Source organism: Phocoena phocoena, chromosome 4 (genome assembly GCF_963924675.1).
Source record: "Phocoena phocoena chromosome 4, mPhoPho1.1, whole genome shotgun sequence".
Lineage (NCBI taxonomy): Eukaryota > Metazoa > Chordata > Mammalia > Artiodactyla > Phocoenidae > Phocoena > Phocoena phocoena.
Window position 1 is genome coordinate 87,217,411 of NC_089222.1, and position 72,089 is coordinate 87,289,499.

At 37.6% G+C, this 72,089-nt stretch overlaps 2 protein-coding genes across 2 annotated transcripts; one reads left to right on the plus strand and one right to left on the minus strand.

The window, feature by feature from the left end:
• Positions 1 to 3,731: 3,731 nt before the first annotated feature.
• Positions 3,732 to 21,443, minus strand: SLC35A5 (solute carrier family 35 member A5). Its single transcript, XM_065876678.1, has 6 exons — positions 21,314 to 21,443; positions 16,306 to 16,404; positions 14,802 to 14,935; positions 12,209 to 12,276; positions 5,070 to 5,850; positions 3,732 to 3,800 (listed from the first exon to the last, which is right to left on the minus strand). The coding sequence occupies exons 1-6, from the start codon at positions 21,441 to 21,443 to the stop codon at positions 3,732 to 3,734; spliced, it is 1,281 nt and encodes a 426-aa protein (XP_065732750.1).
• Positions 21,444 to 22,587: 1,144 nt separating this feature from the next.
• ATG3 (autophagy related 3) lies at positions 22,588 to 51,966 on the plus strand. Its single transcript, XM_065876272.1, has 12 exons — positions 22,588 to 23,080; positions 25,977 to 26,018; positions 29,883 to 29,932; positions 33,813 to 33,883; positions 35,237 to 35,344; positions 40,446 to 40,495; positions 42,548 to 42,629; positions 46,381 to 46,415; positions 46,666 to 46,821; positions 47,598 to 47,725; positions 50,015 to 50,083; positions 51,714 to 51,966. Exons 1-12 carry the CDS (start codon positions 23,009 to 23,011, stop codon positions 51,793 to 51,795), a joined length of 945 nt encoding a protein of 314 aa, XP_065732344.1. The 5' UTR covers positions 22,588 to 23,008; the 3' UTR covers positions 51,796 to 51,966.
• The last annotated feature ends 20,123 nt before the right edge of the window (positions 51,967 to 72,089 follow it).

The following is a 72,089-nucleotide window of genomic DNA, read 5'->3' on the forward strand; positions in this document are numbered from 1 at the left end:
TTTTTTAGCAAAATATTGAATATAAATGATCAAGAGTGAATCAAGAAGAAGAGGAGAGGAAGAAGAAACAAAGACTGTTGTAGGGAAAAAAGTACTCCTCAAAAAAGTGCCAAGCCTAGGCAATTTTATTTGTGAGTTCTTTCAAAGCTTCAGGGAACACATAAAGCTGACGTTTTTAAAACCTTTCCAGGGCATCGCGGCCAATGGGAGTTGGCAGCTCGACGCACACCACATCCGCATGGGATTGTTAGGGACATGGGTTGATAAATCCCAGCAGGATTAAATGCATTACCAGCATTGTCAGCAGGTTTCAGTTATCTTTCTTGGCAGAGACAGGATGGTGCTTGAAGCAAGTAAAATAGCAAGTGAGGACAGAAGTTCTGCAGATCTGTTAGGGAGTTTACTGTGATTCCATTTGAGCAAAATATCACCTTCTCACTAAATTCCTATTTGAATTGAAAATTTACTGCTTTTATAGCTTTATACTTTAATTGTAAATTTGTTTTGGTTTTCATATAAAAACTATGAGAAGTTTCTACTTTATGTTCATATGCATTTAAATTACAGTAAAGTGAAAAAAAGGTCAACACTGATCTGTGAGAGGCTTTTTTTTTCCTTTAAAGGAGGGATATATATTACTCAGTATTAGAAAGTCTGCTCTCGGCTTTAGAGAAGGAAAACCACTCTCTTTCCTTTGGGTTTGACTTTCTCTGCCCCTTCACCATACTAGAATGGTAAGAGTTCGCAGGAAAAATCAGGACTTAAGTAAAAGGAGAAGTTGCCAAGGAGGACCTGGGCTGTGTCTGGTCAAGGTTGGGCCTGTACAAGAGCAAAAGGTTTCCCTGCAGCCCCACATAGTCTAACCCAGGTCACCAGCAACAGGGCTTCCACATGTGGATTCAGATGCAAAAAGCCTTAGAGTTATAAACAAAGTAACTCTGCCCTGAGTCTCCTTTGCATATGGACCTTGAAAACCTATGGCAGCAGGACACAGCTGGCCAAGCATTTGGGATCTGGGTCTAAGCCATCTTTCCCTCTATAACCAACAGCCACATCCTGCTTCCCCTCAGGATTAGGCACATTGCTGGATAGAAGTTTGACCCTAGGACCAGTGACAGAGCTGGAATCAGGTCACTATAGGCCATACTTGTGGTCCAACCAAAGGCTATTCAGCACATTAGTTGTAGGTCAAAACTGCTTAGAAGAGAATCTAAAAATAGGAAGGGACTTTAGAAATCACTTAGTCCAACTTCTATACCAATGATGGAATCTCTTCTAAAACATACTGCTGATACAATCTCTCCTTAACACTTCAGTGATCGAGAATTTACTACTACACTCTACTACTCTTCAGGAAGGCCTTATTGGAAAGTATCATTTGTTAGGAGAGTCTTCCTTATAAAGAAAGAATAACCATCACCCTATAACTTGTTCTTTAGAACAGGAAAGAAGTCTACCTTTTTTCCACATGACACTCGTTCTCCCCAGATTACACACTTGATCCAAGAGCACCTAAGATGATAGGATATGGTTTCTAGACCTCTCACCTTCCAGTTACTCTCCTATTAAAATAGTAGCGCCCACAAAATACAGTTGTCCCTTGGTATCTGCGGGGGATTTGTTCCAGGACCCACTGCGGACCAAAATCTGAGGATGCTCATGTCCCAGAGCCGGCCCTCCATATCTGCAGTTATGCATCCGAGGATTCAACCAACCGGTGATTGTATAGGACTGTATTTATTGAAAAAAATATGCATATAAGTGGACCCGTACAGGTCAAACCTGTGTTGAGGGGTCAACTGTACTCCAGCGCATCCACATCAGAACTTCACATTTTAGTCCCAGCTCCTTCCCTCTCTCTACTTAATTTGTAAATTAAGATGAGTAAACCTTCCTTTGGGCAATCAATGCTTTCCTGAAAAGGTGGGTGAAAAAGCAACTGTAAATGAGAAAATCAATCTCCATGAATTAGTGGGATCTGCTATTTAATATATCCCGTAGGCAATACCTTCACAATACTGTTGCAATTTTACGTGTTTAATAAGTATGTTTTGTATGCTATATTTCCTAAAAGTGAGGTCTTCCTATAGCCGATTTTCTTTACCTTAAAGTGAATTGCCACAATAAAGTAATCTTTCTGTTTCACATTACTCTGATGGAACGCCTATGATAAGGTAAAGTTTTGCTATTCTCAGAAGTCAAGATCTACTGAAAAAGAGAGAGTTTTTAAAGTTCTTTTGAAATTACATTTTGAAATTAAAAATACTCTGCATTCCATCTCATATAACAAAGTGGCAACACAAGGTAAGTGTTTAATAGTTATTTTATTTATAAATTTCCAGCAACTCTTGCCATTCATATTGTTCTGGATATCACAGATGGATTATGTAATAGTATTATCTTATATTTATCTGTATGAAAATTAGGGGAAAGAAGAGATGTACAGACTGCATGAAAACGACAACTTAAAGCTCACATTTACAGTGTAGTGCTCTATAAACACACAGGTCTATTAGTTGAAGCCAACACTTGTCCCATCACCATCCACCATATGGCCTTGGGCAAGTCATTTCTGTTTTCTCATTTTTAAATTATCTATCACCTGACTTCTCTACCTCATAGACTCAACTGGATGCATGCAAAAATACCTCAAGAAATACCATGCAGTTTAAGGGTGCAATATGGTTACTATAAAGTGCTTTATTTATTACTGGCCTTCCTCTTTTTAGAGTAATACTATTCATATTTCAGTAAAAGTCATTTGTTTGCAAAGTGACTCTTTTAAAAGAACTCTTCGGCAATAGTCTTACTGACAACCTGGCATGATTCTGAAGCCAGTGTCTCAACATTTAGGAACAGAGTATGATATAAAGATATAAAATAGTCATAAGTTCTATTTAATAACTAATAAAAGTGGCTTATTAGTTCTCCAAAATAGAATAATTCAAGAGTCATGTGGTCAAAGTGAGGAGAAAAAAACCCACCATAGCTCATTTAAGTGATGTAAAATACAAGTGATAACTGTGGGCACTGGAAACCAGCTTTCACCTAAATGGAAGCTTATTTGTGTAGAAAAACATCAAAAGACAACCACTAAAAATAAGATTTCCCACAAATTTCTAAAAATTAAAATTCTGAGATTTTTGTTGAAAAATTTGCTTCTTTGGCAAAACATTTAGCACAGACTACACTACTCTCAAATCAATGTTGTGGCTGGTTATTCAGGTCCTTCAACCAAATTTTTAGAGTCTCATTGCTTTTTAATTACAAAATGACTATCTCCATGGCCTCAAAATTCAAGGGTCAACCTAGGTGATATTTATAATGATAAAAAAGGGAAGACTATGGCATGCAGAGTGTAACTACACAATTCTGAAAATCTGGCAAACTGATCTCTATTTGTATATTTATAGGGTACGGCTAACATGATTATTACAAGTTTTCTGGAATGGAGGAACAAGGAAAATAATCTGCAAATATATCTTGACCTACTAAGTACCAGGCCATTAATGCAGTCTCCATACTATTATTCTTACATCAGTTCCTTAGAACTTTTTAGCCTTTGGGTACTCTAAGCTTTGGTTGGAATTATTTAGGGAGCGGTTAGATATATACAAAGAGTTTTATGCTTTAGAAATGTTCTTGGTTTGTCAAAGTGGAAAGATAAATATCACACATGCTGAAAATGTGAAGATAAGGTTTGTGAGAGCTGCCAACTATTTGGGTACCAGTTAGAAAGTATCTTCATCGGATTCAATATCACTCTTGGGTTTGGTAAGTCTCTCCAGTTCTTCTCCATCCTAAAAGGAAACATGAAATCAGTAATTAATTAGGACAAAACTAGAAATGTCCCATTTTTAATGATTACTAAGGAGAAACCTTACTAACAAATCATGGATTTTATTTAATTAAACTATAATCTTGTTAAATGAAATTAAATAAATAAATTCTTGGAAAGTTAACCGCAGGCATACAATGAGATTAAAAAATTGGAATGCACTTCAGTACATTTGAATTTCAAAGTTAACAAGAGCAAAGTAAGGAGCGGCCTCTGTTGGTCTTGGAGGGAAATGACTAAAGGCTGCAGAAATAGGTATAAACTAGGCCTTGTTACCTACATTGATTTTCTTCTACCTAAAAAAGTAGGGCAAGCAGTGTTATTAGACTGTTGGAAAAGAATACAGGATTTCTAAAACTATATTCTAACTGATAGCAGAGCAGGCCTCTAATTTTTTCATCTTAAGAATCTGTTGTAAATATCATCACTTCAGAGGCATTACTGAGGGAAGCTTTGCCATGAACTCTATCTAATAAGAAATAGGTTAACTTTCCCGAAGAGTAAAATGTTCATTGTGTGAACTATCTCATATTTTGTGTGTTCATGAAAACTGTAAATTTAAACCTAGATAGAGGACTCCATTCCATGTTTTATTTAAATATGTATCTCGTAACTTGAGCCTCCAAGAGATCACTATGCATTTGCAGCGATCCTTTTGGGAACCTTGGGAACCGCCGTCTTAGCGAGATAAACAAGGTTGCCCTTCTGGCACACTCTGGTTTATGAAAAACTACAGGGAAAAGAAAAGAAGCCAGGCTTTTGACTTATATTTAACAAGACTTACTAATGTCAAAGATCAACTTTTCTTACGAATGAGGCTTGTTTCCCCAACTACAGTGGGGTGGAAAGAGTAATGAATGGGTTTGGTACCAGTTCTTTCACTTACTATCTGTAACCCAGTTAGCCTCTCTGAGTCTGTTTCCTCACTTGTAAAACTAGGAGACTAGACAAGATAACCTGTGATGCACCTTCTGGTCCTGTGACTGTAATATCCTATGATACAACTAATGCATAAGGTCCTTGAGACTGTGATTTATACTTTTTCTCAACCCCTGACAGCATTATCATGAGCCCTTATACATAAGGAGTCCAACAAATGTTTGTTGAACGGTAAGTCACAGAGATCCAATACGCCCTGTGCCAAATCAGCACTGATCTATTTCTTTTCTTGTATAACTACACTTTGAATTTGGGAAGAACAGGCAAAAATGCAGCATTCTCACAAACTTACCCCACTGGAGCGCTCCCAAAGACTGCCACTTAGATCTCGGATCCTTTCTTGCCTAGGTGCGTATTCCAGGCCTTGAGGCTTGCTGGCATTATATATAAATATGGAGAGAAGAACTGACGGGGCTTCTATGAAAAACTCCAGGGAGGGCCTGAAGTCAAAGACCAAGACAGACACCGTTGTGATGACGACAGTGGTGACCTGGGCCATCAAGACATGGAACATGTTATCCAGGAACTTCAGAATAAAGGCCACTGAGAGGCCCTGGAATGCAGTTACAAAAATAAGGGCTACTGAAAATGCGTTGTGGCCATAAAAAAACCCACAGTTCTTAACCTGATCACGGTTACTGCTCTGAAGGCCCAGGGTCAGCCCATTAAAAAGAATGCCAAAGAAATAGAGTTTGCTGTTCTGTACAAAGATGCTTTCAGTGAGCTGGTTCCCTTCCTTCAGTATCTTTTCATTATAGATATTGGCCATCGAAGAAATAAAACACTGGACTATAATAAGAACATGGCCCAAGCCAAGACGGATATGACTGAAAACCCTGGCCGTGGTGTTCCACTGAGCTTCAGAAAAAGTCCACTCCTTTGCCGTGCAATTGTCTTTTCCGGAGCACTCACTTCTGAAAAGAAGACAGGAATTGGATGGGCTGAAGAAGGCATCATGATGAAATCCATGTCCTGCCAGGTTATTTTGTGAGGTCTCAGTCCCAGAAGTGAGGGCCACAATAGACAAAAATAAAATCAGGAGGGAAGCCCACTGTATCCAGTTTAGATGCCTCCTGTTCAAAGATGAAAAAAGAGATTTTAATACTAGTCTTTTTTCCTCCTCCCCTATCAACTGTGTCTACTGAAAACTCAATCACTTGAGTACTTGGTTGCATGAACCATACTGTTTTTGCCAGCATTCCCCACAATTCAAGTTCAAAGGAAACCCGTTAGGGTGTGTCTGCTTCTTGAACTTATTTTTTTTTTATTTTTTATTCTTTGGTACGCGGGCCTCTCACTGTTGTGGCCTCTCCCGTTGTGGAGCACAGGCTCCGGACGCGCAGGCTCAGCGGCCATGGCTCACGGGCCCAGCTGCTCTGCGGCGTGTGGGATCTTCCCGGACCGGGGCATGAACCCGCATCCCCTGCATCGGCAGACGGACTCTCAACCACTGCGCCACCAGGGAAGCCCTTGAACTTATTTATTTATTTATTTTTTGCAGTACGCGGGCCTCTCACCGCTGTGGCCTCTCCCGTTGCGGATCACAGGCTCCGGACGCGCAGGCTCAGCGGCCATGGCTCACGGGCCCAGCCGCTCCGCGGCATGTGGGATCTTCCTGGACCGGGGCACGAACCCGTGTCCCCTGCATCGGCAGGCGGACTCTCAAACACAGCGCCACCAGGGAAGCCTCTTGAACTTATTTTTTATCTGTTTTTATAGTAGCTGTCCCTTAAGGCCATTCAGTCATTTCTCATTTTAAGTTTCCTTTTAACCTACAGGTTTAACTAAGCCTCCTTCCTACCTTGGGAACTGATCTTAGTTGTTCGATACGATCACTTTTTAATCTCGCGATAAAGTAAGTTATAGCAGGGATTCTCAATCTAGTTTCCATGAACCAGAATAAATGTGACGAGCTTAGGATATCTGTGAATTCTTGCAGTGTGTGCCAAATCTTCTACATAGGTCTACATAGGAATTCCTGGTCTTCCCCACCCCCACCAGGTGATCCTTCAAAGATCTGTCAAATTTTCAAAGGTATTCATGACCCAGAAATGATTTGAGGAAGCTAGTTCCCAGACTCATGGCCTGATCATAAAATATACAGCAAACTGTTTGATAAGGCAAGGAAAAAATATTTTCAGTGTTTCAGTTGATGAAGTCCTAACAATGCTTTATTTCTTTATTTTTCCTAACAACAAACTTTTCAGATATGGAGGATGTGATGATTATTATTCCATTTTGCAAATTCATTCAGTTCAACAGACATTTAATAAGCAGCAACTATGTGCCAGGCATGCTGGGAAGAGAAAAAAAGACTTGGTCTCCATCCTCAAAGAATTTACACTTTAATACGGAGTGAGCCATGGAACTAAATGATGACAATATAATGTGTGACATATGATACACAGAACAATTGGGGTACACTGAGGAACAACACCTGAGTCTGGAAATAGAGTCAGGTAGTGCTTCGAAGAGGAAATGACACTTAGGCTGAAAGATGAAAAATAAATTGAAGTTTCTCATGTGAAAAGGGAGTTGGCAATATACCCAGGAAGAGGCAAGAGTCTATACAAAGGCTACAAGAAGGTACATTGACTAAGGAAAGAAGGGTATGGGACTCAGGAGGGGGCATCCAGGGAGGCTTCTGGGGGGAACACCACCTTCAAGTTTGAAGATCGATTAGTCAGGTGGAGAAGAGGCACACCAAGAACAGAGAGTAACATGAGCAAAGGCAGACGTGTAAAGCAACAGGTGAGAACTGAAGTTGCAAGAATTTTGGAGCCTTTGTTGAGCACCTACTATGGGTCAGGCAATTTCTGTTCTAGGGGAGGAAATGGTTCTCAGAGGTTAACTGACTTCTCTAAGGTCATGTATTTATGAAAGAGCAAGGAAGGAGTCTGAGCTATGGTTTTGTAAGTTCTCCTTCTGGACCAATGCACCTCTTAAGTATAATTCTGAGTTCCCAGGATGCCTGTACAGGAATATGTGGCTGATTTCACCAATGCTTCCATAGAGCTTCATGCTGTGAAACTGCTAACTGCACAGATAGCACAGACAGCAGCACACCTGTGCTCCCTATATGTCTTCTTGTGTATGCACTTTCATATAACCAGATCTAGCATGCAGTGATGAGACCAACACAGCCTTATAGTCCATGAGTTCAGAAACTGTCAGCTAGTCACATATATTTCTGAAGGTGCAGGTGGTACACATTTAGTAGTAGAAAGCAAATGGAACGGAAACCGAAAAGACAGAGATGAAAAATGGGTGCTCAATTTATAAAAATCATTATATAACCAAGTACTGTAAGTCAAGATAAAGGAGGCAATGATATACTCTACAGGTCCTTTAGAAGTTTTCAATTCTGACGGCTATAGATCTTCCACTAATATTGCCATGGAGAAAAAAGAATCCAAGGAAATAAAGCCTTAAATAAGCTAACCGGTACCTACTGCAAATAATTACTCATTCAAGATAATGTTCTAGGAAGGTAAAAATTATTAAGGATTAGGGTGAAAATAGATTTTTAGCAAAGAAAATAAAACAATAAATCATCCTATAAAGTCAGCTGAGGATCTGCACTCTTATAAATGATGACTGATTAGGCACGAAAGAGTTTGAAAAAGTTTGCTTCTTACGGCTTAGGTGATTCAACAGTAGAAACTCACTTAACCGACCTCTCCACTGCCCCAGTAAAACATTCAGATTGATGCGCAGAGCTGAATGCCTCTGGCTGGAAGGCTGCTGAACCTGAAGGCCTCTGCTCCCAAGTGAACTGTTTGCTCACAAAGAGTCTCTGTTCCAAAACGTTGTTTTTGCCAGGTGACCTCATTATTGTAATTATATATTTTAATGATTACAGAAATCATAAATTATGAGTGAATGAAAAGGATTGCTGTTTTCATGGAAACTAAGTTGAATGCTTTGGGAGGACAAAAGGCAAATCTCAAGACAAAAAACTTGCCTTTGAATTAGGTACAGGTAAGTCAGTTTAAGCTTAGGGAATGAATAATAAAAATCCAGAAGAATCTACTTGAAAAATATACTTAAGGCTTGCTCCACTATAATGAAATTGAAACCAGAAACCACAGATGATGTGTAATGAATGTAGGTTCAAGCAAGAAAGAAGCCAAAGAACTCCAAATCAGCAAACCCCACACGTATGCAAAGGAAAGGTTCCACTTTGAACCATCAAAAGAATGATGAATCGACACTTACATACCTTAAGTTAAATTGTCTAAAGTATGTATATATATTTTAAATGACATCCCTACTTTGAGTTTTCCTAGTAACTCAACAATTAGGTCCAAACTGTGTCAGATATGAGCATTTCTACCATATCTGGTGGTAAACCAAAGCAGAGCAAGAAAATATTTAAGTGGAAAGACGTAACTTTTTACAAGAAACCATGCATCATAACTTTCTAAATAGCACAAAGAGTGACCAGGGGCAGATTTATCAAGGGAAATTATAAATATTTATCAAGTGAATGAATGGTTTTGGAGAAATGCTTGTTATTACTGAGTGGCACTTTTATCTTTTCTGCTGGTTCAGAAAGTAAAGTTCACCGTAACTTCTAAGACATCCAACATATGTTTCAAAATGTGTTTCTTAAGAATTTTTTCCCTTCCCTTTGAAGAAATCACAGAAACTTATATACATTCTTTAGGTAAAAATAAGTGCTGGTTTTGGTTTCGCTCTCTAATCTCCCAAATCTCGATGTTCAGGCTGACATTATTATTCCCTAAAGCCTAGCAAACAAGATTATACAACTTTGCCAAGCCTTAAGAGCAAACCAATAGGGCTTTGAGGTATGCCTGCCACATTTCCACTTTGAACCAGTAACTATACTTCAGGGAGGAAATCTATGCATTCACATGGGGTTTAGAATGAGACATTTGAATGATGATACTTTTCACTTTTTCTCACTTTCAAATTCTTACAAGTAAGTTTTACATTAGTCACTGGACTTATCTTTTTCTACCTGTATAGCCTTATATCCTTTACCTGTATGGGAAAGGTTATTTGATAGCTCTGCTAGAGTCAAGTATAAGACAAGAGCTTTGATATTCTAAATGAGTTATTTATGACAAACAAATTAAGAACTTGTGATAGAACTCAAGCTATTCTTAGGTCAAAATTTTATTGCCACGGGCAAAAGACCATCAAATGACTCATGAAGAGTAGATTAAATAGGGAAAAACTAACAAACAACATACACTATCACCAACAAAAAGATCAAAATAGAACAAAGTTGATTTTAAAGTATAATAATAGGTAATACCTAAAAGGTATTCCCATAAAAGACATTATTAATTACCACATTTTAGCTTCACTATTTAGAGTAGCTTCAAGTGCTGATTTGTGAATTAGTCAAACTAAGACCCATTCTGGGAGCTAAGCGCTTGTGGAAATAATAAAAATGGAGTGATTTTATTGTTTCTTTAATCTAAAGAACTTCTAAGGATTCAAAACAGAGTGGTATTAACAACAAAGCAAACACATGCCTAAGAATCCATATTACTGCTCTGAATATTAAGAGGTAAAGTATGTAAAACAAAAAAGAAGTTTGAACTGTAGTTCATAACGTTGTTTGCCCCTCTGCCCCCAGCCTATCCACCTACACTCCCTCTTCTACAGCCAAAGGGAGCTGCCTGAGGGCTGTAAAATGCTTAGTGGCTCTGGGTTCCAGGCATAGACTCAGCCTAACTGCACCTATCTCATGGGGTCATTGTGGGGTTAAGTCGAAATAGGGTAGAAAGGCCCTGAGGAGACCTTAGTGTTTTCTAGTCACCGGTGGAGAGCATCCCCGCACAGCTGCCCACACGGCAGTCAGGCCACCCTGGGCAGGGCTTTTCCAAGTGCCCCTCACCTTGGCCCACAGCCCTGCTCATGCTCTGGGGTCATTAAAAAAAACAACTCTGGGCATAGCTAGAGCTACTAGCCAATTTCAAGTCAGGAAATACCTTTAAACTTATCTTCGGTAAATTCAGTTATTAATTTAATTTTGACATAATACTTGTATTATATAACAGCTTAAGTATAATACCATGTGTACTCATAAACTGTCACTTCACAGGGAAAAAAATTTTTTTTACTTGAAAAAAAAGTAAAAAAAAAAGCCCCAAACAAACAAACAAAAATACATGTTTTTGAGACCATCGCTCCCCTATTAATAGTGAGTATTTTATTGTGTGTCAGAGCCAACAATTATTCCTTTATGGAAGTGCATCCCTAATTTTATCACAGGAATCAATATAAAAATATTATTGCTTACATATGTTTTCTCAGAAGCCAACTTTTATCCTACAAAGTGACTTTCGTGCTGATTTTAAAGACTTTAAAACGTTTTTTTGGATTAGCATTCTTTAACTTGCTAGTTGAATTGAATTATTCTCACAATTCATAAATAAAATGAAGAAAGTGATAGCAAAAGCAAATTTCAGTGACTCTAACATTTAAATTGGATGAAATGCTATGTTCATTTTTTTCCCATCTCTTACATTAACTATTAAATTGAATGTTTCCTCAGGGTAAAAGAAAACCTTTCAAGAATTTCATATAATTTATGTACTGAATGCATCATGGGATTCAACAAATAACCACTGAGTGCCTATGGACCAAGCCCTTCATCCTTCCGTACACATCAATTATGAAAACACACTATGACATAGCACATTGAGAAACAAATTAAAAAGAGAACGTGAATGTAAAATTAAAATAAAAACAATCACAACAAATATAACAAAGAGTTAATTTTATTTTCATCATCATCATCATTAAATAACAAATTAAACTGGGGTTAAGTACCCAGATCCTGTATCACCTTAGGACATTCTGGCCTTTGCTTTGCAGCAGAGCTTATCTAAACTAAAAATGTTTATTTTATTCAAACGTTCTCCTGGAGATGAATTAGTGATAGCACTTGGAAAGTTTAGTAAGTTCACTCTTATTAATTGTAATTTTAACTAGATCCCTCATGCAAATCCTCTGCCAGTTAGAGCTTAAATCACGTAGTCAGCTCAAGGAGTTTAATAAGGAATTTGCCGCTTTTTATCACCTCCAAACTCCAAATAACAAATATATTAATCTTAGGAACTTCTTGGTTCCCTATTAGTGTACAGAGAATCTGCAAAAAAAAAAAAGCTATTGAATTCTTTGTTGAAAATCTGGCACTAAAAATTAAAATAATTAAAACCCAATCATCTCTTGTCTTTTGAGATGCTAAGAAAATATATTTCAAACATTGAATCGCAGAGGATTTAGACAGGCTAACACTGCAGCTGCTTTCCAGATGGGTTAAACAACTTGCCCAACACACAAAGCAAATTAGGAATAAAATCCCGGCCTTGGGATTCAGAGGGTATATCATCTGAAACAAGGCGGTGCCATTTTAAAGTATGATATATGCTTTCACAACAAGTTACTTACTTCAGCACTATCCTGAATAGAAGAGCTGTTGTTATAATGCTAAAATTTGAGAAGATAACAGCCATGGCCTAGAAAGAAAGAGAAGATAGAGTTACAATCCAAGCAAAGCACTGACCTCAGAAATCTCCCAGCTTGGTGCAAGTTCACCTGACAAAAAAAGCTTTTTGGTCAAAATCCAGAGGGGTTATTAGGGCAGCTACTTCACTAGAGGATTAAATTCTATTTTTATTGCTTGTTAAACTTACGTAGATATGATCAAATTATTGTACAGGCTTTGAAAATGTGCTGAAATTCAGCAAATGCCTGTGTAATAATCTTTATGTGCAGATCTGGAAATACGTAAAAACTCTATAAGTTTAGGTCCAGAAATAATGGTTACAATGATTATAAAGCATACTTTTTCAAGCTCTCAGAGACTTTTAACGCTGATTCTGTGGGTAGAGAGAAAGCAAGTACTGTTAGGCCCATTTATACATTAAGAAGATGGAGGTATAGGTTTTTAAGCGTTTTTAATGCTCTAGGAATTAAATCAATTTATACCTGGTTCAACTGTAGTGATTCAATACCAGTGATTCACTACCAAACTTATATTTGACAGTCCTTTGGATTTATTCACATTGTTCTAAACACTTAGAAAGGTGTTAGCCAGATTTTATTAAGGTTTGTTTTTGTGAATTTAGTCAAATTTCACATATGAGAATATTAATCTGAACATATATACATTTTGGCCCAGAAAATATGAAATTTATCACTGCCCCCATAATTGGATCTGACAATATTAATAATTTCTAAAAACAAATCCTACTGCCTTCCTCCTTGCTGTCACTTTAAATTGACCAACCCTAAAGAGTATCCACAATCTTATGCAACCAGCAAACACGACTGATATGCAGCTGAATTAAAGAAATAAGAGTAAAATCCAATAACAACTAGCAAAAATTCCAAGAATACAATATTGCTCTTTTCCTACTGACTTTTATGGGAACCATTATTTTAAGGGTTTTTTTTGCAGATGAATGCTTGTGAACCCCTGGTTAGGAGACAAGTAAGAGGAGATAAGAAAAGTACGTGGCTGGTTAAGAGTGGGGAAGTGGCGGCTCTGATCAATCACAGTTACAGCGCGGCTGCTGGCCTGGGGAATTGTGTCCACTCTGTCCAGGCAATAGTATAGAACAAATAAAATATCACAGCTCTTTGCCCCCAAACTTCCATGCATCTCTATTTAATTCTTTCCAATGAGGTGTGGGCATAGCACTACACAGAATATGTATGCCAAGTAATTTATTTTGTAATATCTGTGGCTGTACACAATCAGGAAGGAAGAGCAAAGCAAGAAGCTGTAAGAACAGGAAGTTGCACTCCTGCTTTGGTACTAGGGATTTAGCAAAGGGATATAAATTTAGAGGTAGTCTGTTGGATACAAATAAAACACAACAAATATACACTTCTTGAATGTGAATAATTATGTTGTTGGGAGGAATTCTCAGATCTGAAAAACAAAGTGAAAGAATTTAGGAGAGGACACATTTTAAATGGAATGAACTTTTGCTAATAAAATGGATCACAGAGCTGAAAGCAACTTCAGGTAATCCCCTGGCCTAGGTCCTTACCTTTGGGCCGGTATGGTAACACTATTCTATTTTACAGAGCAGTTTGGCCTTGCCTGGTTCTAATCTTTTAAATTGTGCAAAAGAATCAAACTCCTGTTTTCTACCTTAGTGCCCTCTTGACCCCTCCTTTTCACCCCACTTTCATACTGATTTGGATATACTTAAGAGGCTTCAAATAGAGGACTAGTGTCAACAGAAATTCTATTTATGATCAAAATGCCTGAACTTGCTCTTTAAAGAAAATTAAAACACATTTTCTTAAATGTGGCAATAGAAACCCTCGTTTTATAAAATGAAAATATAGAGGGGAAAATATACATGTGATCCAAACTGAGTAATAGGTAAAAGCAGAAGACACCAAACTTTAATTCTGATTACTAACAGCTCTCTAAATTGGCGTAGGGGATGCCAGGGGAGATGAGAAGTATACCTAGTATTATCAGTTATGGATAGCAGTTAGATTGGGAGGATATAATCTCTACCCTTAAAGAACTTGGTTAAATGACAGGACTAACAGAAAACGAAAATCATACCAAAAGAATACATATACACCACATTAAAACAAGTGTAAGAAAGAGCAGTACACTGAGTGTATAATTTTCTGAGTTAATCATGGGAGTCTGCTGGGAGGTCCTGGATGTTGAGATTAATATTAGAGGTGGGTGACCACAGGATGGCTCAGAAAATAGGCAGACTGGTTAAGGTTACAGAGAGAGAGATGGCTCTAGATTCAGTGGTCAGGAAGCAGCTCCCACAGATCAGTCAGCACAGTTTAATAGTTATCTTTCACAGTGGAAGAGTCTTGCAAGTGGATTGTTAAGTCAGTGCTCAGATGATTCTGCTCAAACCTCAGGAAGGCCAGTGAGGCAATGAGAAACTAACAGTGCCAAGGAAAACGATTTAAAAAAAAAGAGAGAAAGGTTAGTTCCAGGATTCATTTCTCTGTCTTTTCAATGCAGTCTTCTTTGTCATTATTTACTTACAGGCTGAAGATAGGAAAGGACATAGAAGACAATCAAATTATCCAGGAAATAAAGAAAGGCAGGAATGGACCACTTCATGAAATTAGAGAATTCCTTCCAGGAACCACATCTCAAGTTTCTATTTTGATGATCTTCTAAAGAAAGAAATACAGCAATAAATATATGAGCTTGATGAGAATGCACATATTTTTAGAGAAAGTAAATTGTATTTAATTTCTGATATAATTCTTTAAAAGAGACTTAATGAACATGCTTTCATAAGTGACTATTAGCCTTGAGAAATCAAGGACTACACAGGATTCCATTGTGGTCTTTCTTCACCCCACCACCGTGCTCATCTCTGACAACAGCAACACTTTAGGAATACTGATTTTCTTAGTTCCTGCTAACTTGAGACAGACGTATTACTGAAGAAGGCAACTCAGGACACACTTATGTTTTCTCTTACTACTCTGAGCATAAAGCCAAGAGAGATCAACAAGTTAAAATAAGTGGAACAAAAAATGTAGCGTTCATGCTGGGATTTTTTTTCCCGGGGCCGGGACGGTGGTGCTGTGGTGGGTGAGGGAATCAGGAAAGGGAGATAACTAAGTGCAAGTTTATATATAGGGGAGTAGAGAAAATTAACCTTGCTCATCCTAGTATGAGTTATTCTCCTATCTCTAGGTTTACAAAAACTTAAGAAGGTACTATAACGGAGAATGTAAAATAAAATGAAAAGATAGAAAACAATTTAAGTCTAACCCCTGTAAATACTTCATAAATTTCATGAGATTAAGAAATGTATTCCACTAACTAGAAACTCTGCAAAGCCTGAAACCTCTGAGAATGAAAAGACAACTTCTTGGGCAAGCCCTTTAATAGTGTAAATTCTATGTCTACCTCATGTGGGAAGGTGGATCAAAGTAGTAGAGAGAGCTAAGGTTCAACAACTGGAGAATTAATAGCCACAAAAGGGTACATATTTTGATCTGACGAAGGATTAGTACCCTTATTTGATACTATTTGCACCCTTATTTGATACTTATTTGATGATGAAACTGGAGCTCAGAAAAGTAAAATAATCTGCCCTAGAATACAGTCTCTCTGACTCCAAAGCGCTATGCTGTCCCCCTAAAGGCAATGGGGATTGTTTTGCAGTATGCTACATATCGCGTCAGAGAGCAGTGATTTAGATAATCCTGAATTTGAACAAAAACTAACTCGCTGTGTGACCCACCACAGGAACAAGTCAAGAGGCAGCACAGTGGACGGGACTCTAGGACATGTGGGTTGCAGTCCAGGCTTTGCCCCCTCCTACCCAGCACCACATTAACACTTACTACTTACTCTGAGTCTGCTCCTCACCTGCAAAACATGAGAAATCCTATTTCTATTTGTATCTTAGTATCCTCATATATAAAATTAATGGGCTAGACTAACTGATATGAAATGTTCCTTTCAGTTCTAAAATTTTTTGATTCTGTGATTTTTAACCAGTATATAATACCATTTCAAGACTCACCTTTCTTTAGAACCCAGAATGACACAAGTACACAGAAAACCAGCTTCACCAGTTCTGAGCACACATTCACAGTAGTTGGAAGATAATCATATTTGTTCTCTGAAATGTAACAGAAATGTTTTTTAATTATAAATTTTGCTCTATATAATGCTTACATACAGTAAATAATTTAGAGCTGTTTCTAAACTTAAAAGTTGGACTTTAAGGCTGGTTATATTGGGCTTCTCTGGTGGCACAGTGGTTGAGAGTCCGCCTGCCGATGCAGGAGACACGGGTTCGTGCGCCAGTCCGGGAAGATCCCACACGCCGCGGAGCAGCTGGGCCAGTGAGCCATGGCCGCTGAGCCTGTGCATCCGGAGCCTGTGCTCCGCAACGGGAGAGGCCACAACAGTGAGAGGCCCGCGTACCACAAAAGACTGGTTATATTAAACTTCATCCAGTTGGTTTTGGCTCTTTTGGATTTTTGAATCAATTCACCTAACGTGAATTCACCTTACCTCATTGACAAGCGTTTTATTATCCTTGAAATTGAGAGATATGCCTCTCATGTTTTCCTTCGAGTTCCTGAAAAATGTGTTGAGGAGGCTAGGGCTACAGGCGAAGAAAGCTTTGTGGCATTAGAGATCACCTTCTAAGTTGACCATTAACTAACAATCAGGGCCTGACTAATCAAACAGCTATCAATCTAGGTGGCTGAATTATTACCCAGCTCGTGATTCCTCTTGTGTGACTTGTCTGCCTTGCTTAAATCAAGGTACACTCTGTCTGTGATATTCCCTGAACTCAGAGTTTTCCTATCTGTTTCATATCATGGTACACATGGAAAACAATATTTGTTAGGCACTCTGGGACAAGCAGTATGTTGTGGTAACAGAAGGAAGCGGCTTGAGGCAAGAGGCAACTGGCTCAGGGCTCTTCGGTGGACAAACACACTGACACATCCAAACCCACTGACCAATCAGGAAGCTATATCCCAACCTACAAGTCAATCTAATTAGGAAATGAGGTTTGGTTAGTGTATCTTGACTTAGCTGTTATTTCTCTCCTTTTTCTAAAATGCTTACAAACAACTTGCTCTATGATTTTGCCAAGGACAAACATAAATTTTATTAGTTACTATTTTGAGGAATGCATTTTCTCAAAAATATGTGCTTGTTTCCCTTGGTTGTCATATGAAAAAACTGGCCAAGTACAAAGGAAAAAAGCCAACTCGACATTCTTGCTCCCCAGAACACTCTTTCTTCCTCTTTTCTGTGGTTTTCCCTGACCTTCACAACCTATGCATAGTCAATCCTTTATTCATCTCTGATCCTGTAGCACTAGTGTAAACAGATAGGGTAGGGGGTTCCCGGAGAAAGAGAACCAGGCGTGGCTTTCTGGACATAAGAGAAGCCATTTTTGGCCTCAGCCATCTTGTGACTTAAGCCTGGCCATAATGCTTGTCCTTGAACAGGTCTGAGTAATTAAGGATCTTAAGGGAACAGAAGAATGCAGGAATAAACTGTTACCCAGCAAGAGAAGTGACAATAGCAAAGATAACATATCAGTTGTAAAGACTCCCAGTTCAGTTTCAATGGTAAAGATGAGCCTGCATTGCTCAACTACCAGATCGACTAGAACTGGATGATGATGTTGACCTTTTCTGACCCTCCTGACTTCAGTCAACTAAAGCTGGATTCTGTCAACCACCCAAGCCCCTTCATAAAATGCATGTACCCTTTAGCTTAAAATTTCCCCAATTTTGCTGTTTGGGAAGACACTGCTTTGGGAAAGATCCCTGGTGTCCTCCTTACTTGCTACAAGTAATAATAAATCCTTCCTTCTCCCGATCTTTGGCTTGGTTGTGTCTTTTGGCTCAACACCTACCAAGAGGTGAACCCTGCTTTCGGGTAACACTACCTATAAACCTCTATAACAGTACTTGTAACATTGTATTATAGTTACTTTTTATGTTGTATGTCTTACCCTTAAAATGTAAGCTTTGGGGCTTCCCTGGCGGCGCAGTGGTTAAGAATCCGCCTGCCAATGCAGGCGACACGGGTTCGAGCTCTGGTCCGGGAAGATCCCGCATGCCGCGGAGCAACTAAGTCCGTGCGCCACAACTACTGAGCCCATGCACCTAGAGCCCGTGCTCCGCAACAAGAGAAGCCACTGCAATGAGAAACCCGTGCACCGCAACGAAGAGTAGCCCCCGCTCGCTGCAAATAGAGAAAGCCCGCGCGCAGCAACAAAGACCCAGCACAGCCAAAAATAAAAACAAACAAATTAAATAAATAAAATTTAAAAAGTAAGCTTCTTACAAGACAGGGATCATGTCTTGTAAGACATCCTAAACCTGGCAGTTAAGTGTTCTGCACTTAGTAGGCACTTAATTGGCTGTTAAACTTTCTCCATTATTCAAAGCTCAGTTAAAAACATCTCTTCCTCCCTCTTCTGAGCTCAAAGTTATACTGAAATCACATTTCCATTATCCTCCAACAATACTTTGCTTTACTTTCTAGCACAATACACATGAGCAAACATGCACGCACACAAATGGGGGGGCTTCATATCACAACTTTCAAACTCCTGTCACTGCTCTTTAACTCATTCTTGCTTTTCATCATTTTTGTTTTTCTCCTTGCATTTCTCTCATGTTTGATCCCGTATCGTATCACAGCATCATGTGTGACCTCTCTCCACTCTTCTGCCCACACTTCAACCTTACCTACGCCACATTCATCCTTATTGGTTTCCCTTCACTCCCAGAGAGAGGAGCCATGGCCCCACTGTTTACCCATTCTCCCCATTAAAACCTTCCCTTCTCTTCAGGGGCTTTGCTCCATTAATTATTTCCTCGGGCTTCAGTGTATCTCCTTTATCTTTCAATTAACTGGCTTCCTCTCCTCTCCTACAAATATGTTCAAAACTCCCAACTGAAAAAAATAAAATATAAGATCCTCCCTCTCCAGCTACCATACCTCCTCCTAATCTCCATAGAAGTGTCAATATTCATTATCTCCACTGTACCCACTTTCCACTCAGATCTTGCCCCCAAGCAGTTTGGTTTCTAATCCCACCACAGTACTCCAACTACCTAGTTCCTGAGATTACCAAACATCTTCTAATTACTAATTCCCAAGAGTGGGTTTTAATCCTTATCTTATCCTGATGTTGCAATTTCCTCCCAAACTCCCTTCTATAAGTCATGTGCATTTAGTTCTCTCACCTCTCTAATTCCTTCTTAATGTCCTCTGAGTGTCAGCACTCCTGTTAAATGCTGGCATTCCTTGGCTCTTTGTTATTTTCTCATTCTGTGTGGTTACCCTGAAGGAGCCCTCCGCTCCTTGAGTTTTAAATGTCAATTTAATATAAATGTTTCCAAATCTGTATTCTGGAACATTTAATGCTCACTAAACATATCCATATGAATGACTATCTCCTATTTATTCACTTAACTGGCATTTCCTTGACATGTGTGAAGTGCTAAACACTGCAGGATACAGCAGTAAACAAGGACACAGCTCCTGGCCTCATGGAAGGTACAAGAGTTAAAACTGTTAATTTCTCTAAGCTCTGTCCAACTGCTCTTCCTTCCTTAGTCTCCATCTCAGTTGAGATCATTGATCTACTCAGCATCCAAACCAGAAACCTCTGAACTATCCAATACTTCATCTCCTTTAATCTCCACATTCCACACATTCTCCGGGTCTTATCTTTTCTATGGTTAGAATATTTCTTGAATCTATCCTCTCTTCTCAATTCCTACTTCAAAAGCTTTGGTTAGTTTTCATCATCTGTGGCTTGAATTTGTAATAACCCCCTAACTGGCTACTTCTCTTCCCCTTTAGTCCACTCTCCATCCAGCTACCATAATAGTCTTTCTCATCTTACCCTGCCGTTTATATTCCTCCAAGTATTCCTCGTCCCCCAGACTCTAGGGCCTAGAGAATAAAGTCCCAGATGCTTAGCATGACATATAAAGTCCTCAGCGCTCTGATCATTACTGCCCTCTCTGGCTAAGCACTCCTTCCCCCCTCGTCCAAGTCCTTAAAACTTTTTGCTCAGTAATTCTGAACTACACATTCTCACTATCCATCCTGCTTTTTTAATACATCTGTTAATTTTTACAGGCTGTTGCTTCTGTTTTGAATACCTCTGCCCAACTTGTCTTGTGGATCAACTGTCACCTTATCAGGGAAGTGTTCCCTGACTGCTTCACAGTCCACATCATGCTCTCCCAGACAGAATATATCACTTTCTATGTAAAACTACCTCTGTATCTTTGGTATAGAACTGCACTTATTATACTGCATTTTCATGATGCATTTACATGTATTTCTCTTCTAATAAACTGTGAATTCTTGAGAATAAAGTCTATATCTTGTGCACTTTGAACTCTGCTAGTAAGATCTAGCCCAGCGCCTGGCAGAGAAATGTTAACTGAAAAAGAGACTTATGTACACATCCGACTCCCCAAGCAGACCATTAACGATCATGATGTCATGATTTTACGTGTACTCAATAACTAGTGAGAGGTTCTCAACACAGTTTTGTGGAATTAAACTGTTTAAATACAAATTCTTACATTAAGAATAATAAAAGATTTCCTGAGTATGTATTTATCAAAGCTAATAACCTGTACTGCTCCATTGATAATGTAGTTGAAATAGTACCTCACAAACCCCAAGTGACCAAATGTATCTCCTATTTCAAAATAAGTTATAATATATATTGCTATAGGCCCAGAAACACCTGTTGATTAAACCAACAGTCAGATGTTATGATCTGTTCTGCAAAGGTTTTGATCCTGTACTTAACTGACCCAAATTTCACTCAGCATCAAAAATTTTTCTTGGTAAGGAATGACAGTTTAAAGAACCAAATTTAAACATGCTTTATCACTGACATGAAGCAGAATACTTTAAAGGGTATTATCCCCATTTTATATACAAGGGAAACTAAAGACAAGAAAGATAAAGTGTGATTAGATGGCAGTGCTCCATACATATTCCAAATCTTAACTTACCTTCATTGGCTGAATATTTTACAAGTAGGATTCGACTGGAGCTTAAAGCAATGAATATAGCCCCCAGCAGGAATGTATACATTGCTGAAGAGGAGCTTAACACGGGATGACCACAATAATTGCTTTCCATTCCACTGTTTTTCAATTGCCTTAAAGAGAAGAACAAGTTCATGAGCAAGCCTACTGGCAGATTAAGCATAATGCAAATACCACTGATTTGTGAAGAACAGAAAAGGAATTTTTTAGATGTCTGGTTATGCCTATACCCAAAGCAAAAAAGTTGGGGAGTACAAGGGAAACTATGGGGAAAGGAAAGAGTCAAAATTTGATAGGACGGGGAACTCTAGAGATTGAAAAGGCAAGAGCCAGGTTAGAAGTGCTGCCAAAGGTAGGACATTTTAGGACAGCAGGATTCTGCAGAAAAGCAACTCTTTAACTTTCATTCTTATGAGCAACTTTGCTCTAGAAGATAATTTCATATTTGTATTTTTCTCCTCAGTAGCAGTTTTTCCATAGGAGGAAGAAAAAGAGCTTGATGGGAAAGATTTCGTTACAATAATGACCGAAATAGAAATATCTGAAACACTGTTAATTTATACTGAACTACTGTTGGAAGTAGAAGACGACTTAGAAATCAATGGCTCTAAGGCCCTCTTTTGATATGTTAAGGCCATTAAACTCCAGATCGGGTAACTACCCAAAGCAACCCAGAGTAAGGATAGTGCACAGTGCCTGGGGGATTGGTGAGAGATGAGCTGGAAATACCACTGCCCACAGCCCAAGGTGGGCGTAAACCTACCAAGGCCAAAGAGACACCTCCCCTTCTCGGGAAGAGCAGCTTTCCCTCCACGATCTAGGAACGCCTTCTTGTCACACATGCGCAGGAGACATCTCGTCTGGGGCGCCCTCCCCTCAAACGCACGCGCACTTCCTAGTCCCGGGGGGCGCGGTTACCTCGGTCCCTTGGAAGAGCTTCTAGTGGAAGAGCGTACATCCTAAAGCTGAGACAGTAACTGTCTAGGTCCGCAGCAGCAGCAGCGGTAGCTTTTAGGGTCCATACGCAGAGAACCTATGGGAGGAAAAGAAAGGCGAATAAGCCTTTGGAACCAACCCTCCTATTCCGTAACAAAAAGCACAATAAAGACCCGACTGAGCAAAAGCGGACCTGGCGCCCATTGCGCAGGCGCGCTCAGTGTTACGCTTCCGGAGGGAGGGGAGAAGCGACCCGATCCCGCCCCAGCGCGGCCTTTCTCGCGTCACGTACCCGGAGACTCCTGTGTCACGTGAGGCCCAGGTGGCGGCGGAGCTACGGCCAGAGGGCGAGAGTAAGAAGCGGAAGCCGGAAGGGGCGCGAGTGAAGGCTGGCAGAGAAGACTCCTCCCGAGAGGGCAAGGGGTGCGCGTGCGCCCTCTTCTTTCAGCGCAGCCCCGCCGCCCTCGCTCGCGGCCAGGTGACAGCTGGGCCTGGCCTGCTGCGCGCTGCCTGGGGCGCGAGGAGCGCGCGCCCTGCCCTTGCGCGCCGCGCCGGCTGCCCTTCCCCCTCGTCCCGTCCCTCCCGTCGCGTCCCGTCCCCTTGGGTGCTGCCGGCCGGTGCTGAGGCGAGTCGGCGGCAGCGGGGACATTTTCTGACTCCCGACCACTGTCCCGGCTGCCCTTTCCTCTCCGACGCGGGGCCGGCCGCTACTCCGGCCCCAGGATGCAGAATGTGATTAACACGGTGAAGGGAAAGGCACTGGAAGTGGCTGAGTACCTGACCCCGGTCCTCAAGGTAAGCCGGGCTTGCCGGGGGTTGTCAGGCTCACGCTTGGCTCTGCAGGGACCGAGGACCGGACGCCGGGGGAGTCACGGTGTTGTCCGGTGGGGAGCGGTGTAGGGTGGTACGCGGGAAAGGGTGCAGCCCCCTCCCGCGGTCTTATCCAGCTGTTCTCTAGGGTAAACTTGGAGCGACGCTCTGTGCGTACTTCACCCGCCAGAACTCAGCTCGTCTGGGTACATCGGGTTGGAGCGTAGTCCGCAGCTAAGTGGGTTTTAGAACATTAAATCCTAACCTCGGAAGTCTTTTGAACTTTTTAAACAAGGATTTTGCTTATTTTAAAGAAATGAATCTGTTTGGTACTAAAATGACATGTTACTTTTTTTCTTTCAAATTTGGTAGTAAGTCTTGTAATTAGGAGTTTGAAATAGTAAGTTGTGAATGAGGTCGCAGCTTATTAGATTTCAGTGGAACAAGGTGAAATTTGCAACATTATTTCTTTCAGTACCGTTGAACCCAGTTTACAGGCAAAACCCCCTTTCCCAAGTTTTAAAATAGCTGAAACTAGTTCATCTTGGACGTCAGTGATAACACGGAGCAGCTTGACCCTTCTAGATACATAATTTTTTTTTACATTGGCAATAGCAGCATTTTTAAACTAAAAATTGTGACACATTAGCTATTACAGCAGTGACTGACTTTCTTATTTTCAAAGATAAATTAATAGAATTGCATTCGAGTTTTTCTTTTATAACCCTCTATGGTAAGTTTTTTGTTATTGTATCTTTATTTTTCCTTTCTGAAAAGCGAGCAATGATAGTAAATGAATAGCGATTTCTTGCTTAAGTGTTTTTTTTTCTTTAAGCTTTTATTAAAATTTTACAAATCTTAGTGTAGGAGGAAATATCCATGGACATGGTTGTTCCTCTCTATTCAAGAAGTTACTCTGGTGTTCTAAGAAGATTTTACTTTGCTCCCTTTCCATGACAAAGCGAAATATTAGTCCTGCAGTTTTTAAATACTTATTTCTAAGAATGGTTTTAAAATGATGTCTTGTTGGGCCAAGTTAAAAAAAAAGTTTATAAATGAGAACTCCAACACTTGCTACGCTTACATTTGTTTACTGTGAAACCCATCATAATTAAGATTGTTCAGTCAACTTTGAAACTATTTTTTTTGACATTTGAATCGAATGATTCTTTTGCATATTATGTCATCTTATCAGAAACGTCTAATTTACTAGGCATACAGCATTTAAATAATACACAGTTATTAAAACTTTTTAGTTTCAGGGAGAGAGGAGCGAGAGAAAAAAACCTCCCACATAAAATATAAAACTGCTATTTTGAACTTATAGGATTATGTATTGAGAAAGCATTCTACTTGTTCACCAAACTGAAAGGATGTGTTAGCTTGTTTATGTATTTTTAGTAATAAGGAAAGCAGAATTAATGACCCTTTCCTTGATCTTCCCTGTGCAAACTGTTGGTTTACAGAGTGAATTCTTGTAGTTTCCTACTAGACATGGGAAGGCAAGGAGAAAAAGCTAAATCCCTGGGAAATAGATGATGATTTATCCCAACAAGTAAAAATTAAGAAAAATCATGGTTTGGAAGGCACATGTACAGTAAAAGCCAGAGTCCTTACAATGAACTTCAAGCCTATACTTGTTTGGTAGAGGGTCCTTTCTCACCTACTACTGGATTTTAAGCAAAAGCTCTTGTTCACTTTTGCTTAAAAGCCAGTCTGACCTTCTGTGTTATCCATCAAGCACTCTCTTGCCTTGGGTTTTGCATTTGCTCTTCCCTCTGCCTGAAATGCTCTTCTTCCAGACAGCCTTGTGGCTGGTTCCTTTCCTTAAGGTCTCTACTCTATAGTCACCCATCAGTGTAGTCTTTTTTCTCTTACCATCCTAGTTTAAATAACCATCTCTCTCCCTCCACCCCTGACCAGTTTCCTCTCTGCCCCATTTTTCTTTTTGATATTGATGACCATTTGGCTTTTCTCCCTGAACTAGAGTTTAAACTTCTTATGAGGACAAGGAGGGGTATGGTCTATTTTATTCACTCTATGTCCCTATTACCTTAAATAGTGCTTGGCATATAGTAGTTATTTGGTATGTTTTGAATCAGTAATGTTCATAAGTGAATCTTCATTTTTGTAGATTTCTACCACAAAACCTTATGTATAACTTAAACTTTAGAAAAATTTGGTAAGTTGCATCCTTGCTTTAGAGGAGACAATATTGTATAATATCTTGGTGGAGATGAGAATAATGGGAAAGTATTAAGTGATTTAGGACTTCTAGATTTGGTTTCTAATATTACTCAAATGAGACATTGGCTGAATTGTAATATGTTTAAACATCTTTAAGACGTTTTTCTGTTCTGTAAAATGATATTTCGTCATTTCACAAAATTATTTTGAGGTTTAATGTTTGTATAAATCTTTTTTTTTTTTGCGGTACGCGGGCCTCTCACTGCTGTGGCCTCTCCCGTGCGGAGCACAGGCTCTGGACGCGCAGGCTCAGCAGCCATGGCTCACGGGCCCAGCAGCTCCACGGCATGTGGGATCTTCCTGGACCTGGACCGGGGCACGAACCCGTGTCCCCTGCATCGGCAGGCGGACTCTCAACCACTGCGCCACCAGGGAAGCCCCTGTATAAATCTTTGAATGTTTTTCCAAAGAGCTTTGCTCTAATATAGCACTGATCACATTATATTGTGATTATTTTCATGTCAGTTTCCTCTGTTATACTTACGTATTCCTTGAGGTCAGGTACCAGTGACAGATTGTTTTTTTTCACATGCTCCATTACCTAGATGGGTACCAAGCACATAGTTGCCCGCAAACATTTTTCAGTTGAAAGTGAGAGAGAGTGTAATACTGTTATTCTTTTTACTTTCTATAGGAATCAAAGTTTAAGGAAACAGGTGTTATCACCCCAGAAGAGGTGAGTATTGAAAATATCAGTATAAAGCTGTTATTTTCTACAATTACATAAAACTGGGTGGCTTTTGTGTTTTATAAGAGAACATCTTGAAATTTAATCTTGATTTGAGTAAAATTAGATCCTGTTGACTATGTTAGCAATTTTGTAATTGTAATTACGATAATAGCAGTTTCTATTTCCCATAAAAGAAAATGTAACTTCCCTCTCAGTTTGTCATTTCTCATATTTTTCTGTAATTCCTTTTTATTTAGAAGTGAGGGTGGGAGAGGAAATGGAAAAGATTCCTATAGTGACTTATCTTTCACTAATATTTGTATTATATTGAGCTGTGCAGTGGACTCTGGCGTTTGGTTGTCTTGCTTCTTTCTACCCCAAACATGAGTTTTTATGGCTTTCCATTTGGAAACTTTGTCTCAATGCTTGGATATTAAGTTTTCTATCAGTATTTAGCTTAAATATTTTATTGCTACATACTTAACATTGATTTTTTTTCCCACCATTCTTTCACTTTTTCTACTAACCAGACAATGATGAATCTGCTTAATACTGAAACAAATGGCTCTTTTATAGGCCAGTTGTGTTTTATATACTTTTTTTTTTTTTTTTTTTTTTTTTTTTTTTTTTTATGCATTACGCGGGCCTCTCACTGTTGTGGCCTCTCCCGTTGCGGAGGACAGGCTCCGGACGCGCAGGCTCAGCAGCCATGGCTCACGGGCCCAGCCGCTCCGCGGCACGTGGGATCCTCCCAGACCGGGGCACGAACCCGCGTCCCCTGCATCGGCAGGCGGACTCCCAACCACTGCGCCACCAGGGAAGCCCTATATACTTTTAATACAGAATTATGTTTTGAGGAATCATTTTACTTGTTCACTAAATCTATATAATAAAAGTATTGTCTTTCCTTTAGGTAGTTTATTTTGTCTTTAGAGAAATACATTCTGGTCTAAAAATCCTTTTGGACTCCAGTTTTATGAATAGTTATGGTTACAGCAGACTTATTTTTTAGTCTTAATGAATGGTAAATAATTTATTTAAGCTTCACCTTTAACTCTCATTAAAAGTACCAGTCATTGGCAATGGAACTTTATTGAAATGAGGCATGTTGTATGATCTGGTTGTAAATTCCAAGACCTCAAGCCAGGGAATTAACTGATCTTTTAGTTTTCAATTGTGATGGAATCTCTTCAGTCCCAAATCCTTGTAAGTTCAAAGGATGGTGTGCTTAACTGAAAATTTTATCTAAAATTTTATCTAAAATTGTCTTCATGTTTAGTGAAGACACAGAATAGTATGGATAAAACCTAGAAGACCTGCCTTCTAGACCCATTTCTCTAATTTCTCCTATTCTGACTTAGGCAAATCAATTAATCTATCTAGGCACAGGCCTCATGTTTCCTCATCTTTAAAATGAGGGATGTTGACTCGACATTCTCTAAAGAATCCAGTCTGCCTTAGGCATCATGAGTTTAATACCTTGAATGCCAAATAAAACTAAATTTTGAGCTGAAGGATATCATTAATGTTCTTGAAACTCAGTATCTAAAATAAAGAGCAGAGATGAAAGTGTGCTGTTTTTCTTGTACTCTTTGACTTTATCTCCTCTATGTGAAAATGGCTAATTGGTAAATAGATAGTTGAATTTAGAGATACAAGTCTGTGGTCATTGAATAGAATTAAGCAAACCATTTTAAAACAGCTACTAATCCTACAATGAATAACTCTTACACTTAATTGTATCATGAAGTGATTTATGAATTTCCCCATTTTTAAACAAATGCAAGGCAAAAACTAGCTCAGCTGGGTACCAACCACATAATGCTGAATTGAGATAGAGTGCAATTATGGGATTTAATTAGATTAGAATGAGTCTAGAGGAAGAAAACCAGAAGACAAAATGCTTTGGATCTGTACTATACTGAGTTGATCTGTTCATTTGTTTTCTCTTACTGTTTCTGGGCTTCTGGCTGTCAGCCTCTAACTACCTTTTTGTTTTCATTGAGAGGTGTGGAAGTATTGTGTTTAAAAATAAGGACAGGCATTATCTAATATGGTACTGTCTGACTAAAAATACTTTAATGTACAACATGTGTATGACTTGAGTAATAGAGGATAGCTTGAAGAATAAAGTTGTTCATCAGAATGGTAATATTGATTCTACCTTGTTAAAGTTATTCAGTCTTATCCAATATTTAATCACTAAGAGAAAGCTACTGTAAGCAGTATTGAGAATTTAGAAACTTGAATCTTTCATTTGAACATAGGAAGCCTGTAATAATAATAATGGCCACTGCTAATGAGAGCAGATATACACATGTACTAAATATCATTAGTAGCATAGCATTCTATGTTCTTTTATATTTTTCCTTATCTTCTAGTGTTTTTGTTATTTTTTCGATGGATGCCACCAGAGGTGCTGGGGAATAAAATATTAGAGTCTTGTGATCTCAAGGCAGTATCATTAAAGAATTTTTAAGTTTTTAATTCTTTGTTTTGCTTGCACTTTGTTAAATTAATACTTTTTTGGTGATGATGAATTAATTCCCAATAGCCGTAGAGTTATGCAGCATCTGGTTGCAAAGACCCAAAATGCTTAAAACCTGGGGGAGAGGGTATTGATTTCATTTGGGTGTTTGTCTTTACCTACTCCCTTTAAGTAGTAAAGAAATTACTCAAATAAAAGAACAGAAACATTTTGTAAAGTTACTGTTGGAAGTATGCTGCTAAATCTTATCTTGTTAATCTATCTTCTTAAAAGAAGTTACTGCCAGAACTCTTATTATATAGAGTTTTATTCTCTCAAATTAAAGCAGAATATCATACATAGACATATGTATGTCATATGACATGACATAGACATGTCAGAAAGACATTAGAAGGTTAAAGATAATATAATTTTTTGCTGTATAATAAACCCATGAACGATACATGATTTTAAGTTAGAGCTGTTGTGAAATAGTAATTGGGGACGTATGTGTGCATATAGCTTGAGTTGGGACACTGCAGTTGTGTTTAACAGACTTTCATTTTCTGCTCTCAAGAATAAGCAGGACTTCTGTCTTACGATAAGATCAGTCCATGCTCATGTATAATGGAAATTCTCAGAAGATTAAACTCTTTATTCCTGAGTCTGTTTTTCATTTCTGAAGAAAAACAAAAATTTGTACAACGTTCAGCCTGCCCAGAAAGTCCAAGATGTGTTAGAGGATTCAATTTTTTAATTGTCTTGTTGTTTTCTGATTCAATCCAAAAGCTTCTAACTTTTTCCCCATTGTTTGGCAGTACATTTCTCACTTTTATTAATGATTCCTTTAATATTGTGAAAAAGCTTTCAAAATAAGATGTTACTTAATTTTTTTTTAAAATGAGGAAGAAAAACTGTGTGCACTGTGATGTAATAAACTATTCTTACATCATAGACCTGTAGTTATTTAGTAATTTTTTCAAAGATCTTCATTGACTTTTCAACCATTAGCAAGAATCGCTCTACATTTCATTCATCCATAAAGTGGTTTTTGGCATTTTAAAATCCTGTTGTGTTACCCTTATTCATTTCATGGTACTGTATGCTTTTGGCATTATCTAAATCCAGTGAGTACAATTGAATAAAAAAATTAACAGCACTCAATATTTTTTCTTCCAAAATTAATATACATTTTCATGGATGTTAAAAATTTTGTAATTTTAATAAATATTCAAAAATAAATCTTTAGGCTGGTAGAGCAAGTTGGTGCTGTTTGCATTTTAATTGATTATTTTGAATCAAGTTTACACAGGATGGTCCCTTTGGTATTTTGCCACCTTATATTCAATGATGTTCAATTTTTCTTTTTTCCTTTTTTCATATTTCTTCTAAATCTTCAATAGTTTGTAGCAGCTGGAGATCACTTAGTCCACCACTGTCCAACATGGCAATGGTAAGTACTCTTGAGTGAGGAATAGAAAGTTTATAAAAGGTGTGACTTCATAATTTTGGCAGTTTACAAAATAGATTAGTGCATGAAAATTAGAATGACCTGTTTAACCCTCCTCTAGTAGATTTTTCTATTAAATAGTGCTCCAGTGTTGCTAAAGTAAAATAAATAAAGAAAAACTGAGCATTATGCCTGTTTTGTTTTGCTCTGTTAGCACGAAAGATGGAGATTTTTGAGATAAATGCCTTACTTCCTTTACCAGTATTCTGTTTCTTTATAGTGTCTAAGTCTGTTCTTGTGGTGGGTCTTTAAAAAATAATTTTCAAAAGTTTAATAACTTTGATTAGCTTTTTTTTTCTGTTCATAAGAGTAATATTTAACATCTTTATTGGAGTATAATTGCTTTGCAATGTTGTGTTAGTTTCTGCTGTGTAACAGAGTGAATCAGCTGTATGTATACATATATCCCCATATTCCCTCCCTCTTGCATCTCCATCCCACCCCTCTAGGTGGTCACGAAGCACCGAGCTGATCTCCCCGTGCTACACAGCTGCTTCTCACTGGCTATCTATTTTACATTTGGTAGTGTATATATGTCAATGCTACTCTCTCACTTCATCCCAGCTTACCCTTCCCCCCATCCCTGTGTCCTCAAGTCCATTCTCTATGTCTGTGTCTTTATTCCTGTCCTGCCCCTAGGTTCTTCAGAACCATTTTTTTTAAGATTCCATATATATGTGTTAGCATACAGTGTTTATTTTTCTCTTTCTGACTGACTTCACTCTGTATGACAGACTCTAAGTCCATCCACCTCACTACAAATAGCTCAATTTCATTTCTTTTTATGGCTGAGTAATATTCCATTGTATATATGTGCCACATCTTCTTTATCCATTCATCTGATGATGGACACTTAGGTTGTTTCCATCTCCGGGCTATTGTAAATAGAGCTGCAGTGAACATTGTGATACATGACTCTTTTTGAATTATGGTTTTCTCAGGATATATGTCCAGTAGTGGGATTGCTGGGTCATATGGTAGCTGTATTTTTAGATTTTTAAGGAACCTGATTAGCTTATTTTTCAAATTCAAATGTATTGAATTTTTTTTTTTTTTTTGCGGTATGCGGGCCTCTCACTGTTGTGGCCTCTCCCGTTGCGGAGCACAGGCTCCGGACATGCAGGCTCAGTGGCCATGGCTCACGGGCCTAGCCGCTCCGTGGCATGTGGGACCTTCCTGGCCCGGGGCACGAACCTGTGTCCCCTGCATCGGCAGGCAGACTCTCAACCACTGTGCCACCAGGGAAGCCCTGGATTTTTTTATGACATTAATAAATGCAGAATTTTGCAGAATCTTACGGTTCTTTACCATAAGACCTTCTTTAAGGTTCAAAAGTTTCTCCCCTTTTTAGGAATGAGCTCAAAAGTTGAGAGATTCATGATACCAAATAAGGTCTTAATTGGAAATCTACTTGTAACAGACTTTTCAAATTTTTATTTTCCTCATTAACTTTTCTTTTAATTATAAAGTAATTTAAGCAACTAGCAGTTCTTGTAATGTGTTTTTTAAATATCTGAATAATAACAATGTTTTAAAACAACTTCAGTTTCATTACTTTGAATACTTACGATAAAAGCATCTGGCAGTAGCTGCAAAATTGATCCCAATACTGGCAGACTATTTTAATTAGGCTAGAATTGTTTGGAATTATCATCTTGTTTGGATATGAGTGGTTCAACTTGTTACATCCTTTTTTTCTCCTCAGTGACACTTTTTCAATTGTAGTTGAAAGGTAGAGTTTTGATTTGGGAGCAGGGGTTCTAGAATTAACCAGATTCTAATTGATAATGTTTTCCTTAATATCTAAAGAGCTTAAATAATTAAACTATTTAAAATCACAGTTAGAATTCTCTTTCATCTGTGGCCTCTTCTTTTACCCTTAATTTTTTTTTTTAACAAGTCCTTGCCCCTCTGTGAGTTTCATGATTCTGTCTGTCCCCTGTTTGGGGACCGTGGGCCTTTTGGGATCTGTAAAATAATAAAGTGGGTTCCTGGACTGTTTTCAATATTTCAAAAAGTGAAAGAGAAACTGCATTTGTGTCACCGAGCCTTTGGCCAATGCCCAACCTACCCTTAATTTTTATGCTTAACACGTATCCCGAATAGTTCTTACTGCTTTTGATCAATTGCCCTTTATCTTGTAGAACATTGTTTTTTATGTACCAAGGAAGGCCAAAATGTCAGGTTCATTAATTTTATGTCCTTGTCTTTCCTATGTGTATTTCTGTTCCAAATTTTAAATTATGTTCATATTATAGAAGCTTTCTGATTTTAGACTTTTTTCTTCCCTAAATTGTTAAAACTATATTTAGCTATGTTGTGGTCTACAATATATATGTATATTTCAAGTCATATAGATATATAAAATTTAAGATAATAGTCATTCTATGGAAAAAGAACTAAATGATTTTCTTCAATACACGTGTGATAGATATACATTTTCTTTATTCAGATTTCTTTGTTGAAGCCCTTAGTTGTCTAGTTAGTTTAGTTGTATAATCTATAGTATTGTTATAGGGGTTGGTATATATGGACAGGATCTACTTTTAGCAGGTAGTAGTTTATAGTTCCATTTCATAAATTGTGATGGTTTAAATAATTTTATTGTAACTTAGAACTCAATTATATCACACTCCAACGTCTATACTTCTGGCTAAATTGTTGGGGCCAAAGGAGCAATTCATTTTAAATCAGTGCTAGAAACAGACCATTTCTATGCTATATGTTCATGTTTACAGGTGCCATCATGACTGTATTACATCATCTTCCCGCAGAACTTCAGGCATTACCATGATGTTGTTGAATTTGACACTTGGAAATGGTCTAAAGATACTAGAAGCCTGCCAGATGGTTTTAGGACATTTCCTGGCTTTATCTTATGCTCAAATCTATGGTTTGAAGTTTAGACTGAAGCTTAAGACGGCAGCAGAACTCAAAATTTATGCTCATTTATATTTTTGACAGATACCACATGCCACTCTAGCTCTGACCAATTCCCCTAGGTGACCCACAGAAGAATCTTTGAACAAATTTCTTGGTGAGATATTCCACAGTAGCCCCCCCAAATCAAATAGCTGGCTCTGACCCACAGAGGGAGCAGTGTTCAAGAGCAGGAGCCCTAGAGTCACTTGGCTCCATCCTGGCTCTTCTACCTTCTGGTTTTGTGACTGTGGGCAACCCAACTTCTTTAAGCTTTTGTTTACTTATAAAATGGGAATATAAATATTACTCAGTATTTAGATATCTGAGGATTATATAAAAATACTGCATGTTAGAGTTCTAGGTCCTATACTTAATATGCACTCAATAAAAGGATTTTTTGTTTGTTACAACCATTATTCTCAACATTATCATCTTGTGATTCAAAGCATCTTTTATCTCTTAGTTCCAATTTTAATACAGTGGTAGGAATATGGATCTTGTGAACCACCTACTTTGTTATGTAATGTCATGGAGCTATTTTTCTGCCTCTTCTTGGTCTTCAGATGAGCAGTACTTTAAGATTAAAAATCTGAATGAGCTTATATTTGGTTAGAGGCAAACACAATAGTTGCATAATATAGTTCTGTATTATTCTACCTTTTTGTCTAATATTTAATCCAAATTCTTTTGGTCTGTCTGCATCTCTTGGTACATTTCATTTACAATAAATATTGCTGTGCTCTTCATTGCCGTGACGTATGTCACTTATGGCATCCTTCCCAAACCAGTCCTAAAATAATTTTCTCAGGGGTGTGGATTGTGTAGTGTTGAGATTAACATGTGATACCTTCTGTCTTTGAAAATATTTTTTGTATTTTGGTGCTTTTCACTCTTTTTAAAGGGCTACAGGAGAGGAATTGAAAGTGAAGGCTTACCTACCATCAGGCAAACAATTTTTGGTCACCAAAAATGGTAAGAATTATGTTGTATGTATTAGTTAATTTTGCGCAAAGAGTTACATTTTTTAAAAAACCTTAGCACTTGCTGATCTTAATTCATGCTTAAAGCGGTACTTGCAGCTTCCCTCATACAGAAATTTGGAAATTTAATGAAACTCTGGATTTTCTATGGGTAGAGTATTTTTTCCATACTTGATTTTATCTCCTTCCTTTTTGTTATTTCTTTTTGCCAAAAAAGTCTAGTTTTAAGATATGAAGGAAAAGAGCTTTAAGCAAAATGGACTTTTTTCTCATTGGGCTTTTTAAGCATACTTCATAATCATAATCTTTTTAGCTATTCTAATCATCTTTAGACTTAAATTTTTCATGGAAAGTATAACTGATACTATCTTTGATATCTAAAATCTCAAAGCTAGAGGTTTTATTGTCCGTTGTGTCATTGAAAGATTGCCTATAGGCACAAAAATGTTTCTGAAACAGGTATTTATGAAGTTAATGAAATTATTTATGAAGCTAATTTGAAAACAACATCTAAACATTTTTACAGTCCCTATCTAATCACATAACAATACATTGATTTCTATTCTAATTTGCTCATTATAGGAAAGGGAAAACATGTACCAAACATCAGTTTTTTATTTCCTACAGTATATTTTTTGATAGGATTGGTCATTTATATCTTGCTTGTTTTAAAAAAAAATCAGGAGATTAATAGCATTTTGTTGACCCCATGTCGTAATGTTGTTACCTTATAATTTTTCAATTTTAGGCTTATATGAATTATAATACCTGTTATTCGATACATTTGCTATATGAAAAACTTGGCACCAATTTGTATAAGAGAGTAAAGTTTAGCAGGTTAGTGAACTTTAAACTGGTTTATCCATTATGAATAGCTGGAGCTTAAATATGAATTATGAAATACATGTTGAAAGTTATTTTAGCATTGCAAACCAGAGGTCACCTCTACCACCTCCGATTATGACAGGTGGTGCCTCCATGTCCTGAGAGTAAAGCTGTTAAAATAGTATATTATTCATTAGCCTGAGGTTGAACAATGTCATCTCTGACTTCAGCTTTGTTGATCTTCACAGATCATCAGGGTAGAGAATATATAGAACACTCCCAGTAGAGCCTTTGTATTTGTCTTCTAACAAAGCTATTTAGGGAAAGATAAGTGTGGTCAAATAATTTTGTGGGTTGAATGTGACTCTTAAATTAAGTACTCCTATTAGAAGTAAAATATCATATACCTAATATTTTGGTGGCAGAAATATATTTTATAGAATAAACTTTCTCTTTTTTTAATGGATTTATAGGAAGCAGATTATGTCAGAGTAACTGTTTTTGCCATTTTTTTTTATAGTGCCATGCTACAAGCGGTGCAAACAGATGGAATATTCAGATGAATTGGAAGCTATCATTGAAGAAGATGATGGTGATGGGGGATGGGTAGATACTTACCATAATACAGGTAAGAGGAGATTAGAATGGCATGTATTTAGTTTAAATTGTTTTAAACTCCTTTACAATCTTTGATAACAGCCTTGATTTTTAAAAAAAGGCTACATAAAGGCATATTATGACTACGTTCTGAGTTTAAATCTAGGATACTAAAGACAAGTTTTCTCCCTTTAATTCCTAGAGAATAGGAGGTATATCAAATGTAGTGGCAGAGCAGGGTTTCCCAGTCTTAGTACTGTAAACATTTTGGGCAAGATAGTTCTTTGTCATAGCATTTTCTGTGCATTGCAGAATGTTTAGCAGTATCTCTGGGCTCTACCCACTAGATGCCTGTCACATCCTCCCAGTTATGACAACCAGAAAAGCCTCTAGACATTGCCAAATATTCTGCGAGGGGCAAAATTGCTACTCTCAGTTGATACTCACTGCACTAGTCAGAGGGCTAAGTAATCTGCACAGGAAAAAGTACGTCATTAAGTCTGTTTCTCCTCTTCTCTGAGTAAAGGATACTGCCATCATTTCCTTATGATGATATAGAAACAGATTTAGGAATTGAGCTCCTTGATTTGAAGCTCTTTTGTTCCTTAATGAGTTGAATATTGTCATGTCAAGGCCTAGAGAAAATAGATTGAACTTCTTAAAATAATTTCAAAAATCATCCTCTCTTCTCCACTGAGTAGTGCTGTTGGACTTTTCTTTTTTCCCCTGGATCTTCCCAAAATCTTTTAGCTGCTCTGCTTTAGTCTTCACATGACTGGGAAATAGGAGTAGCACATCTGTAGGAAATTGCCTGTTGACTGAATAGAGCCATTGGTTATAGCACTGTATTTCTGATATCAAGTTAGTGAGTTTCTCAAGTTGTCTAGTTGTATTGTATTCCATAACCCCTACCCCAAAATCCAGGTACATATTTACAGAGGCATTCATCACAGAGATAAGCAGGTGCCGGAATGATTGGATTGACAGAAATGTATTACAGAAATTCTACAACTAAACAAATGTTTGCCATGTTGACAGAAGACAAGTAGCATCATTTTCGTACATAGAAAGCAACATAGTATTATACTTCATTTGATGTGGTGTACATAAATTCTAAGTAATGTTTATGAGAGATACCCTTAGAATTTTAGGTTTAAACTATATTCTGATTGGCTTAAAGCAGTGCTTCCAGCTGACTCACAAGGCTAGGTGCCTGGTTCTTTATTCACCTCAGTTCCCTTTGCTTCATCACTGCTTTTCTTCTCTCAGGTTTCTTTTATTTCTGTTAGCCCTTGTGTTAGTCATGATTCTCCAGAGAAACCATGGATATAGATATAGACAGGTTTGTTTTGAGGAATTGGCATATGTGATTGGGGAAGCTAACAGTTCTGAAATGTACAGGTCAGGCCGGCCAGCAGCCTGAAGACTCAGGGAACAGTTGATTGCTGCGGCTGGAGTCTAAGGGCAGTCTGGAGGCAGAATTAATTCTTCTTCTTGAGCACTCAGTCTTTTTTCTTAAGGCCTTCGACTGATTGAATGAGGCTCACCCACATTATGGAGGGTAATCTGCTTTACTCTAAGTATACTGATTTAAATGTTAAGCACATCTAAAAAATACCTTCACAGCAACATCTAGACTGCTGTTTGATCAAACTATGGGACACAATAACCTACCCAAGTTGAGTTGACATATGAAATTAACCATCACAGCCTTATAGAGTATTACCTTCATTAGAATCATTTGAGCTGTCTTTTTCTTTGCCAGTATGTCCTACTTTTAGGAGAGTCTGGTTTAATGGGATACTACTACATTATATTTAAACAGATTAAAGAGGTTTATTTTCTTTTGTTTCTATGTAGTAGATTCAGTGAATTGTTTTGTAATAGCAATTTATTACATTAATATTTGGGCTTTACTGTTATAAAATAATCATACCTATCATAAAATAATTTCTAGAAAAACTACTGTGAAGTAAAAGTTTTATGCTAGAGCTGTGGATTGTGACGTTTTCCATTTGTGGAAATGAGTCATTCTTTGGTTTGGATATATTGAACAGATATATCAAAGCTTTAGAAGATTAACAAGGGAGCAAAGCATATTTTGTATTTAGGGTTTTTTTTCTTTAATATTTCCCATCCTTGTTGAACTATTTAATTGAGAACACTGATGGGTATTTTGAATTAGAAATATTATTTAACTGACTTATGATGCTGCCATCTGCTTAATGTCCCTTTTATTGAGATAAGTAGGTTCCAAGGTAGTTGCTTAATGAGGTGCACTGGACAGAGCATTGAACCAAAAAGGTGTGGGTTGAGTCCCAGATTATTCATGTAACTGTCTGTGAGATTCATGCAAATTACTTTCTTTTTCTGGAGACTTCATTTCTTTATAGGGAGAAATCATTGCCTTACAGAATAGTGTTTGTAAGGATTATATAAGATATAGAAACAGTAAAATAAAAAGTCCTATATAAATCTGATATGATATTACTACCTCTGAATGTCCAGGATTTCTGAAGCAAATAGCATATATTTTTTAAATTTTTAAAAATTAATTTATTTTATTTATTTTATTTTTGGCTGTGTTGGGTCTTTGTTGCTGCACGTGGGCTTTCTCTAGTTACGGCAAGCAGGGGCTACTCTTTGTTGCAGTGCACGGGCTTCTCATTGCAGTGGCTCCTCTTGTTGCACAGCAGGGGCTCTAGGCATGCGGACTTCAATAGTTGTGGCATATGGGCTTAGTAGTTGTGGCTCACAGGCTTAGTTGCTCCGCGGCATGTGGGATTTTCCCGGACCAGGGCTCGAACCCGTATCCCCTAGCATTGGCAAGCAGATTCTTAGCCACTGCGCCACAAGGGAAGCCCCTAAATAGCATATTTAGTATAACCAGTATCTTGTTGAAAAAATTTCAGTGCAGGTTTAAATATAAATACTGGGTTGGCCAAAAAGAGCGTTCGGTTTTTAAATAAAAATAAAAGACTCATTTTCACCAAGAACTTTCCTGAACAACGTATTCACCCTTCTGTTCCACTACCTTCTGCCATTTTTCAGGCAACTTCATAATTCCATCTTCCCAAAACTTTATATCTTTTTTTTTTTTTTGCGGTACGCGGGCCTCTCACCGTTGTGGCCTCTCAGGCTGCGGAGCACAGGCTCCAGAAGTGCAGGCTCAGCAGCCATGGCTCACGGGCGCAGCCGCTCCATGGCATGTGGGATCCTCCCAGACTGGGGCACGAACCCACGTCCCCCGCATTGGCAGGCGGACTCCCAACCACTGCGCCACCAGGGAAGCTCAAGACTTTATATCTTTTTGAGCAAAGAACTGTTCCAGGTGCCTTTTACAGTCTTCCAGGGAATTTAAATTTTTTCCATTAAGAGAATTTTGTAAAGACTGAAATCATTGGAAATTCGAAGGTGCAACGTCTGGTGAATATGGCAGATGAATCAGAACTTCCCAGCCAAGCTGTAACAGTGTTTGCCTGGTCATCAAAGAAACATGTGGTCTTGTATTATCCTGATGGAAGATTATGTGTTTTCTGTTGACTAATTCTGGACGCTTTTCACTGAGTGCTGCTTTCAGTTCGTCTAATTGGGAGCATTACTTGTTGGAATTAATCGTTTGGTTTTCCAGAAGGCGCTCATAATAGAGGACTCCCTTCCAATCCCACTATATACACAACATCACCTTCTTTGGATGAAGACCGGCTTTTGGTGTGGTTGGTGGCGGTTCATTTCGCTTGCCCCACAGTCTTTGCCATTCCACGTTATTGTACAGTATCCACTTTTCACTGCCCATCACTGCTTGTTTTAAAAACGGAACGTTTTCATTATGTTTCAGTACAGAATCGCATGCGGAAATACAGTCAAGAAGGTTTTTTCCAGGGACTTCGCAGTGGTTAAGAATCCACCTACCATTGCAGGGGACTTGGGTTCGATCCCTGGTCCAGGAAGATCCCACATGACGTGGAGCAACTAAGCCTGTGCGCCGCAGCTATGGAGCCTGCGCTCCAGAGCCCACGTGCCACGAATTTGAAACCCGTGTGCTCTAGGGCCCCCATGCTGCAACTACTGAAGCCCGTGCACCTAGAGCCCATTCTCCACAAGAGAAGCCAACGCAGTGAGAAGCCCGCACACTGCAAGAAAGAGTAGCCTCTGCTCGCCGCAACTAGAGGAAAAAAAAAGCCCGCACACAGCAACAAAGACCCAACGCAGCCAAAAAAAAAGAAAAAAAAAAAGGTTTTTTCTGCTTATCTTATGTGGAACCCAAACATCAAAGTGATTAACATAACCAAGCTGGTGCAAATGATTTTCAACGCTTGATTTGGATATCTCCCACGTGGTGTAACATTGATTGTTCTTAATTAATGTCTCAAATTGATCAGTATCAACCTCAACTGGTCTACCTGACCGTGGAGCATTGTCCAGAGAGAAATCTCCAGCACGAAACTTCACAAACCACTTTTGACATGTTCGATCAGTCACATCACCTTCTCCATACACTACACAAATCTTTTTTTTGCATTTCTGTTATGTTTTTACCTTTCTTGAAATAATAAAGCATAATATGCCGAAAATGTTGTTTTTCTTCCATCCTCAACAGTAAAATGGCTACACAAAAATTCACCAATTTTGATGGTTTTTTTTAAATGCATGCTGATATGACAGCTGTCACGTACAATCTAAAAAAACTGTTTGGAATGAAGTTAGAGAACTAAATGCTATTAGAGCCATCTTACGGAAAACACCGAATGAACCTTTTGACCAACCCTGTATGACTCCAGTAATCTCTTAATCTGTTCATTTTATGAGGATGAATATTTATTTAGATAGACTCACACAAGGAAAGTAAATAAGTGAAGGATAGTAAATGAGGAATGATAGAGTAGGATAATTTATGGTAAAATATTAAATTGGTATTTAAAATTTTTAATTTTATTTTTAATATGAAAGGAGCCTTTGGGATTATTTATTCCTATTAGAGTTCATTTGTGAAAGTGCTGCTAACATTGCCTCCTCATTTCAGAGAACTTTGAGAATTTAGGTAATATTAAGTATTTTTATATTTCTTAAATCAGGTAAATGGAGGATGTTTACAACTTAATTTTAGTTATATTCTGCTGAATTTTAAACAGGTATTGCAGGAATAACAGAAGCAGTTAAGGAGATTACACTGGAAAGCAAGGTACTGGTTGTTTACTTATGTTTCTAAATTCAGTGACCTAGTTATTTGCATGTATATTTATTTTGAGATTATTCATATCATTTTTATGCAAACTCTATTTATTATCAAGCTCTTTTAAATTCCAGCTATTTTATTCCCTCTCATTTTTCTACATCAACATACCAAAACACTGCTGTTTCCCAGTGCTTCTCTTTTCTTTAATCTGTCAAATGGTTAAGAAGAACATTTTTTGAGATTGTAACTGGTTAAAATCTACAAATTTTTTTACTAATTGGGAAGATTTCTAGACCATTTTAAAAGAAACAGCTTTTTTAAGTATAAGTACAAAATGGTCTTCAAGTGGAGGTTTTGAGGGGATTTATTTACTTGCTGATCAGTAGCTGCTGATGGTATCGTGTTTAAATTTGTAGTTTAAACATTAAGTAATTTACTCATTTCTTCTGTAGTTTCTTAATTTACTGCTAATTTGAGGGATTCTTGTTTTTTTGTTTTATTTTATTGTTTTTGAAAATTTAAAGGAAACTTTAGTTTATGTCATCCAAAATCATGACATTTTGGATGAGTGGAAGCTAAATGGGGTTTCATTGTACAGTTTATTTGAAGGAAGGGTAAAAATATATAATTGGGTAGAAATTTTCTGCTTGAAAGTTTTCATTAATTTAGACTATCTGTATTACATTAGCTTTTCCATTTCTAGAGAAAGAATGATTACAGTTGTCTTCATATTTTTGATATAGTTGTTTGAAATAATATAGAAAAAAATAGGAAATGCCTTCACCCTTATCTTTTCTTAACTATTTTGTTCACAGTCAAATCTCTTAGAAGATAGAATATTTGGACAGAATAATTGTGTTCCTTTTGTCCTTATGAAACATTCAACTACAACAGTTCCTAGTTTAAGATAGTTTTCTTTATGTGTTTTTGTCATTTGGATCTTTTGGGATTTGTTACCTGGGGCTTAACAGAAGGTGTTAGAAACCAAAACAATATTTTTTTTCCCTGTGTACAATTTTATGCTTGCTAGGGCTTTAAAGTTCAGTTCAGCCTGAGAATTCATCCTTTTGAAGTTTTACTTTTTGGAGAATTTGAATGATAAAGGAAAAATTACATAAATGGCTTTGCTGCTTCAGAAGCTCCTGTTTACTCCAGCCATTAGTATGTATGCTTCAGACTTCGGGAATGATAAATGGCAGAGGAGTGTGGATAGCATTATTTGATAGGTTTATGGTAATTCTTTTAAGAATTTTTAATAAATGCAATAATGGTTAATATGGTACTTTGTATCCCACTTAACATTCTTATGTCCTAGTAAAGGTTGAATATTTAGAATAATTTACAACTAGAATATATCTTCCCTGTCATTTCCTGTTTAATATAGAATTTACATGATTATTTATAATTTAGTGCTTAGAATACTTGCTATCCAGAGTAAAATTATAAATTAGGTGAAACTAAATGTCCAATTCTTTTACCTACTACATTGACTTCAGATTTTTAGAATATTAATTTCGTGAAAATGATAATTGTATATTAGGCTTGGCTTTGATTAGCATTATTACATTCTAGTGCAAATGTAGTTAAGAACTGAAATCTTATGTGTTCTAGTAACTGTAGTTGCTTAATTCAGTCAGGAATGTTAACAAATTAGAGAATATGATATTTATAATAATAAATTTAACTTATAACTGTATTGTGATTTATAGATATATGGCTTTTTCTCCTTTAAGTGTGCAAGTTGACTTTGAATTGGTTTTCTAATACTAATGAATTGCTTAACTAGAAGTATTGTTTTGTTGGAAGTGCAACTGGCAACTGTTTTAGATGACTTGGTGCTTCTATGATACTTTTATATTTTTCAGTCACAGCACTTAGCACATCACTCTTAAAGATTGGCTTATGGGTTTGTCATCTGATGGAGGAGTTTCTTGAGCATACGAACTATCTTATCACTCTTATTTTTACAGTGGTTAGTTAGCACTGCTGGCATGTGGGTGCTCAGTATTTGAACTAATGAACATATTTAAGTGACTTTAAATATAATCAATTTCAAAGGACAGTATAAAACTCCAGGATTGCTCAGCATTATGTGAGGAGGAGGAAGAGGAAGATGAAGGAGAAGCTGCAGATATGGAAGGTATTGTGTTCTGGATTTGCTTTACTCACAATAGAATATTGCTTTTAGAATTGGTGTAATTGATGTGAGTTAAGAATTCTACTCCATTGAGTTCTAAGTTTAACATTTAACAGCCTAGAGAGGATTTGTTTAGTTTAAATTTAATCAGCACAGAACTTATCTTGGTCTTAGACTCTTCTACTTCACCCAGGCATAGCTGTGATAGCATTATTTCTGCTGAGATCAGTGCTGATCATAAATCTTTAATGCTGGGTACAGCCGTAAGACACAGATTCTTAAGCTAATTCTTAAATTCTTTCAGAACAGAACAAAATTTGTTCTGGCATTTAGTATTTTCTTTTTCCTTTTTGATAACATCTTACTACTAAAACCTTATGATAGTGATTCTTAATGGGGCTTTTGAACTACATGGAATCCCCCCACTGCTCCCTGAAAATCTGAAGTGCCTTCCTAGGATTGCTAGCTGAGACTCACTGCATTAGTGAATCATTGTTACAAGAGATTGAAACCCACTGTACTAACAGAACACAGTAATACGGGTCTAAAAGTATACGGCTTTGATTCTGTTAACCATTTCCTCCTCTTTTTTTTCCTCCCTTGATTTTTTTTTTTTGCATTACATGGGCCTCTCGCTGTTGTGGCCTCTCCCATTGCAGAGCACAGGCTCCGGATGCGCAGGCTCAGCGGCCATGGCTCACGGACCCAGCCGCTCCGCAGCATGTGGGATCTTCCCTGACCGGGGCACGAACCCATGTCCCAAACCCGTGTCCCCTGCATCGGCAGGCAGACTCTCAACCACTGCGCCACCAGGGAAGCCCCTCCCTTGATTTTTTTTTTTTTTTTTTTTTTAAAAGGTAGATGTGTTTATTTATTTATTTATTTTTGCGGTACGTGGGCCTCTCACTGCTGTGGCCTCTCCCGTTGCGGAGCACAGGCTCCGGACGTGCAGGCTCAGCGGCCATGGCTCACGGGCCCAGCCGCTCCACGGCATGTGGGATCTTCCCGGACCAGGGCACGAACCCGTGTCCCCTGCATCTGCAGGCAGATGCTCAACCACTGCGCCACCAGGGAAGCCCTCCCTTGATTTTTTGACACAGGATTTTCCTCCTCTTTCCTTGACTGTTTCTTTTAAAAAGTCATCTTGCTGGGCTCTTTTACTTCTGCTTCACTGTTAAATGTTACTATTTCATAGGGTTTCACTTTTTTTTTTTTTTTTCTGCTCACTCCCAGGTAGACTTTTATCTACTCTTATGACTTCTGTGATTGAGTACTGTGGTCTGGCACAGAATTGTTTACAACAGGAAAAATGGTGTATAAACTACATTAGATTCTCTATGAGAGTTTAAATACGAATATGTGTGTGTATAGAGAGAGGGTTAGTTGGAAAAAGGAAGAGGATTTAAAAAAGACAGGGCAGATATTTTGGAGGCTGTAAGGTGGCTAAATCCCCCCAATACATAGGATTTAGTGAGAGAGAATGCAAATGTAGAAGGTAGTGTCAGTAGAGTTGAAGCACCATAATGGCAAGTGGTGTTTGATGATGAGGAGGTGACAGCATAGCCTAATCAACCAGAGTAGCCTTTACTTAAAAGTACCTTTTTTAGTTTTGTTTCCTAAATTACTTTGAGTTTCTGTGAAACCTAGCTGTATATCTGTTCCTGAATTCTAGTAAGAGTCTTGTCCTTATTTCCACTGTGTACTCCTATTCTTTGAGGAAATCCAAATGAGTTACTTGTAACCGAAATTGCTCACAGCAACCTCATATACCATTCCTGCGCTCAAGACATCCATGTCTAAACCCCCAACCCAGATCTCCTGAATTTCATATCTACTTATTTAGTTTCATTTCTACGTGGATGTCTCATAATTGTCAGAACCACCTTCTGTACAAATACTCTTTCTGGGTTCCATTTGTCTCTGAATGGCATACAGTTGTCCTGGTTGGAGTGGGGAACCTTATGAATAAAGTACTGTTTTTAGAGTACAAGCTGTGGGACTGCCTTAAATATCTGGCAGCCTTTTAGTATGTTTGTTACATTTCCCTTGGATAGAGTTAAAGAAACAATTGCTATATATGGAATTTTGTTTAAAAACAGTGTTGTTGGTATCTAATATAACAGTTAATTTTCATCCATCATTCATCAAATTTTTATCAAGCAATACAGTATCTATGTATCAGATGCTGTATTTGGTGCTGGAGACAAAGCAGTAGACATGATCTCATGGAGCTAATATTTGATTTAGGGGACACAGACAAAAAACAGTAGATAAGCAAAATATATACTGTCTTAGATGGTTATAAGTGTTAGGGAGAAAAATAAAGGTGGGAGGGGATAGGGAGTCTTGTAGTACGATGAGTGTTGTAATTTTTAAATAGGTTAGTCAAGGAAGAACCTCATTGAGGATATACCCTTTAAGTAAAGTCTGGCAGGAAGTGAACGGGCAAGCTGTTTGGATATCTGAGGAAGAGTGCAAAGGCCCTGAAGTGGGAGCATGTGTGGCTTGTATAAAATACTGCAAGGAGGCTCCTATGTCTAGAGAGGAGAGAGGGGAGAGTAATAAGGCATGGAGTCAGAGAGGTAACCCGGGGACCAGATCGTGTAGGGCCCTGGCTTTAACTCAGAGTGAGACAAGAAGCCATTGGAGGGTTTTTCTAAGTAGAGGAACAACTGAGAATGAGATTTAACATCTCAACAGAATCACTGTGACTTCACTGTTGAGAATAGAGTGAAGGGATAGGGACAACAGTTGGGTGGCTATTTTGATAATCTAGGCAAGAAATGACTGTGGCATGGACTCGAGTAGGAATTGGAAGTGCTGAGAAACTGCAGATTCTGGACATATTTTGAGGGTAGGACCGAAAAAGGATTTGTTGCTGGATTGGATGTGACATGAGGGAGAGAGAGCACTCAAGTGTGACTCCAAGGTTTTTGACCCAAATGTCTGGAAAGATGTCATTATTGAGATGGGGAAAACTGTAGGAGTGAATGGCTTTGGAGGGGGAGTCAGGAGCTCAGTTTTTGACATGTGATATTTGCTCTGCTCCTTAGTCACTCATTGTAGTCATAAGTAAACAATTAGGTATCCATGTTTGCAGTCAGGGAATAAATATAAGAGTCATCAGCATTTAAAGCCCTTGGGACTAGATGAAATCATCAAGGGAGTAAGTGTGGATAAAGAAGAGACAAGGTCCAAAAACTGAGCCCGTAGTTACTATAGATGATGAAGGGGAACCAGCATAGGAGATAGTGAAGGAGAAGCTAGTGAGGTGGGAGGAAAGCCAGGAAAATGTAGTATCTTAAAGGCTGAGGAAAGAAAACGTTCCAAGGAAGAAGGAATAAATCATGCCAGATGTTCCTGAGGTCAATTAAGATGAAAACTGGGAATTGACCACTGGATTCAGCCAAGTGGAAGTCAGTGATGACTTTAACGAGCACATTTTATGCAATTCTGTAAATAGCCTTGTGCACCCTATGGAGTCGCCTAGGGCTCTACAGTATTATTGTGCCAGTTGGTATTAGTAATAGACTGTTGTAGCACTGGCCAAGCCTTAAGCCTGCTAACTTTCTCTGGCTTTGTCAGGTAAAGTGCTGCTTTAGAAGTATAGAATTAGCTCCCTCATGTTTATTCAATATCTTCAGTCAGAACAAAAGCAGAAACCCAGGTTTTGAGTGATACTCTGAAGTAATATGTAATTTGGTTTAGGAAATTACTTCGAACTTGATTAATCTTTTGTTGCTTTTTTAAACAGAATATGAAGAGAGTGGATTGTTGGAAACAGATGAGGTTTGTAAATCAAGTTTTTTCTTTAGTTAATTTTTAATGAGTAAACTTGGGGATTAGTGTTCTTAATATCTTGATCTATCAAATGAGTTTTTAATATGTGTACATTGTTTACAGTATATAACATTTTAGCTTTAAATTTTGTTATATCTGCTGTTGAATAAAAAATATATGGGATGGGAAAAATAGATTTTCTAAAACATGACATTCATAGTGATTTTAATGGCTGTAAATTTTTCTCCACTATTACCAGGCTACTCTAGATACAAGGAAACTAGTAGAAGCTTGTAAAGCTAAAACTGATGCTGGAGGTGAAGATGCTATTTTGCAAACAAGAACTTACGACCTTTACATCACTTATGATAAATATTACCAGACACCACGACTATGGTTGTTCGGCTATGATGAGGTAAAAATAAAGAAAGACATTTTAATGTAAATATTTTAAATTTTTGTGTTGAATTCTTTTGTCATTAGGCCCATGGATATATACTTTTGCCTTTTAAATTTTACAAATCATTTGTTTTATAATTTTGTGATTTATGTTGAGTTTGATTCTTATTTTGAAGAAACTGAATTATTCATTGTAACACCACCACTGCTAAGAATTAAACAGAAATAATCTGTTACATTTATTTATTGGTCCCTGAGCTTATTTATCCCTTCAAAATGTGACGAAAATTGAAGTTGGTTTGTTGTATTAAATTTTGTTTGGGATTATATCTAGTGGATATATAGGCATTTGCAGAATGATCATATTGCATGTAGTTTTTTTCCTTAAGAATTTCACTTAATTGAATTAAAGGATAACTGAAATAAAAGTAACTTGTTTAACCTGTCATTCCAATGACTATAAATGAGAAACAAGAAAATAAAACAAAATCGGCCTAAAAGATGTTAGAAAGTTATAAAATGTTTTGATAGCCATGAACCTGCCCTTTTGTGGGATCTTTTCTGTATTAGATGGTGGCTGATGTCACATAACCTTGATGGACAGACTCTCTCCTCCCTCCCTCCCTACTTGGTGTAAATAAATCCTTGGCCCAAAATAATCTGGTGATTCTAAATAGTATAGAATTCAGAACTGCAAGTGATGTGGGAGGTGGGGATAAGTGTAAACCCTGAAGTTTAGGCCTAAAAGTTTTTAAACATTAATTTCAAATGAAGCACTTTTTATGGTTTTAGCAACGGCAGCCTTTAACAGTTGAGCACATGTATGAAGACATCAGTCAAGATCATGTGAAGAAAACAGTGACCATTGAAAATCACCCTCATCTTCCACCACCTCCTATGTGTTCAGTTCACCCATGCAGGTGTGTCTGTGTGTGCGTGTGTATTTGTGTGCATGTGTGTGTGTGTATACTTCATGGACTTACTACTTGGGAGTCTGTATAAACATGGTGCCCGAACAGAAAAAATTTACTTAATAAATAAAATTCTCTTTTGTCTTCCTTAGGAATGTTTTTGTGCTTAAATAATATATAAGACAAAGAAAAAAAAAACCTTACCAATTTCCTTTAAGTTTAAATTCATTAAGAATAATTTTTGTCCTTTGTGTGTGTTTAGTTATAGTATAGATCTCTGTGATTTCACTCCTGTTATTAGCTCCAAGAATACTTTGGAAGATCCTTTTTAGATGAAATAATACTAGTCATTTAGACATGGTTTGCTCTATTGTGATATATCTCTCTGCGGATGTGTAATGTAAAGTTAACTTCGTGCTTTTTCTAGGTGACCTATTTATCTCCTTTTATTGGTTAGTGAAGGGAGATGTATGTAGAATTTCTATTCCTTTACTTTTCAATTAAGAGGTTTTCAGCCCTACCAAATCAAGTACATTCTATAATTTGGGATTTAATTGTATTAATGTGTTTTCACAGGGCCAAATAAGTGAAACTGAATCTATATATATGATCTGTTTAGAATTTTCCTTAAAAAAATTACATGCTAAATTCTTTCAGTTATTTCTAATGGGTAACTTCTACAAATCATTGAGCAGTTTTGGTAACAGTATTTTTCAGATGAAAACTCTGATATTCCATTGACTAATTAGAGGCAACAGTCTTGTTTTAAAAAATCCTTTAATATTTTCTTCTCATTTTTAACAACCTTTTTATTCCAAAAATCTATCCCATAGGTAGTCGTTCATTTTTCAAGTTTATTTATGTTAAGAGTGTTAATAATGCTAACTATGAAAAGTATTTCAAGAGTCATTAGTTTAAAACTAAAACTATCTAAAATTATCTAATCTAAAAGGTTTTCATTTCTGAGAGTTATTTTTTTGGATCCTCTTATGGCTTGAGAGTTTAGGACAGAGCTTATCAAACTGAGGCAGGTCTCTTTCTGAAGTATAAACTTTACTCAGTGGGAAAAAGAGATAAGTAATTTAACTGGTGATGTTAAACATTTTAGTAAATGACTGTATTATGGAATATAATGTAAATAAGGCCAAAAAAAGCTGGGGCCCTGTAAAATGAGACTACAAGGGCATTTTAGGCCTTGCTGTTGGCTGCCTCAGATTATGTCTTTATATTCTCAGGGCCAATACATTTATTCTCATCTTCTGAGTTGACTGCCTCTTTCATGAAGGTTGTACTCATAAAAATTGAAGTAGTGGGCTTCCCTGGTGGCGCAGTGATTGAGAGTCCGCCTGCCGATGCAGGGGACACGGGTTCGTGCCCCGGTCCAGGAAGATCCCACATGCCACGGAGTGGCTGTGCCCGTGAGCCATCGCCGCTGAGCTTGCGCGTCCGGAGCCTGTGCTCTGCAACGGGAGAGGCCACAACAGTGAGAGGCCTGCGTACCACAAAAAAAAAAAAAAAAAAAAAAAAAAAATTGAAGTAGTGTTATTTAAGCCAGGATATGTGTAAAAATTCATTTCTTTTGTACAGTGCCCTTTTCTCAATTCTATGCTCAGGCAATTACTTTGATGCCACCTTTTTCTATAGCATAGGAGATTCACCAGTTGGCCACAAAAAAAATTGTGGAAAACTTCAGATAAATATCCTTCTTTATATAAAGCCAAAAAATTTTTTCTAAATAGAATCAGATAATTTTAATCTGAAAAAAAAAATATATAAACCTCTTAACTCTGACCAGTTGGCTTTTTTTTAACTCAGTTTTGGTTTACTCTCTGTTAAACATTGGAACAGTCAAAATCACAGCCTTATAGATATCTTTGTGGTTTTTTTTTTTGACCAGCTGTTAACCATGTAGCTTTTTTGAATTTGCCTATTTAGGTTCTTTTTTGTTTCTCAGAGCAGAAAGCCCTTGCTCTGCATTTATGCCCTGGCATGATTTCCCTTTCTCTGATTTTCTGCCCTACCTCCCTTCCACCCCCATTATAGGAAAGCTAACTAGTCCCATTGTGTTCATTTGTGACTACCATGGCTACAATAAAACTGTCTGCATGACTCAACAATCTGGCTTGTTGGGGAGTAGGGAGGAGAATATTTTACAATAGTACTGTTATATATTAAAATTAATTCACAGGCGGTAATAACGTAGGTGTAATAATGTAGGTTTCTTCGCAAACAAAAACTTGCTTTTCCTACTTTGATCCAATTGATCTGTACTAATAAGATGTGTTCTTTTGCTTTTAGGCATGCTGAGGTGATGAAGAAAATCATTGAGACTGTTGCAGAAGGAGGGGGAGAACTTGGTGTTCATATGTATCCTTAACCTGTGTATGCGACTAGAGGCAAATTGCTTCTGGGATTTTTTTTCCCCCTTTTTGGGAAATTTAGTATAAATTCTAAGGCACAGTAGTATAACTTATTTTAGCCCCGCACATCTGGAAGTCTTAGTGGGAGTCCTTAATTTATTTAGAAAATGTTACATTGTGATAGTTCTGGCCTTGTTCAGTTGATAAGCACATGTCCCTGTGTGCACCAGTTAGCTCTGCCTTGTTACAGAGCTTCAGAGCAATATGTACTTCTAGGTAGCCAAGTGCTTTTGTTTGTTGAGGGAGTGGCTGAGAGTATGCAATTCCACAACTGTGAACTCTTTATGGAAAAGAAACTCAAAGTGCTTAATCTGTTGATGAAAGATGAATAACCTGTGAATTTAGAGGATAACACATGAATTTCTTTTCAAGTATATTTCTGATTTAACATGTTATCAAAAACGTACTTTTCTATCAGGTAAAAGTAAAGTTGGGTTTTGTCAGTCTGAGGTCTCTGAAGCAAAGAAAGAATTCAGATTAAATAAAGAGGTTAATTAAAAAGTAAAGCACCTGAAATCTATTTCAGGTTGTCTTCAAATGTAGTATTTTCGTTTTTCTCCAGGTAAGAGCACCTCTTTATTTCTCTGGGGTTAGCAAGAGGAATTAAGTAAACTACTGGATCCTGAAATACACGTACCCATAGCATGGATTCATCAAAAGCAGTCAAGAGTCAATGATTTAAATACCAAATAGCTTGAATTAGTTTGATGCTAGGTTGACATTCGACTTGGTGGTTCCTGCCACTCAGTGTTAGAAGTAGACTGAGGGGTCACAACTGTCTTGGAACTACAGATAAACTAAGCATTGCTAATAGAATGTGTGCCTCAGAGAAACATTGGGCTGATTTGATACTGAAACAAACCAAGAACTTTTGGTCCAAACCAGAATTACTCTTAAAATTCTATTATGCATAATTTGAGCATTTATCTCTGTTTTGGAAGCTGTGTAGCAACTTGGAAGACTCTATATATAATTCATAATTGTCATCAATTCCCCTGAGAAAAATTAATCTCTTAATGTTTCTGAGTGCAGTGGAACATAGAAAAAAATTCAGGAATTTATTAAAGACAGTCCAGTATAGCAGATTTATTAAAGACTATTCCAGTATAGTATATGGCAAGTACGTATACTAACCAAGAATCATTCCTTATGGAGGGTTTTTAGTTATTTTTTGTTCTTTTCCTTCAGTATTTTTATATTCTTTACACTGTCTCATTTTCTGACATACTCTAGCAAACTTATAGGCAATAAAAAGACCATCTCCCAATCATTTAAACATGTACAATCTTGTCCTTATTTTTATATTAAAATATTTGGGCTAATATGAACCTGTACTCATTAAGAAGTCTTACATGCAAATATTAAATGCGGCCGGGTCAGTCATTCTTACAGAGAGCCTCATGCTGAATAGACACCAATTGCATGAATGAATTTTTTTAATATAATATACTTGATTTAAGATTTTGTCTTCTGTATTTTTTCTGAGGAGTTATTGCTTAGTAAAATGGATATTTACAATGTTAGCTTAAATCATAGAACTATTTACCAATCTGTTTTCCTTAGCTAAAGACCTTTAGGTATCTTCTAATTTTCTTGAAATTTGTACAAGCTGTCATTCCAACAATAGAATATGACTACACAAGACACTTCACAATGTAACAAAGAGAGCATAGAATCTATCCTAACTATTGGTTCTGATTTTTAAAGAATTAACCCATAGATGTGACCATTGACCATATTCACCAATATGTACAATTTCTCTAATAAAGAGAATTATATGTTTATGCATTAAATAAAAGTTCCTCTACCAGCCTTATTTGTTTAATAAAATGAGTGTAAAGAGACCGTTTTTCTTGCTTATCAAAAGATGATAATTCTTCAAGTGTAGAAGTATCTCATACAGAATGATGATAAGAGTATTTTTGGTTCACACTTATGAGGAAGGTATTTAAATGTGTAATAATGTGAGAGCTGGGGCTAGAAAATACTTCATGCTAGACTCACCTTCCCTCCTTCTTTCTGTTCCTTTTGTTTCCCCTCTCTGACCATCTCCCTAAATCTCCTATCTGCTAGTAGTTAATATTGATGAAGTACTTGCTGTGTGCCAGGAAATGCGTTAAGTGCTGTTACTTATTTTCTTTCTGGATTGTTATACTAAGTTTGTATCACCAAAGTTATTTTTTTATTAAAGATTCAGGAATATTTTTCCTATGGTGATTGCCTGATAGAATATTAGAATTTAAAAGGATCCCTTTCTTGTATCACATCAGTTTACAGATACGGGTCTGGGAGTTCAGAAAGGTTAAGTGAGGTTCTACTCAGGGACACCCGCTGAGAGCCGAGAAGTAGAACCCAGGCCCTTTGAGGACTCCTCTTACATTCTCTTCATACCCCACATTGCCCCCTCGTCCCCTTTCTTTCCATCTTGCACGTAGTGGGAGTGGCTAACCCTGCCTCTAAGGAACCTTCGTTTCTTGGTTTGTTTTTGTATTCCTCATCATTCAAGAATACTTGCCTTACCTTCAGTGCCCCTTTATTTTTACCCCTTTTCCAATTGTAACCCAATTTTTGTGTTTTAAGGAGCTCTCCATAATGAAAATCTTGATAGAATTAAGGTGGTGTTTGATATGGCATAATAGAGAGATGTAAACATGGGTGTCATTTTAGAATACACATCAGATATCCTGCTTGCTCATGTAGGCAGCAAGCTACTCTTCTGGCTTTATTTGAATTAATCTTCCCAACTGATTTTACTGAAATATCCTATTTTTGAATACCTGTAATCTAAATGGTATGTAGTAATAGATGTTATCACATTGTCAACATTTTTCTCCCAGTTAAGCCTTATTTATAGTACAGATACCTTCAAATCTTTTTTTTAAAGCCAGCAGTCGTATTTATCTCAATCACCACTAGGTGGCATAAATCAGAAGATCTTTTTTTCCAATTGAAATCTTTACATGGGTGCCTAATGCATAAAACAAAAGTGGATTTTTTTAACATCTTTATTGGAATATAATTGCTTTACAATGTTGTGTTAGTTTCTGCTGTATAACAAAGTGAATCAGCTGTATGTATACAGACATACCCATATCCCCTCCCTCCCAACCTTCCTATCCCACCCCTCTAGGTGGTCACAAAGCACTGAGCTGATGTCCTTGTGCAATGCAGCTGCTTCCCACTAGCTATCTGTTTTACATTTGATAGTGTATATATGTCAGTGCTACTCTCTCACTTCATCTCAACTTACCCTTCCCCCTCCCCATGTCCTCAAGTCTATTCTCTACATCTGCGTCTTTATTCCTGTCCTGGATTTGTCAGAACCTTTTTTTTTTTTAAGATTCCATATATATGTGTTAGCATACGGTATTTGTTTTTCTCTTTCTGACTTACTTCACTCTGTATTACAGACTCTAGGTCCATCCACCTCATTACAAATAACTCAATTTTGTTCCGTTTTATGGCCGAGTAATATTCCATCGTATATATGTGCCACATCTTCTTTATCCATTCATCTGTCGATGGACACTTAGGTTGCTTCCATGTCCTGGCTTTTGTAAATAGTGCTGCAGTGAACATTGTGGTACATGACTCTAAAAGTGGATATGTTAATGGTATAAATGTGTTTTTATGAGTTCAGATTTCTAGCACTCATTAAGAAAAATGGGGTTGGTTTGATAAACAATAAAGTTGTTTTAACGAACTTAGAATTGGGATTCAGATTACGCATGGCAATCTTACAAGTCTTTGCACCTAGTTTATTTTTTATATTAGCTTTGTGGCATTTTTAAACATTCAATTTGCATAAGTAGTAGCAAATGGTAATGGTTTTTTCTTTTGTTTTATAACTTTTTATTTTGAAATAATATTAGATTTACAGAAAAATTGCAAGTCCTATACACCCTTCATCTGGCTTCCTCTAATGTTAATATTTTATATAACCATGATACATTTATCAAAACTAAGAAATTAACATTGATATAAAACTACAGATTTTTTTGAGCTGTTTGTACATTTTATTTTTGTTCTTGCCTCTTTTTTTATTGAATTATAGTTGATTTACAATATTAGTTTCAGGTATACAACATAGTGATTCAGTATTTTTATAGGTTATACGCCAATTAAAGTTGTTATATTGGCCATATTCCCTGTGCTGTACAGTATATCCTTGTAGCTTATTTATTTCATACATAGTAGTTTGTGCCTCTAAATCACCTACCCCTGACTTGCCCCTCCTCCCTACCCTCTCCCCACTGGTAACCACTAGTTGGTTCTCTATATCTGTGAGTCTCTTTCTGTTTTGTTATATTCGTTCTTTTTAAAAAATTTTTAGATTCCACGTATAAGTGATATCATATAGTATTTGTCTTTTCGCTGACTTATTTCACTTAGCATAATATCCTCCAGGTCCATCTGTGTTGTTGCAAATGACAAAATTTCATTCTTTTTTATGGTTGAGTAGTATTCCATTGTGTATATATACTATATCTTCTTTATCTGTTCATCTGTTGAGGGATACTTAGGTTGCTTCCGTATTTGGCTATTGTAAATAATGCTGCTGTGAACGTTGGGGTGCATGTATCGTTTTGAGTTATTTTCATTTTCTTTGGATATATACTCAGGAGTGAAATTGCTGAGTCATATGGTAGCTCTATTTTTAGTTTTTTGGGAAACCTCCATACTGTTTTCCACAGTGACTGCACTAGTTTACATACCAGCCAACAGTGTGAGAGAGTTCCCTTTTCTCCACATCCTTGCCAACATTTGTTGTGTGTGGTTTTTTTTTTTTTTTTTTTTTTTTTTTTTTGTGGTACGTGGGCCTCACTGTTGTGGCGTCTCCCGTTGCAGAGCACAGGCTCCAGATGCACAGGCTCAGTGGCCATGGCTCATGGGCCCAGCCGCTCCACGGCATGTGGGATCTTCCCAGACCAGGGCACGAACCCGTGTCCCCTGCATTGGCAGGTGGACTCTCAACCACTGCACCACCAGGGAAGCCCTGTGGTGCTTGATGATAGCCATCCTGATAGGTGTGAGGTGATATCTCATTGTAGTTTTTGTTTACATTTCCCTGATGATTAGTGATATTGAACATGTTTTCATGTGCCTGTTGGCCATCTGCATTTCCTCTTTGGAAAAATGTCTATTCTGTTCTTCTACCCATTTTTAAATTGGGTGGTTTGTTTTTTTGATGTTTAGTTGTATGGGCTCTTTGTATATGTTGGATATTAACCCCTTATCAGTCATATCATTTGCAAATATTTTCTCCCATTTAGTAGGTTGTCTTTTCATTTTGTCAATGGTTTCCTTTGTGGTACAGCCATTTTAGAGGAATCTGGTAGTACCTGGTCACATTAAGTATGTCTCCTCAGATTCAATTATCTTGCTGAAGTGGCTAACAGAACTCAGGGAAACACAACATTTATCAGTTATTAAAGGACATGAAGGATAACAGATGAACAGCTAGATGAAGGATGAGGTCTAGGAAGGTCCTGGGTCCAGAAGCTTCTGTTGCTGTGCAGTGCGGGGTCATCACCCTCTCAGAGTGGATGTGTTCGCCAAACTGAAAGCTCTCCAAACACCATACTACTGGGATTTTATAGAGGATTCCTCACATAGGCATGATTGATGATTAATTCTGTTTCTAGCCCTTCTTCCCTCTCTGGAGGATGGGGAGGTGGGGCTGAAAATTCTAAGTTCTAATCATGGCTTTGTCTTTCTGGTTATGAGCCCCGATTAAAGAGTCCACCTAGAATTACCTTGACAGAACAAAAGATGTTCTTTTTTTTTTTTAACTTTATTTATTTTATTTTTAAAAATATATTTATTTTATTTTTAAAAATATATTTTATTTATTTAGTTTTGGCTGCAATGGGTCTTCGTTTCTGTGTGCGTGCTTTCTCTAGTTGTGGCAAGCGGGGGCTACTCTTCGTTGCAGTGCGCAGGCTCTCATTGCGGTGGCTTCTCTTTGTTGGGGCGCACGGGCTCTAGGCACGCGGGCTTCAGTAGTTGTGACACACGGGCTCAGTAGTTGTGGCCTGCAGGCTCTAGAGCGCAGACTCAGTAGTTGTGGTGCACAGGCTTAGTTGCTCCGCGGCATGTGGCATCTTCCCGGACCAGGGCTCGAACCCATGTCCCCTGCATTGGCAGGAGGATTCTTAACCACTGCACCACCAGGGAAGTCCAAAGATATTCTTAGTGCTCTTATCAATTAGGAATTTTTAAGGATCTTAGGAGCCCTGTATTAGGAACTGGAGACAGAGACCAACATATATATTTATTATTATATTACAGGGAACCTATAGAGTGTTCATTGCTGTTTTGTTTATGGTGACAGGAGTTGGAAGCAATCTGGGGATTAATCATTGGTAGGGATACCAGGTACTGTACAGCAATTGGATACATAATAGATACACATGAAACAACATGGATAGATCTTAAACATATTGTAAGTTTTAAAAGTCAGTTATTTCCTTTGTAGTTCCTCTGTTTTCCGTTTTTATTTGGTTATCCTATTTGACATCTCAAACATAACATGTCTAAGCCAAAACTCCTGATTTTATATTCACTGCCAAACAGCAACTACCACAACTGAACTGCTAACAATAAAAAACCACTCACTTCTTCCAATTTTCCACACTTGACGTCACTACCAGTCCCCCCCCAGTTACTGAGCCAAAATTCCTGGAATCATACTCTTTCTCTCTGTCCACCCCTCTCCCACTAGTACATATCACATCTCTCAGCGGCGAGTCCTGTCCTCTCTACTTCCGTGACACATCCTGGTGCCTGGGGTTCTGTGTATTGAACCAGCAACTCACAAGATTTTAATGAAGGAGGTTGATTCATGGATCACACTTTGAGAAACTCTTGAGAAACACTCTCTTGCCCGTAGTTGAGGAGTAAACTTTTCCTTTTTGATAAATTTTGGGGCTTCTTAAGGAAAAATTAGAGGAAGATATTTTGGGGGAGCTTTTTAAAATAAAAATCATTTTTGTGATTCCATTGTTAATAGTGAATCAACTGGTCTCAGAAGGTAATACCTTTACAGATTTGTCTCCCAGTACAGCTGACAGCATGAAGTTTATATTTAGGGAACAGGAAGTAGCTAAGAGCTGTCTCTAGAGCCAATATTGAATTCCCAGTTCCCTTTAATCGTGTGACCTTGGTTCTGAACCTCCAGATACCTCACCTACAAAGAGAGGCTGACATTTTCTAGCCATAGAATTGTTAGGAGGGTTGAAGATGATGATGCATGTAAAGCACTTAGCACAGTGCTTGACATTCATGCTGTAGCTACTGTGATGACGATGATGATTACAGTTGCTGCCACTCTAGAACTTCTGGTTTTGAGGTCAGAATTATCACATCCAGCAGAGGGCAGTGGAATAGCACAAGATTAAGCATTTAAGCATTCTGGATGTGGCAGAGTTATCAAAAACTGCTTCTCCCACTTTCTCTTTGGGTTTTTTATCTTAATGGGGGAAGGAGGTGGATGATATTGGTCAACATCCTTTATGTTTGAGATCCTCACCCCTTCATTTATTGAAGAACAGTGAGATCCAGTTTACCCAGTGTTTGCTTGCAGTTATTTGCTGTTTCAATCACCTGACATTTTCCCTGAGATATGTCCTTCATATCTACCTTTCTAAAATGAGAATGGATTAATTTTTTTTGTTTTATTGATGTATAATTGATAAAATTTTAATGTATTTAGAGTATACAATGTGATGGTTTGATATATGAATAATTTGTAAAGGATTCTAACAACACACCCATCATCTCACATATTTACTTTTTTTTTTTCCTTTTTTTGGTGAGGAGGCTTAAGATTTATTTTCTTGCCTAAATTTCAACTGTACAATGCACTGTTACCAACTGTAGTCACCGTGCTGTCCTTAGATCCTCATACCTTGTTCATTTAATAACAAAGTTTATATAACCTTTCACCAACCTCTCCCCTTTTCTCCCAGCCCCTGGAAACCACCATTCTACTCTTTATTTCTATGAGTTTGCCTTTTTTTTCTTTTTTTTTTTTAAGATTCCACATATAAAGGATAACCTGAGGTATTTGTCTTCTATCTGGCTTATTTCTGGTGAAATGCCCTCCTGATTAATCCATGTTGTTGCAAATGACAGGGTTTCCTATTTTTTTTAAAGGCTGAATAATATTGCAGTGTATATATTAACAGTAGTCGAGGAGAGACCACGATGCAGGTGAGACAGCTGTGAAAAGAGAAAGAGAAGAAAGGAGACTTGGGGAGAAAGAGTCTCATCTTGCAGTGCAGCTCCAAGAAAGTGTCAGACAGATTAATGGGGATCCAGGAGCACAGATTGCCTGTTAGAGAAGCACCCCATCTGCCAGGAATGTCCTGGTTCTACTGCTGTGTGCAGATCCCAAAGGTGTGGCAGGTGGAAGCCATCAGCTTACTACACTCCTTGCAGGAGGCTCTCTCCAGAAGGGAGATTTGAGTGGCATGCCTCCATGACAACCACAGTGAACACATTTTGAAAATGCTAAAGAAAATTGTTGTTATGATTATTATTATTCCCCTTGATATTGCTGCTGCTACAACTACCACTACGGAGCCCAAATATGTTCATTCACCAAATAGAGGTCAAAAGCCTATGCTGGGTTAGATACCAGTGGACTCCAGAATTCCAATCCCCACGTACCACATCCCCTTCAAAGAACATTTAGGTTGTTTTGAAATCTTGGCTATTGTGAATAATGCTGCAACAAATACGAGAGTACATATATCTCCTTGAGATAATGATTTTATTTCCTTTGGATATATCCCAAAGACATGGGATTGCTGGATCATACGGTAGTTCTATTTAATTTATTGAGGAATCTCCGTACTGTTTTCATAGTGGCTGTACCAGTTTACATTCCCTAACAATGTACAAGTGTTTCCTTTTCTCTGTATCTTCACCATCCTTTGTTATCTCTGTTTTTTTTGATAATAGCCATCCTAACAGATGTGAGTTGATACTTCGTTGTGGTTTTGATTTGCATTTCCCTGATGATTAGTGATGTTGAGCATCTTTTCGTGTACCTGTTAGCGATATGGATGTCTTCTTTGGAAAAATATCTATTCAAGTACTTTGCTTATTTTTCAATTGGGTTGTGTTTTTGTTTTTGTTGTTTTTGCTGTTGAATTCTATCAATGGTGATAATGGGCATCCTTGTCTTGTTCCTGATCTTAGCTTTTTGCCACTGAGTATGATGTTAGCTGTAGGCTTATCCATAAATGGGTTTTATTGTGTTGAGATGCCTTCTATCTGTACCTAGTTTGTTGAGAGTTTTTATCATGAAAGGATGTTGAATTTCATCAAATGCTTTTTCTGCAATATATATTGGGATGATCATGTGATTTTTATCCTTCATCTTGTTAATGCGATGTAACATTTATTGAATTGCATATGTTGAACCATCCTTGCATCCCAGGAATAAATCTCACTTGATCATGGTGTATGATTCCTTTAATGTATTGTTGAAATTGGTTTGCTAATATTTTGAGGATTTTTGCATCTATGTTCATTGGGGATATTGCCCTATAATATTCTTTTCTTGCAGTGTTCTTGTCTGGTTTTGATGTCAGGATATTGCTAACCTTATAAAGTAAGTTTGGAAGTGTTCCTTCCTCTTCATATTTTTGGAAGACTTTGAGAAGGATTGGTATTAATTCTTTAAATGTTTGGTAGGATTCACTAGTGAAACCAGCCAGTCCTGGATTTTTCTTTGTTGGGAGGTTTTGATTATTGATTCAGTCTCCTTACGCATTATTGTTCTGTTCAGATTTTCTGTTTCTTTATGATTCAATGTTGATAGTTTGTGTGTTTCTAGTAATTCATCCATTTCTTCTAGTTTAATTTGTTGGTATATAATCATTCATAATAGTTTCCTATGATCCTTAGTATTTCTGTGTTATCAGTTGTAATGTCTCTTTTATTTATGATTTTGTGTCTTCCCTCTTTTTTTCTTAGTCTAGCTAAAGTTTCTTTGATCTTTGCTATTGTCTTGCTAGTCTCTATTTTTTTTTTTTTTTCTACTCTGATCTTGGTTATTTCCTTCCTTTGGCTAAATTTGGGCTTAGTTCTTTTTCTAGTTTGTTGAGGTGTAAATTTAGGTTATTTGTGCTCTTCTTTTTAACGTAGCCATTTATCACTAAAAATTCCTTTTTATTATTGCTTTTCCTGCATCCCATAGTTTTTGACATGCTGTGTTTTCATTTTTCTTTGTCCGGTGGTACTTTTAAACTTCTCATCTGATTTTGTCTTTGACCCAATCGTTGTTGAAGAGTGTGTTGTTTAATTTCCATGTATTTGTGAATTTTCCAGTTTCCTTGCCTGTTATTGATCTGGTTTTATTCCAAGTGGTTATAAAAAATACTTGGAATGGTTTCAGTTTTCTTAAATTCGTTGACTTGTGATCTCTCTTGGGGAATGTGTTCCATGTGCACTTGAGAAAGATGTGTATTCTTCTGCTGTTGTGTAGAAAGTCCTGTATATGAACTTCCATTGATCTATAGTGTTCAAGTCAGCTGTTTCTTTATTGATTTTCTGGATGGATGTTCTATCCATTATTGTAAGCAGAATATTGAAGTTCCCTGCTATTGTTACATTGCTGTCAGTTTCTGCCTTCAGATCTGTCAGTATTTACTTTTGATACTCTGATGTTGAGTGTGTTATGTATTTATAATTTTCATATCTTCCAGTTGAATTGATTCTTTTTCTTTTTTTTTTTTTTTTTCTGCGGTACGCGGGCCTCTCACTGCTGTGGCCTCTCCCGTTGCGGAGCACAGGCTCCAGACGCGCAGGCTCAGCGGCCATGGCTCACAGGCCCAGCTGCTCCACAGCATGTGGGATCTTCCCGTACCGGGGCACGAACCCGTGTCCCCTGCATCGGCAGGCAGACTCTCAACCACTGCGCCACCAGGGAAGCCCTGAATTGATTCTTTTATCATTATATACTGACCTTTTTTGTCTCTTGAGACAGATTTAGACTTAAAGTATATTTTATCTGATATGAGTATAGTGAATCTGCTTTGTTTGGTTACCATTTGTATGAAATATCTTTTACCATTTCTTCACTTTCAGTGTACATGTATCTTTAATTTAAAAGCAAGTCTCTGCAGACAGTATATAGATAGATCTTGGTCTTTTAAATTCATTTGGCCACTTTGTGCCTTTTGATTGGTGAGTTTAATATTTTAAGTTAAATTATTGATAAGTGATGACTTCACATTGCCATTTTGTTGTTTTCTGTTTGTCTTTCAGTTGTTTTGTCCCTCTGTTCCTCTCACGATTTTTTATAGTGATTTGCTTTGATTTATTTTGCATCTTTTGTGTATCTGTTTTCTTGTTGGTTAGCTCAAGACTTGCGTAAAATATCTTGTAGTTATAACCTTCTATTTTAAATTGATAACAAAACTTCAGTTTCGTACCAAGCCCTGTCCTTTTACTCTTCCCACCTCCAGCACTTTGTGTTCTTGTAGACATTTGGTTTCCTTTTATATTGTATACCCACAAACAAATGTTTAAGTTTTATATTAGGGTTAAAAATAATTTATACACCACCTTTACTGTGTTATAGACAGCTCTACATATGTCTGTATATTTACCTTTGTGAGATTTGTGCTTTCACATGCTTTTGTGTTGCTGTTTACTGTGTTATTTCATTTGAGCAAGTCACAGCCAGGACACCTCTGGGTGTGGGTCCAGCATGCATGAGCATTTGCTGCAGCAGTAGTGCAGCAGAAGAGTCTCAGGCACAGGCTCATGTGTAGCAGTTGCAGAGATAGGGTCCAGGACGAGTGTATGTTTGTGGAAGAAGGGTGTCTGCTCTGGCACTGGGAACTGAGGGATCCAGCAGTGTACATATGGCTCTGGCCCTGGAGAGGGGGTAGCATTGCACAGAGGCAGCTCTGGCCCTTGCGGGGAGGATGCAGCTGCTGCTTGGGGCCCAGCAGGGAGTAGGGGACAGCGGGGGTGACTCTAGGCAGCTCCATCAGCTGGGTTCAGCATAGCTGTGGACAGTGGGAGTCTTTGGCAAAAGCTAGAGTGTCCTCAGCAGTAATTAGGGCTGCTGAGGTCCTCTGGTTCTCTTTTTTCCCCATAGGGGATGGTCACACTCATCCCTCTTGGCAATAAGCTGTGACACATTGGGGGATGAGATGACACAGGTTTGCTTTCTATACTTTTCTATGTGCCATCCTTAGTTTTTGTGCTCCTCAGGATTTCTGAAGCTACTTTATTGTATTCTGGAGTTGTCCTAGAGTTATTTTCCTCAGTGTGTAGTTGGGGGGACGAGCATTGGATCCTTCTACTCTGCTATTCTAATGACATTACCTGTTTTTAACTTATGGATAAATTCCTAGGGGTAGAATTGTTGAATCATAAGGTAGATGTATATGTAGTTTCATTCAAAAACAGAAAATCCTGTCAAATCTTTTTCTAACATGAGATACTTTTTTTTTTTAACCCACTAAGAGCCAGGAAGGTTTTTTATTCAGCAATAAATAACCATAACATGAGCCCACTGAAGCTCCACAGCCCTTTGAGAAATGTACAAGTTCCCCCCTTTTTACAGATGAGAAAACTGAGGCTTAGTGAGCCTCAGTAAGCCTTAGTGAGGCTTAGTGAGCAACTTGTGTCCCACATCACGCAGATAATGAGCAACACAGCTAGAATTTGAGTCAAAGTGTGTCAACCTCAGAATCTACATTCTTTGTTGATGAGATGGTCAGCAGGTCAGTCTAGAGGGTATAGAATGTTTGGGTCGGGAAGGAATGGGGGAAAAAAGAGAGATAACCCAAAGAATGAGCTTAGAGAGGGAGCAGGGGAAGCTGGAAGTTATGAGCAGATTTGCCATTGGAATCAAGATCATTCAAGGCTACTCTTTTCACCAGGGTCAGCTAGGGAAGCTCCCACCTATGCAAACACCAGAAGGGAATCTGGTGCTTGGCACTCCGTACCAGGTCAGAAGGCCTGGGAGGGCTCTCTTCATCTTCCTACCTCTTCAACAGGGAAGTGTTGGCGAGGATGTGGAGAAAAGGGTATCCTTTTGTGCTGGTGTTGGGAGTGTAAATTCATTCAGCCACCCTGGAAAACACTATGGAGGTTCCTTAAAACTAGAACTACCATATGATCCAGCAATCCCACCTCTTCAGTATATATACGAAGGAAAGGAAAACAGGGTCTTGAGATATATGCACCGCCATGTTCGTTGTAGCACTGCTCACAGTAGCCAAAATATTTAAATAGCCCAAGTGTCAATGGATGAATCAATAAACGAGATGTGGCGCATATGTACATGACATATGTATACATACATATGTATACACACACACACACACACACACACAGGAGTAGTATTTGCCAAAAGAAAGAAGGACATCCTGCTGTTTGTGGCAACATGGATGGAATTTGAGGGCGTTATGCTAAGTGAAGTAAGTCAGACAGAGAAAGAAAACTACTGTATTATATCATGTTATACATGGAATTTTACAAAGCTGACTCAGAGAAACAGAGACTAGGACTGTGGTTACCAGGGGTTGGGGAGTGGGAGAAAACCAAGATGTTGTACGAACTTCCAGTTACAAGATGAATAAGTTCCGGGAATCTAATGTACAGCATAGTGACTATAATTAATAATACAGAATCATATACTTGAAAGAGTAGATCTTAAATGTTCTCACCACAAAAAAGATGAGATACTATTTTACATTCCCATCATGAATGCGTGAGAGATCTAGTTGCTTCAAAACCTCACCAACATCGATGTTGTCAGTCTTTAATTTTAGCCATTCTGGTGGCCTTAGTTTTGATCTTAAGGTTTTAATTTGCATTTCCCTGATGACTAATACTATTGAACATTTTTTTCTGCTTGCTTGTTGGCCATTTGTATGTATTCTTTTGTGAGGTGTCCATTTAGATATTTTGCCCTTATTCATTGGGCTGTCTTTATTTTTCATTTGTAGTTCTTCACAAATCCTGCACTGGAACTTTGGCATATGTATGTTTTTCAGATATTTGCTTCTAGTCTATAGCTTGCCTATTCATTTTCTTAGTTTTGTCTTTTGAGGAATAGTCTTTTTACGTTTGATGAGGTCTAATTTTTCCATTTTTTTCTTTGCTTTCTATATCCTTTTTCAAAAACCTTTCTACCCTTAAACATGAACCTATTTGCTGTTTTTCCTCTAAAGTGTTTAACTTTAGGTAGGTCTATGTATATGGATGAGGTATGGGTCCATGTTCACCTCCCATCCCCACCCCATCCCCTTTGTTTAAAGGACTTTCCTTTCTCCGTCGGGTTGTTTTGGCATCTTTGTTGAATATCAAATGATCTTAAAAATATGAGTCTATTTCTGGATTTTCTCTTCTGTATCTTTAATCTACTTGTCAACTCTTATGCCAATACACCTGGTCTTGATTGATATAGATATACAGAAGACTTGAAATCAGGTAGTGTATGTCCTCCAAATTTTTTCTTCTTTTTCCCAGATTGCTTTGGATATTCTAGGTCCTTTGAATTTTCATATAAAATTATAAATAAGCATGTCAGTTTCTACAAGAAAAATCCCGTTGGAATTTTTACTGGGGGTGTTGAATCTGTAGATAAATTTGGAGGGAATTGACATCTTAACAAGATTGAATCTTCTACTCCATGAATATGGTAAAGCTCTTCATTTATTTAAATCTTTTATGTATCTCAGCATTATTTTGTAGTTTCCAGTGTAGGTGTTTTGAACATCTGAAATTTATTAATGAATATTTTGGTTTTTACATAATTGTAAATGGTATGCTGCTATTTGATTCCTGCTAGTATGAATAAAAATACAATTGAGTTTTTCATATTACTGATTATTATTATGATTATTATTACTGATTATTATGTAACTTTATCACTTAACTAAATTGACTTATTTCTAGTAGTCATTTGGAGTTCTGTAGGATTTTCCATGTGAACAGTTATGTCATTTGCATATAGAAATAGTTTTGCTTTTGCTTTTTAAACTTTATGCTTTTATTTCTTTTTTCTGTTTTATTACAATGATGAGGACCTTCAGTACAATGTTGAATCAAAGTGATATGACTGTGCATCCTTTCCATGCTCCTGATCTTGTGGCAAAAGCATTTGATATTTATCGTTAGTTATGTTAGCTATAGGATATATGTCACCTTTGAGGAGACAGTTCTCCATGAGTCTCCTGTTGCTACATATCTTGCAAGCAGATATACTAAGCACTGTTTTGTTCCGGACTACCTTTTCAAGGATATTTGTATAGCAAAAAGCCTTGGAATATATAGTGTCTCCCTCCAGAGCAAAGGGTGGATCTGTTTACTGTCCAATATGATAATGTCTCCCTTTGGGGCAAATGTTGGGCAGGGTTGCTTGCAGCCCATTACAAGAGATTTGACTTCACTAAACTCAGTGTTTCTCTTCTGTAATGTAAGCTACTGTGTGTGCAGGTGGCACCTAGGCCTCATTGTGTCATCCTGTGAAATTGGGGCTTGAGAAAGTAGCACAAGAAAATGATAATACTCTAGCTACTGCTATTGTTATGAGAAATAAACTGTCCTTTACAGCGGACCTAGGAGATTTGTGTCTTCTGCCAGCATCCATGACAGGCTGATTTGTTAACTTGTAAGTAGAGAAAAACTGTTTACAGTTCTTGACAATGACCTCTGTCAAATTGTGGAAAGTCCCTTCTATTCATAGTTTTATGAGTTTTTTTAAAAAGATCTGATTCTCAGGATGCTCTTTCTCTCTCAAATTGCAAATCATTTAATATAGTAAATTTAGAATTTTTGGTATACTTGGCTACCATGCCTGTTGCCTTGCTGAATGGTGATTATCAGTGTTCCACCACTACATTAACTTCTGCAAATTCAAATAACTTACTCTTTGTGACATTGAAGGGACTCTGAAAATTAAAAAAATATATGTATTCCAAGTAGGGCTTGCTTTTCCAATAAAAAAATCTCAGACTTTTAAAATCATAAATGAGTTGAATTTTGTTAAATGCTTTATTTTTATCTATTGAAACTATCATATACTTTCCCCCCCTTTTTTGTGAATTACGTTGATTTTTGAATGTTAAACTAAACTTAATACACACTATTTGGTTATAATGTATTATCCATTTTATATATAGCTGACTTTGATTTTCTAATATTTTGTGGACATTTTACATCTATGTCCATGAGGTATATTGGTCTGTAATTTTTCCCTCTACCTCCCTCCTTCTTCCTTTCTCTCTGTCTCTTTCTCTGCCTCTCTCTCTCTGTCTCTCTCTCTGTATCTTTATTTCTCCTTTTTTCTATATTTTATAATATTCTTGTCAGATTTTGATATTTTGGACACACTGACCTCATAAAACTAGTTGGGAAAACTTCCTTTCTCTGCTATGAACCGATAAAATTTATGTAAGATTTTTTCCTTAAATATATGATAGAAGACACTAGTGCAGTCATCTGGGTCTATAGTCTTCTTTCTGAGAAGATTTTGATAACAGATATAATTTCTTTATATAGGCAGTCCTATTCAGATTTTCTGTGTCATTTTGTGTTTGTGTTTGTTAGTGGTATTTTTCAAAGAATTTGTCCATTCATCTAAGATGTCAAATTTGTACAAACTTATTCATTATATTTCCTTTATTGTCTTTTTAATGTATGTGTGATGTGTGGGGATAACTTCTTTTTTATTTCTTATATTGGAAATTTATGTTCTTTCTAGCTAGAACTTTATCGATTTTGTTGACCTTTTCAAAGAACTTACTTTTGTCTTTGATAACTTTCCCTGTTGTTTGCTCATTTTATTCCAAGGTATTTATATCTTCTCGTTATTATTTTCTCCCTTCTACTACTTTAGGTTTATTTTGCTTTTCTTTTGTTAGTTTTTTGAGCTCTAAACTTAGTCCATTAATTTTGACCTTTCTTCTTTTCTAAAATAAGCATTTAAAACTATAAATTTTCCTCCAAGCACTGCTTTAGCTGCATTTACAAACTTTGATATATTTTCATTATCATTCTATTCAAAATAGTTTCTAATTCTTCTTATGATTTCTTCTTTGACCCATAGACTATTGAGAAGTCTGTTGTTTAATTTCCAAACTAGGGAGTTGTTCTAAATATCTTACTATTGATTTGTAATTCAGTTGTCAGAGCACATACTCTGTACGTTTTCAGTAAATTTAAATTGATTGAGACTTGTTAATATTCCAGCATTGGTCTACCTTAGAGAACACACCATATGCACTTGAAAAGAATATATATTGTACAGTTGCAGGATATACTATTGTATAAAAATCAGTTAGATTAAAGTGATTGATAATGTTATTCAGATCTGCCTTTACTAACAATTGCAAGTACATAACAAATATGTCATTCACTTCAGGCTATGTAGTATGTATGAAAAGGAGGGAAGAGAGGGGGAAAAGCACCTTTTATCTATGAGTTTGATATTTTAGAACTCTGACTTTATTATAATTTTACATTAAAGCTTTCTCTGTATAGTTACTAATAATTAGAGCTACTGGTTGTGATAATTATGGTTAATTACCCATACCTGCTAATAGAAACAACAAAAGGTCCATCTTAAAAATTACATAAAGGTAAGGGGTTGTTGGTGGACCGAGTGGGAGGAAAAATAGTTAAGAGCAGGAAGAATTAGATCAGAGCTATGATAGTTTGAGACATGATGTGACGTGCTGTTCCATGAGTCTGTTGAGCTGTTGCAAGTTTGCTACACCATCCCTTTTCCAGTGAAGAAAAAGAATCCACCATCACTGAGTTCCCACAATGTGCAAAACATTGTTCAATGAACTTTACACATGAACATTCATTTTATTTAGTAGATATAATTATCACCATTTTTCAAATGAGATAACTAAGAAAGGTTAATTAAATTTTCAGGTTTATGTGGTTAGAGAGCATAGCAGAAGACAATGCTTTGTGTTCATCAACATTTAGTGTAATGTTTTTCCTTCCTAGACATGAAAAGTTTGCTTCCCATCTCCCTGGTAATTAAGTGGGGCTGAGTAATAGTTCTTATCAATGAGATATGAGATGTAGCAGTGAAAAGTCCCTCAAATGTCTTCAGTCTCTCCCCTCCCCTCGTACTCAGATGATGAAACTATGTATGGAGAAAGTCTGTTGAGTCACCACTGAAGGAGTGGTGCCCTATAGTTGCACCAAGCAGATACTTGAAAAGTGAGAAGCAAACTTTTGTTAAACACTGAGATGTGGGAGTTGTTTGTTAGTATATTAAAAAATCTATTCTGAGTAAAATAAAGGGAGCTGTAATTTGAACCCAGATTTATTAAACTCTGAAAGCCATTGTTATTGTACTACCTCTTCTGTTTCCCCAAAGGCATAGGAATCAGTGGGGATACAGAAGGAGTGCATAGACATCTTTCATTAGCCAGAGGGGTTGAGCTGGATATGTATATTAAGAACCTAGTAAGCACTAGTTGACTACTTTTTAGACTACAGAAATTGGGCTTTTTATCTGCTCTGTGTTACTTCTAATTACTAACCACACATCAACTGCACACTGAAAAAAATTCATTCCTTCATAGGTCTTTGTTTTCAGTACAGGTCACCTGACCTGAGTAGATATTGCTGTTAATGCTGTTACTGGACTCCCCAACACTGGTTTGCAAAATTTTGAGTGTAAGTATATATATGCATTTTTAGAAGCCTAGACACTAAAGAGCTGTGGTATACAATATGGTAGCCACTAGCCACATGTGACTATTTAAATTTAAATGAATTAAACAAATTAGAATTAAACTGAATTCGAAATTCAGTTCCTTAGTTGCACTAGCCACATTTCAAAAGCTTGATAGTCATTTCTGGCTAAGTAGCTTCCATATTGGACAATGCAGATTATGGAACATTTTCATCATCTCAGAAAGTTCAGGTAGACAGTGCTACTGTAGAACTTACATCAGTTTTCAAAGGAGTCTATGACTGCAAAAGTTTAAAAATCATTTAATTAGTATAGGTGTTTGCCTCATGGTATATAAAAATAGCTTTGTCCCTGAGAGGTGGGCTGTACCTGTGTTGATGATTCTGTGGTATGAAATATAACGTCCCAAAGCATAATCCCCTGATCCCCTCAGGTTGTGGTAAAGGGAAGTTAGAGGCTTTCTATGTGGGGGAATCTCAGTCACTTTTTTCTGTTGTTTGCATGGGAGAAATCAAGGAAGGGCGTTATATTAGTGTGCTTGGGCTGCCATAACAAAATATCACAGACTGGGTGTCTTAACAGAAATTTAGTTTCTCACAGTCCATGATCAAGATGCGGGCAAAGCCTCTTTCTGGTGAGGACTCTTCTTGGCTTGCAGATGGCCACCTTCTCACTGTGTCCACACAAGCCCTTCCCTCTGTAGTGTACAGAGACAGTGGGAGAGAGAGAGGGAAATGTCTTCCTCTTCTTATAAGGACACCAGCCCTATCAGACTGATGCCTCATCCTTATGATTTCGTTTAATCTTGATGGCCTCCTTATAGGTCCTGTCTCCAAATATTGCCACACTGGGGGTGGGGCTTTAACATGAATTTGGAAGGCAGGGGAATGTGGGGGACACAATTCAGTCCAAACAGGTATTTTCTAGAGCTGTGAATCACAGTTCCTATAGTGAATGGCAGGAAATGGGTAATTTCTTCAAAGAGTAAGTGCTAAGGGGACACTGAATAAGGAAAAACTTAGTAGTGTCAGCCTGGGGGTGTGGAAGGCTTTTGAAGGAAATGAGTGTTTTTCCTCCATTTATTTATTCGAGAAGGAGTTATTGAACCTCTACTGCATGCCTCGCATTATGTTTGGCATTTGGAACATATAAGATGAACAGGATATGATAAATGCCACTGACCATGTCAAGTCAGCTGGTGGACGTGGAAATGCGCACACTCAGATCTGGGCAAGGTGCTGGTAGCCTGGAATCTTGAGCTACTGAGCCATGGATCCTGTCGTGTAAGCTGGGATCTGTGGTTCAGGGTTAGTGTTTTTGTTTTAGATTTCCTGTGATTTCTATGTGCCGCAATTAGAGATAATTAGAGGTTAGCTCAGAATAGTTTTGCAGAAAATTTGGCCCCCTGGAGGCTTGTTTTTCTCTGATTAGTCTTCCAGCCTCAACACACAGCATTGCACCTCAAAATACTAGAAAAGAGGGGGAAAAGTCTCCCAGAAGAAGAAAACCTTACTTGGACAAGGAAGCGAGTATGGGCAGAATGATAATTTAGTCAGGCCCTTTCAGTGTCAACTAATGTTTAAGGACTGTATGTTCTAGACTTTAGGGCAAATTTAATTCCCTTACGTTAAAAGCAAGTGAATGTAAGCCCAGTGAACTTAAAAAGCTTGCCTACGCAGAGTGCTAATGGCAGCACCCGAAATAGTATCCTGACTCAGTTCTTCTTGGTGCTACTCGGGTGTACTGGTGTTTATTTTATATTCACAATGTTAGTACAGAAATTGAAAGTAAGCCCACAGAAAACTTTACAGCAATTTGACATTGCCACAACATCCAAGCACTTAATCATTTTTCTGTTAATTAACTTTTATTGATTTTACAAAAGTATTGATTGGAAAGAAGAAAAATTGGAAAGAAGAAAACTGGTCTTTCACCACAGTTAGGTTGCAAAGCACTGCTCTAAACTGTGCCGATTCTCAAATAGAACCTGGTGGATTGGTTAGGTTGATTTAATCCATGTCTGGGGGCAGTCTAAACACTGGGAGACTCTGGCATACCCAGGAGAACAGCGCTGGGTCTCCGCCCTGCTCCATCCTGCTCTCCATCCATTCCTGCCCACTCCAAACATCAGTGTCTCCCGAGGGCCTATCATTGATTCCCTTCTTTTCTTTCTCTGCACTCCCTTCAGTTCTCATTTACTCTCTCAGAGTCGAATTTATAGACATGTCTCCCAAAACTCTATTTCCTGCCTCAGCCCCTCTCTCTGACTCCAGTCTCTCATTTGCATTGTCCTGTTCCTCCTAGTACACTCATTTCAAGTTTATAAAGCACAAAATTCTCTTCTCCCCAACCCAGTCACAGCTCTTTGCAATCACTAAGCTCAGACCCTCAGTTATCCTTACTCCCTTCCAGTTTCTCAATGCCCTATCTAATCATGCATCATCATTCATCAAAAACCCATTTTGATTTTTCCTTCAGAATATTTCTGGCACCTCTCTCTCTTTTCACCTCCTCCGTGTCCATGGCAGTTCAGTTCTCTGATTGCCGTGACCTCCTCACTGGTCTCTCTGCTTCCATATGTCCTTCCTTTTAATGCATCTTTCAGGCATCCTAAAATGCTGTTTTAGTTGGTAGAAATTTCTCCCATTTAAAAACCTTCAATGATTGACTGTAAGATAAATTCCAAATCTTTAATAAAGGCGCTGTCCAATTTCCTGGTCCCAGTCCATCTTTCCAGCCTTGCCTCTCCTCCATCATATACCTTCTCCTTCCAGACAAGTGGAATCTCTCATTGTGCTTTAAGACATTCCCTACAATTTCTTTATTGCATTTCTGTTCAAGCTATTTCTTCAGGCTAGCGTGTTCTCCCTCTCATCTCTGCCCACTAAATGCCACTCTTCCTTTAAAGACCAACTCAGATCTTACTCTTCTCTCTTTCTCTCAGCATCGTCAAAAGTGATATTTCTGCCTACTTAACTATAGAATTTTGATTGTGCCTCCGTTGTGGCACTTATTTCATACTATTTTGCATTATAGTTATTTGTACACATGTAAAATCTTTCCTAGATTACCTGCTCCATGGGGACAGATTTCATATATTTATGTATGTAACTGGTATGTTGAATAAACATGACACATGGATTATAATCAAAACATAACTTTTTGTAAAGCAATTATATTCCAGTAAAGATGTTAAAAAAATCATAACTTTATTTTTCTCTTTCACCATTCCTTCAAACTTTATGAAGTAGCAGCA

Coding starts and splice junctions, on each gene's coding strand:
- SLC35A5 (XM_065876678.1), bottom strand. CDS start 21,443: ATGGAAAGCAATTATTGTGGTCATCCCGTGTTAAGCTCCTCTTCAGCA. Junction 16,405..21,313: donor AAAATATTCAGCCAATGAAG/GTAAGTTAAGAT, acceptor GTTACATTTCAG/AGAACAAATATGATTATCTT. Junction 12,277..14,801: donor TCCTTTCCTATCTTCAGCCT/GTAAGTAAATAA, acceptor CTTTCTTTCTAG/GCCATGGCTGTTATCTTCTC.
- ATG3 (XM_065876272.1), top strand. CDS start 23,009: ATGCAGAATGTGATTAACACGGTGAAGGGAAAGGCACTGGAAGTGGCT. Junction 46,416..46,665: donor GATTGTTGGAAACAGATGAG/GTTTGTAAATCA, acceptor CACTATTACCAG/GCTACTCTAGATACAAGGAA. Junction 46,822..47,597: donor GGTTGTTCGGCTATGATGAG/GTAAAAATAAAG, acceptor TTATGGTTTTAG/CAACGGCAGCCTTTAACAGT.